The sequence below is a fragment of the Stomoxys calcitrans genome, chromosome 1 (assembly GCF_963082655.1).
Source record: "Stomoxys calcitrans chromosome 1, idStoCalc2.1, whole genome shotgun sequence".
Taxonomy (NCBI): domain Eukaryota; kingdom Metazoa; phylum Arthropoda; class Insecta; order Diptera; family Muscidae; genus Stomoxys; species Stomoxys calcitrans.
In genome coordinates, this window is record NC_081552.1 from 219,895,656 (window position 1) to 219,956,144 (window position 60,489).

The window sequence follows — 60,489 nt, forward strand, 5'->3', positions numbered from 1 at the left end:
AGAAATTTGTCCTGAATCGTTTTAAAATTGTCCGTCTGTTGGAATATCCGTCTGTCGTTTCTTTGTAAATAATGTGATGGTGACATTTGTTACCCAATAATTACAAAATTTTGCACATACCACTTATTTAGCCCATAGATTTTCACATATAAGGATGTTAGGTTAAGTTGAAAGAAGGTTCGGATGTTAATCCGCCCCATGCTAATATGGCCATACACTTAAGCCAGTAATCGGCATGTTGTGCGCTCTAAATATTAAAAAAAAGGAACCTTGAAAAAGAAAATTTAGGTTAGGAATTCCTTGCTGTAAGAATGTAGTTCCAACAATTTTTTGAGTATTCATCTAAAAGTCTTTGCTTAACTTCTTCAAAATTGGTTCAGATTTGGATATACATAGCTTCCACCAAATTTATCAACCTACTGTCACTAAAGCCCAATAACTTAAATTTGGGTCATGTCTTTATATGTGAGCTTTATGCAAATCTGAACCAATTTTGATACATTTTAGCAGAGTCTTTCAGATGGCTAATGAAATATTCCATACAAATTTCGTGTAAATCGCTTGAACATTAGCGAATATCAGGAGATATATATATATATACATTAGGGTGTACATTTATTTGTATTTCTGGAATATACGATTAATCGTTTTTTTTTTTTGAAAAATCACGTGTAATAATTAATCGAACAAGACCGAAAAAGGACATCGATTAATCGGTTAATCGATTTATATGGCTGTTCCTTAATGGAATGTTCATTAGAGCTGGCAAACTATCGATAATCGCAACATTCGATATTTTCAATAGTTTTAATAATAAATATCGATAGTATCGATACTATCGTTTATTTCCCATCACCTATATTTCAAACGGAAATGAGAAGAAAAAATCAGTAGATCAATTTAGCGATATCAATGCATAGACCAAATAAAACCAAGGTTAATAAAGTCATGAGTGAAATTCTTGTACAAAATTTTAATGAAAATTGCGCCCTCTATAGGCGTAATGTATCTTAAAGGAAACATTCAGTGTCGCATTGCTTATTTTGTTTAATTTTGCAAAAAATTTAACTTTTGCGATAGTATCCATTGGATAATTCCGATAATTAGCCAAAAAATTAAATATCGATAGCATCGATAGTGCCATCGATATTTTGCCACCTCTAATGTTATGGGCAAAATTTGTAATAAAACAATATGGGATATTTTTTGAGATTTTATCCTTCAAATATATCTCATATACAGTGACATAGAAAAGTCTACATACCCCACTCAGTAAACACCGTTTTTCAAAACGAAATTTTTGAACGAAAAACTTCTTTTGGTAAATATCAGTAATATTATAATTAGTTACAATTTTTAGGTAAAATTGTATCCTATCTCTGTTGTTGTAATTTTCTGTAACTGCTATTTTTTGAAAAGGTATGTAGACATATCGGTGTCACTGTATGTATGTCGATTTGATTTGTAAATAGAGCAAGTGGATCCAATTTGTTTGATTTTCCTCTCTGAACTAGAGCATAAAATTCTCATTTCAATTGATTGAAATTTTTCCCAAGTAGGGCCTAAAAGAGCGAAAAATGGAGACAAATGACACAATTCATATGTTTTAAATCTTTTTTTAACAGTAAAACGATAAATCGTTCTTAATGATTCGGTTATTTGTTTATTTGAAAATATTTTATTTTAAATTTGTAGATTATTTGATAAATTCACGAATAATCGATTAATCGAATAACAATGAATCGAGTGTTCACCCTAATATAAAAGGAAACTGTAACCCCGTTTACACTGCTCTTTAAGTCCGGATTTAGTGGCTCGATCATCTGTTTCCCTTTATAAAATCAGCTGACGAGAGCCTTAAATCCGGATTTAATGAGCAGTGTAAACGGGGTTTATATCTGATTCTGAACCGATCGATTGATCGACTAATCGAATAACAATTAAACGAATAACAAGGAAACTTTATCTAGTCCTGAACCGATTTTTACCAAAATTCATATCTTTGGGGTAAAAAAGTGATATGTGGCATCTGTTATGATGGGTAACAAATGCGATCTAAGCTTTGATTGCAAAAAAGGCAGACAGACAAACGGCACAGAAACAGACGGACACGGCTTAATCGAATCGGGAGGAATTTTTAAGTCGCATCGTGCTTTGGACCACATCCACTGTTGTGGCTCATGGTGGAGTTCATGTTATAACCATAAATGTCATGTCGGGAGGAATTTTTAAGTCGAATAGTGCTCTGTTCCACATCCACTGTTGTGGCCTAGGGTGGAGTTCATGTAATAACCATAAATGTCATACAAATGTGTACTTTGTTTACGAATTTAGCTAAACTGTATTTTACGGGGTAATTCGCAAAAAAAATCTAATTTTTTGCATACCCTCTAATTTTGACCCCAGGAACCCGAATATGATCCATTCGGATAAGAATTACGCCTTGTCGGGGTTCAAGAAGCAAAATCGGGAGAAAGGTTTATATGGGAGCTGTATCAAGCTATTGATCGATTCAGACCATATTAGACACGTATGTTGAAGGTCATGAGAGAAGCCGTTGTACAAAATTTCAGCGAAATCGGATGAAAATTGCGCGCTCTATAGACTCGAGAAATCAAGAGCCAAGATCGGTTTATATGACAGCTATACCAGATTATTAACCGATTTGAATCATCCTTAGCACAGTTGTTGGAAGTGATACCAAAACACCACGTGCAAAATTTCAGTCAAATCGGACGAGAATTGCGCCCTCTAGAGGCTCAAGAAGTCAAGATCCAAGATCAGTTTATATGGCAGCTATATCAAAACATGGACCAATTTGGCCCATTTACAATCCCAACCGACCTACACTAATAAAAAGTGTTTGTGCAAAATTTCAAGCGGCTTGCTTTACTTCTTCGAAAGTTAGCGTGCTTTCGACAGACAGACGGACGGACATGGATCGACCTAAAATGACATGACGATCAAGAATATATATATACTTTATGGGATCTTAGACGCATATTTCGAGGTGTTACAAATAGAATGACGAAATTAGTATACCCCCATCCTATGGTGGAGGGTATAATGAAAGGTAGTAATTAGTAGATTACGAATATGCAAACAAAGGTCCAAACTTTTGACCCGGGATGGACCTGCGGGGTCTCGAGAATTTGGAACCCTCTTAAACCTAGGCAATATGGGTATCAAATTAAAGGTTTGAACGAAAAGATTACGAATATGCAAAAAATTAAGCTCTAAATTAAAACACATACAAATTTACAAAAAAAAAATGAAAAATTACAAAAAAATCGCGCTTATTTTATTTAAAATACTTTTGCCACTGTTGGACTTCTGGAGGAGGAGAAAATCTCAAACCCGACAGAAGGCCGTCAAATTTGTCCAACTTTGGTAGGCAAATAGAGTTTTATTTTAAATACTTTTGTATATTTCCTACTGTTGGATATATGGATGAGGAGATAATCTCAAACCCGACCGAAGGCTGTCAAATTTGTCCAACTTTGATAGGCAAATAGAGTTTTATTTTAAATACTTTTGTCTATTTCCTACTGTTGGAAATGGATAAATTTTTCCAACTTTGGAACGCAAATATAGTTTTATTTAAAATAAGAACAATTAAAATAATAATTCTCAAGACCCCATAGGTCTTTCCCGGGTCATCATTTTTGACATTTTATTGCATATTCGTAATTTACTAATCAATATCTCATTCATCATTTAATCATTTGATGCCCATAATACCTAGGTTGGACATCTTACCCCCAAGGGGGGTTTTGGCCCCTAGGGGAGTCAACGGGCCCGAGCTCCAAAAACGGACTTCATATTCGGGTTCCTGGGGTTAAAAATAGGGGGTATAAAATACAGTTTTGCCACGAATTTCATGCTAGGACCTAAAATTCTCAACAGGATACTGTAAAAAGTACCACATCCAACTGTGGATGTCGTGTCGACATGGGTCATATTTAACCGATCGCCATAATATTTCGTATTTGGTTTATTGGGTCAAAGGGAAAAAAGGTTGTGGAAAATGAATGCGTGTCAAAAAAATAACTTTTGTTTTTTTTTTTTTTGGGACAGCCTAATGCCTTTGGTTTCGGTAACTATATGTGTAGGAAAGATGGTTTAATCGCTAGAATAACGAGGAAGGTTGTGAGCAGAAGATCTACGATCTAAACGCAATATTTCAATCATAGAAGAAATAGAATGTTTGGATCTTTCTTCTCTCAGGCAATAGAGGGCCTAAGAGTGGTGAATCCAGATCAACTCAAGGACTTCATGCTGGCATCTAAATGGTATGAGAAAGTGTTTTGACTTTTTAGAGCAGAAGAGAAGGGACTTGGTGGAAAACTAGCGGTTTAAGGATAGAGAAGATTGACGAATTAGAGTGTCCCAAAGAAAAAACAAAAGTTAAATACAAAATACAAATGCAAATATGTGTAGGAAAGATGGTTTAATCGCTGGAATAACGCTGAAGATGAAGAAGAGATGATGAAGAAGAGAGCAGAAGAGGTTTTGGGATTTACGATCTAAACGGAATATTTCAAATACAAGAAATAGGATGCTTGGATCTTTCTTCTCTCAGGCAATAAAGAAGCTAAGAGTGATGAATCCAGATCAACTCAAGGACTTCATGCCGGCATGTAAATGGTATAAGAAAGTGTTTTGACATTTTTTAAGCAGAGAAGATGGAACTTGGTGGAAAACTAGCGGCTAAAGTAGAGAGAAGACTGAAGAATCACAATGGTAATATGAGGGCCTCAGCGAGCGAGAGGATAAAAAGGCGATGAATTGGTATCATCTCCATCCAACCTAACCTAAAGGTACAAAGGCATGAGATCGGGCCTGACATTCAGCACCTCTCTCGTGTTTCAGCATAGCCCCAATTCGCTCTAGCTGCTCGATTGTCGTAGGGCACAGTTGTCAAGAGCCGTATGGTGAGAATCGTTATTAGCATTAGTGAGGGGATAACCATAGCCAATTTAACTATGCGAATTTTGCTTAAACTTTAACATCGGTATTCACAAAACTAAAGCAGATTAAAGGAAGGTTTATTTGACAGTTCTATAAAGAAAATCTGTGAAACAAACCTACTGCTGCATTAAGTTTTTTGAATATGGGCATAAATATCTAAAAATTTTTGCTTTTAGCAAAGTGACAAAATAAAAAAAACTGTATTTTCCATATTCGAAAAAAAAACAAGATAAAATATTATAAACATTTAAAAATAAAAGAAATTGTAATAAAAAAACTATACCTAGTCGCACATTACAGAAGATTTAAAGCAGACTTTGCGGCATTAAAATTGGATCCCATCCATTCGTAAAGCATTTAAAATTTAAATATAATTAAAACATTTTGAATAATGAATTCCAATCGTACTATTAACTCTATAACTCTTAACCGTATTCATAAAGTGTTGGGTGTATTTTGAAATTTGTACTTTAATTCAATTTGGTCAGTACAAGATTTCTTGTATTAAATATTATGAAAAATAACCTTAAGCCAAACGGAAAGGAGTTGAAATTTCCTAAGAAACAACAATCCAGAAACTTTTTCTTTTCCATTAAAACAAATGAGCAGGAGATGGTGCCTTACCAAAGGGTAAAGATTAATTAATTTAGAAAAATTACAGTGACTAACTAAAATTACTTTCGAAAAAGTAACAATTAAAATTAATAAAAAAAATAATAATAAAAAAATGTGTTTTTAAAAAAAGTGATTTTCAGTCACTTTCGTCGCCTGCCCTTGTCAGGTCTAAGCGGCGTCTTTTCAAATTTCTTTTGGCCGAGGGCGATGAGGCGGCAGCAGCAGCAGCATTACTTTTGCTACTTGCAACTTGTGTCATCTGTTGCTGCTGTTGTTGGTGTTTCGAGGGTGAGTTCTTAGTAAACCATTTGGTTAATTTTGTTACCTGTGTTGGATTACATTTGGGTTTGGGTGATTTCTTACTGGTCATTTGTTGCTGTTGCTGCGTTGGTTGCTGCTGCGGCTGCTGCTGTTGTTGTTGTTGTTTGCTCTGCTTACTCGGAGTACCTGCCTCTGAGTTATTGCCACTGTCCTCCTGGGAACCTGTAAGAGTTTGTGTTAAACCTCCCTGAAAATATTTTGTTATTTTATTATTTTGTGTAGATTTCTGTGCTTGATGCACTGGCGATATTTCGCCATTCGAGTGCAGACGCATAACACTGCCAAAGGTGCCATTATTGGTTATCTCAAAGATTTCATCCTCCAGCACGGACGAAGAGGCAATGGAACGACTACGCTGTCTCTCCTTTAAGGCTTTATGGGCTTCCGCTATGGCTTCTAGGGGATGATTGGGCACTATGGGACCCTGCACTTTGGTCTTTTGTTTGTTTCTTCTAGAGGGAGAGCTGGAGTTGTTCGTTTCCGCCATGGCAGAGGCAGCAGCAGTGCTAGGCTTGGCAGCAGCATCATTGCCCTCACTGCTTGTCGCTGTTCCTTTGGTTTTTTGCTTCTTATTTGGGGGCTCAAACATGTTCTCCAAAATATCCAAACAGCTGCGATCCCTGTAGGATTTCTTGCCACTGTTGTTGCTTTTATTGTGGTTGCTACTACTGCCTGCATTCTGTGTTTTTTGAGTGGTCAAAGCATAATGTTGCTGCAATTGTTTAACCTCCGAACCGAATATCTTGAAACCTTCAAATGGGGCATTTGTTTCCTCTGTATTGGCATTCTGTGAGCATGGCAGTTGTTGGGCCAAATCTGAGCAATTGCTGAAGAGATCTGGCGATTTAGCGCTGGTTCGGGTATTGTGTTGGGCCAAAAGTTGCGAAAATGTTGGTACCTTACTATTCGAGTCCTCGCTTTGATTTTGTGCCGCTGCTCGTCTAGGCTTTAAAGCTCTGGTGCGACGACTGGTGGCCGCGGTTAAATTCATGGATGAGCTATCGGTATCGGATCCTGAAACCACTATAACATCATCAGTCTTTTTGTCTTTTGTCGTCTTTTTTCCGGATGCTTTATCAACAGGTGGTGTGGGAGGAACAAATATCACCTCCGAGTCTCCAAAGAAACTGCTGCTAGACATTATTGAAGACGGAATTAGAGAGTTTCTTGTGGATATTGGTGTAGCTGGTATTAAAAAGTCCGCCCGTTTCTTTTGGGTATTGTTTTCGCGGGCGCTGACATCACTTAGACGCTGGGCACATTGTATGGGATCGTAATCCTGCGAACAAGTCATTGAAATTACCGGGGCTTGGGTATCATTAACATTGACATCTGCGTTGGAAGGTTTTGAACTTTTCGACTGCGGTGTAGTTTGACGTTTTCCCTCCTCACCTCCTTTGTTGGGTGTTGTGGTTTTCTTATGCTTGGGTTTATCATTGCTAAACAATGAGTTTTTGACTGCATTCATATTTCTACCGCTGCTACCAGCGGAACGTGTTGAACGCTTGGCACTACGCGTCTCACGGTTGTGCATTACCACATGTTCAACATTGAGCTCTCGTTTAATGCGCTGCAAGGTGTTGGTGAGATCCTTTGTGGGAAGCGAACGCCTGCTTTGTGGAGTATAATCCTCGAGAGGCTCCGTTTTTATAACCATATTCGGCGTTATCGGCGTTGTCGGCGTAGTTGTTGCCTTATTTTTATCGCCAGGACTGTCATTTCTATTAACATGGCTTTTCTTGGGCCTCGTTGACAAGGGTGTACTACTGGTATTGGTGTTTTCTTTCTCGGGAGCTTGATCACTTCTCCTGCTGGTTCTTGACTCGCGAGGTGTTGATGCAGTGTTTTCCTTTTCTTCACCCTTTTGAGGGTTTTGTACTGTCCTAAGTCTCTTTGCACTTGTTTCCTTTTGAGAGGATTTGTCTTTTTCGCCGCTCATATTAGTTTTTCCCAAAGTGGGAGTTTTGTTGGCAGTGTTATCCTTGTCATTGTTTTTATTCGACTTTAAAGGGATATCGTTTTTCCTTGCCACTACTTCCTTGGATGGCTGCTGTTTTCTCATGTCCTTGCTTTTTGGTGTAACCTTAATGTTTTCCACATTGCCTCGCTTCTTGCCACTCACCAAACGTGGATTCTCCTCAGCATTTCGGGTACGTCGTTTGGGTGTGGTTTCATTTTGAAACTTAAGATTTGTAGCAACATCCGCTTTCAGTCTATCGTGTTCAGTTAACTTTTTCTTTCTTTCCTTCTTTTTGACAGTATGTCTTTCCTTTTCCACATTTTCAGTTCCCGCCTCATCTTTTTCTTTTTCCGAAGTTTGACTTGCCCCCTCATTATCATCCTCTACATCATTATCTTCATTTTCTTCGTCATCACTTGACAAATCCACAATGTTGTCATCATCAGTGGGATCGTTACAAATTTCTGGCACATCATTTGTGTCCTCAGAGTCGGAGACCAACAATAAGGGAGACATAACAATGGCCTCATCGGAATTATCTCTGGTGCCGGTTTGTTTGTCTGGCGCTACAATCGGAGGAGTCTCATTTATAAAAGCCACTTCGTCATCCAAATTTAAGACATCTTGCATTTCACGTTCCTTTTGTTGTTTTTCCCGCTCCTCCATCATTTTTTGTAATTGCTGGTGCTCCTGCTCCCTTTGTTGCTTTTGCTGTTTCAGCTTTTCCAGTTCTTGTTGCTTTCTCCTCTGCCGACAGTATTCTTCGAACAACTCTTGTGTATCCCGCACCCTTTCATCTGGACGATTTTGTGTGGCAATCTCTACACTACTGCTCTCTGAGTTGGTGGCATTCTGTTTTTCTCGAAATATATCCAAGTTAATTTTGTACCGATCAGCTGGAACCAAAGGCAGATGTTGTTCGTACTGATGACAGTAGCGCCTAAGACGAAAGTTTCTGTAAATAAAGTCAAGTAGGATGTGAACAAATAGTGGACAAAATGAGTCATTTGGCGCATTAGGCGGCCTTGCCAACCTATTTGCTATGGTGGCACAGGTTGGCATTTAGTCGGAGGCGGAGGCGAAGTGCAAGCATTATTTGTGTCAATAAAGATAATGATTTGCACCCGTTCTTAATATTGCTGGAAACGTGTGGTCTGACAAAGCATGGACGCTGAAAATCTCCAGACACAAATCTGAAAAAATTACTGCAACACAAAATTTAAAGGGCTTCACAAACCAATCCTTGTGTGAGCAAAAATGGCTAAATGCTTTTGAAGCAATGAATAGCCCAGTAGCAATGAAAAAATATTAATGGAAAAGGTCTAAAAAACGCTAAAGTGGTTTGAAGTAGACAGGAATCGGAATATTATAATAAACAACTAGAGGCTCAATAAGTCAAGATTCCAAATCGGTTTAAACGGCAGCTATATCAGGTTATATACCGATCTGCGCCATACAAAGCATAGTTGTTGGAAGTCATAACAAAACACCTCACACAACAGTTCAGCCAAATCGGATGAGAATTGCGCCCTCCAGCGGCTCAAGAAATCAAGATCCAAGATCGGTTTATATGGCAGCTATACCAGGTTATAGACCGATTTAAACCATACTTCACACAGCTGTTGCAAGTCATAACAAAACATCTCATGCAAAATTTTCGCCAAATCGGATGAGAATTGCGCCCTCTAGCGGCTCAAGAAGTCAAGATCCAATATCGGTTTATATGACAGCTATACCAGGTTATAGACCGATTTGAACCATACTTAACACAGTTGTCTTAACAAAACATCTCATGTAAAATTTCAGTCAAATCGGACGAGAAATGCGCCCTTTAGAAGCTCAAGAAGTCAAGACCCAAGATCGGTTTATATGGCAGCTCTATCAGGTCATGAACCGATTTCAACCATACTTAGCACAGTTGTTGGAAGTGATACCAAAACACTACGTGCAAAATTTCAGTCAAATCGGACGAGAAATGCGCCCTCTAGAGGCTCAAGAAGTCAAGACCCAAGATCGGTTTATATGGCAGTTATATCAAAACAGGACCGATTGGCCCATTTACAATCTACCAATCGACCTACCCCAATAAAAAGTATTTGTGCAAAATTTCAAGCGGCTAGCTTTACTCATTGGAAAGTAAGCGTGCTTTCCACAGACAGACGGACGGACATGGTTAGATCGACTTAAATTGTCATGACGATCAAGAATATATATGCTTTATGGGGTATTAGACGCATATTTCGAGGTGTTACAAACAGAATAACGAAATTAGTATATCCCCATCCTATGGAGGGTATAATTAAGTGAGGGGCTTTGGTAGAGGTACATTCTGAAATGTTGAGATGTAAAGTTAAAATATGCTGTGGTAATAACGTTTTCACCGCCCTAGAACCCAGTATTAAGTGTAGACCGTTCAATTCCATGGCAGCCGGTTGGACGTACCGGATAGACCCGATGAATTCCTTCATCGACAAGGGCTGCCGCCTCAGTATGAACTTAAAGCTACCCGCAATATGGCTGAAGAATAACAAAGCGGTCCGGCACAGAATAACAATGCGCACCGTACACAGAAAAAATGAAAATCGGTTTCAATCACGAAGTTAATTGAAAAAGGTGATTTAAAAAATTTTCAAAAAAAAAAAAATTATTGAAAATTTTTCAATTAATTTTTTTTTTGATTAATTTGATTTCCAATTTCCAATCAATTTGATTGATTATCCAATTGATCCAATTAAAAAAATTATTGAAATTTTCAATTAATTTTTTTAATTTTCATTTTAGCTTTCCAATAAAAAAAATGATTGAAAATTTTTTAAGTATTCAATTAATTTTTTAATTTGTCCAATTAAAAAAAATTATTGAAATTTTCAATTAATTTTTTTTAATTGGTCCAATTAAAAAAAATGATTGAAATTTTCGAAATATGAAATTAATTTTTTAATTGGATCAATTAAATTACAATGAAAACAGCTGTTTTCCCATTATAAAATCAGCTGTTTTCAATGAATTTGCGAACGAATCGAGTGACAAAAAGAATACAAATTTAGTAACTTAGGCCGTTATTGTTTAATGAAAAAAGATAAGAATTTCAATCACATTTATAAAGGGTGATTTTTTAGCTATTATCTTTTTGGCAACACTGATTTAAACAGCTCACGTAAGTTTCCTATTTTGTTTCAATGTCAAACATCTTCAGTTTGGTCTATAATTTAACCATGATTCTTCTTACAAACGAACAAACGAACAACGCTTACATTGAATTTTATTATCAAAATACATGCTCTATTAAGAAAGTTCATCGCGCGCTTCTTCAGCGACGAAGCTTATTTTTGGCTCAATGGGTACGTAAATAAGCCGAACTGTCGATTTTGGAGTGAAGATCAGCCAGAAGCATTGCAAGAGCCACCAAAGCATCCCAAAAAAGTCACAGCTTGGAGCGGTTTATGGGCTGGTGGCATAATTGGACCGTACTTCTTCAAAGATGATGCGAATCGTAACGTAACTGTGAATGGTGAGCGCTATCGTGAAATGATATCCAACTTTTTTTTGTCCAGAATATAGCAAAATTGAACTAAGCGGATGGACCATTTGAGGCGCACTCACGCTCAAGATTTACATGAAATAATCTTCAAATTACAATATATGGACCGAACTATCGATTCAAATAAAGATTTAATGCATTTTTTCTGAATTTTATGTGAGATTCAGTAAGATTCAATTATAAAATTATTGAATGTATTAATTTTTTAATTGAAAATGGCAACAATTTCAATACCAATCGTAATTGAAAAAAGAGTTTAGATTCAATTAAAAAAATTATTGAATTAATTAATTTCAATCACGATGGTAATTGAAAAAAATCAGGTTCAATTAAAAAAATGATTGAATCAATTAATTTTTTAGTTGAAAACATTTTTATTTTTAATTAAATTTTTAATTGAAAATAAAATTCGAGATATTTTTTCTGTGTACGGGTAGGAACTTTGACCTCCGATTTGTGTGGTATTCATTCTCATTACAAGAAGCTAAATTTCAATCACGATCGCAATTGAAAAAAAGGAATTCAATTAAAAAAAATGATTGATTCAATTAATTTCTTAATTGAAAATATTTTAACTTTCAATTAAATTTTTAATTGAAAAATTTTTCGAGATATTTTTTCTGTGTACGGTTTGGATCTTTGAAATCCGATTTGTGTAGTGTTCATCCCCATCACGAGAACCTTAGCTGAGAGCTACCGTCCACAAGTTGCGGACACTGGAATGCTTCGTATACGGAATAGCTGCAATTACAGTTGCGGACAAGTTGAGAGGCCAGGAGCCTACGGCTATTACTTAAATACTGAGTGCCTGTGTTACTCGTGATGACAAGGCGAGTTATTGGCGCCTTTTAATAATCAATGGCCATAACTTTTCGCCGCGCACGGTTTGCTCATCTATGAACTTGACGTGGATCACAAACTCCACGTACAAATGTGGCTACTAAAACACAACATACGGAGACGGTTTGCCCAGTCAATCTATTCAGTATCGAAGAGGACATGCAAGACTCAACCGTGTTCCAAACATGACATCCCTCGAAACGATTGGTGCTGACAAAAACATGTCTACATCTGTTCAGATCAGTTGTTCTGGGCAATTTATGGCGGGATATATCCTTCTTGCGATACATATACTTGGCTCTATAGTTTCCAAATTTCCAAAAGCATTTAGTTCAAAAATCGTTACCCCTTTTCTAACTCATTGTTAAGAGATTTATTTATATATTTGAAACAAAAACCGAAAAAAGGGAAGGTTTTCTTTTGTACTTACTTGCAGTAATCCGCCAATCGTTCTCTTTTCAAAAAATACTCTTCCAAGTCGACCCTTTTGTATGTCAGCTCCTTGGCATCGGGTAATTTAAATTTCTCTTCGAATTGTTTAAAATTTGAATATCGAGGTTCCAAGCGTCCTCCCAGTTTTAAAATGTTATGAAGTAATTTTAAATCGCTCTGAAATAGAACAAATCAAAAATTTAGATATAAGTTCTTCGGCAAATAAAGTCCATATTGTGCAAGTTGTACTCACAGTTATATCAACACTTGAGATCAATATATTAACTTTGCGTTCATAGTATTTCAACAGCATTGACATGCAGAAGGTATTATTTAACATTTGCCCACGATTATCGACAATGACATAATCAAAATCGAATTTACTCAAATCGTCCAAAGCCCTTAGCGTACTCCATTTGGCAATGTAAACGTTGTGGGGAGAATCTATTGAATCTGGAAAAAATAAGAAAAAAATCAATAAATAAATGTATAAACAAGTAAGGACGGGCTAAAGTCGGTCAATGCCAACCTTTTGATATGCTACACTAAATTGTGTATAACAAAATATTGGCCTTTTTAGTAGCTACATCTAAAAATAAACCGATCTGAACCATATATGACACAAAGCCTAACATAGGTCACTGTGTCAAATTTCAGTGAAATAGGATCGTGATATCTGTCTATATGACAGCTATATCCAAATCTGGACTGATTTGGCCCACGATGCAGAAAAATGTCGAAGAGCCCAACACAACTCACTGTCCCAAATTTCGGCGAAATCGGACAATAAATGCACCTTTTATGGGCCCAAAACCTTAAATCGAGAGATCGGTTTATATGACAGCTATATCCAAATCTGGACCGATCTGAGGCAAACTGAAGATGGATCTCGAAGGGCCTAACATAAATCACTGTCCCAAATTTCGGCGACAGTGGACAATAAATGCGGCTTTTATGGGCCCAAAACCTTAAATCGAGAGAATGGTCTATATGGCAGCTATATCCAAATCTGGACAGATCTGGGCCAAATTGAAGAAGGACGTCGAAGGGCCTAACACAACTCACTGTCCCAAATTTTGACAAAATTGGACGATAAATGCGCCTTTTATGGGTTCAAGACCTTAAATCGAGAGATAGGTCTATATGGCATCTATATCCAAATCTAGACCGATCTGGGCCAAATTGAAGAAAGATGTCGAAGGGCCTAACACAACTCATTGTCCAAATTTGCAAACTCGGATAATAAATGTAGCTTTTATGGGCCTAAGACCCCAAATCGGCGGATCGGTCTATATGGGGGCTATATCAAGATATAGTCTGATAAAGTCCATCTACGAAATTAACCTGCTTATGGACAAAAAAAAGAATCTGTGCAAAGTTTCAGCTCAATATCTCCCTTTTTAAAAACTGTAGCGTAATTTCAACAGACAGGCGGACATGGCAAGATCGTCTTAGATTTTTACGCTGATCAAGAATATATATACTTTATAGGGTCGGACATTGATATTTCGATGTGTTGCAAACGAAGGCCACCGTAGCACAGAGGTTAGCATGTCCGCCTATGGCGCTGAACACCTAGGTTCGAATCCTGGCGAGACCATCAGAAAAAATTTTCAGCGCTGGCTTCCCATTTCGTACTTTTTAGTACCTAAACGTACGAATATCACAAAAACCCGTCTTATCGCGCGCCTATGACTCACATTCGTGCCAAATTTCATGACTCTAGCTTTAGCCGTTTGGGCTGGGAGTCGAACAGTCTGTAAGCCAATCAGTCAATCACGCGTTTTTATATATAGAGCTAAAATTTGATAAAAATCCGATAACTGAATTGAGGGTCAAGCTTAATGGGTTACAATTTTGTCTTTAAAAATATTTATTGAAATTTGTCTATAAAAAAATTGTTAGGAAAATATTGTTTGGGACGGATGAGCATAAGAAAAAGACTTTACAAATATTAATGCAAAATTTAAATTTTGGTTTAAAAAAATAATCTCGTGGTTGGGTTGTCTGTACAGAGTTTTTCGCTGAATGTTAATCCTTAAAACATTACATTAAAATGTAGTTTTTAGAAAAAATTTAATACATTTTTTTTTATAAACCTTTTGTGTTTAGAAAAAATTTTAAAGAAATTTTGTCTTTAGAAAAAATTTTAAAGAAATTTTGTCTTTAGAAAAAGTTTTAAAGAAATTTTGTCTTTAGAAAAAATTTTAAAGAAATTTTGTCTTAAAAAAAACTATTTTTAGGGGAGTCCGGCCCGTGCTGAAGTTTTATTATAAGAGAATATTACGCTGAAATTTTGTCTCTAGAAAAATATCATTAAAAAATATTTTTAGAAAAAAATTCATTAAAATTTTGGTTTTACTAAGAAATTTATTACAAATTTTCTCCTTAAGAAAAACAATTTTAAGACGGCCCTGGCCTCAGCAAAATGTTGTCTTTGTTGTATATTTTAAATATGAAATTTTTGCATTATAACAAATGTTAATGAAATTTTTTTCCGGGCACGAGGCACCCCCCTCCCTTGGCTACGTCCCTGGTTGGTTGTAAGATATAACGATAAGGCACATTATGTGTATTCGTGTACTCAAATATTTTTGCAAATTTGTCTAAATTGTTACTGAAAGTCTTTCGTGTACCTTATTTGCCAGCAGAAGAGAGCGGCAGAATGCGTGAAAGAAAGCTAAATTTTAAGAGTTTAGCAGTGGAGAGCTTGCAATTTTTTACTTGAGGTTTTTTCCCAGTAGAAATTTGCAGCATCGACCTGCTGCTTTATGAAAAACAACTGTTTAATTCAAAGACTTAAGGCTGTGCGTACTCCTGCACATTTTTACTGGAAAAGTACGCGAGCAGACCTATGATTCTGAACATGCCAAGCTAAATAGTTCTCATAACATAATTATCAGTTCAAATCCTTTTTGTCCATTTTAAATGTGAATGTGGCAAATCTCAACAATATTTTATCGCTAACTGTTAGGGTCTGTATACATAAATGTGGTTTAACTCAACACATGGCAAAATCTAAAAATAAAATACCAATCGTGTTAATATATAGCAAGCATTGTAAATATTGGGTTGCCCAAAAAGTAATTGCGGATTTTTTAAAAGAAAGTAAATGCATTTTTAAAAAAAACTTAGAATGAACTTTAATCAAATATACTTTTTTACACCCTTTTTCCTAAAGCAAGCTAAAAGTAACAGCTGATAACTGACAGAAGAAAGAATGCAATTACAGAGTCACAAGCTGCGAAAAAATTTGTCAACGCCGACTATATGAAAAATCCGCAATTACTTTTTGGGCAACCCAATATATAGCATGAATACTTTTACGCATGGTAATTACTTTCATTACTAAATGGGAACCACTCAATATTAGACCACTACCTGCCTATTATTGCTATCCAATGGCAATTTCTATCAATTCTTTACCTGTATTGCAAGGGATACAAATTACAAGAAAAGTTGACGGTACAAGAGTGTGTGCATGGAATTGTCGTTAACTAGCTATTAAATATTTATTAAATTACCTGAAAAACTCACAACACCTTTAAAGAACTAATACGTGCCTGGATGGTGTCAATTGCTAATTGATTAGAAAAGCTAACCATTGTCAATCTTGTTTCACTACTTAGACCCAATCTACACTTGCCAAACATTGATGTAAAGATTAGCCTCAAAAACACATCTTTACCCATTGTATTTGAAATTGGAGAAGATACGTAACATACAAGACCACAGTGCTGGAAGAAAATTTTCTGTGTTTGACTTAAGGAACAAATGTTCAGCAAAAAACTTGATTAGTTTACGTTATCTCTGTAAAAATCATAGTTTCATTAATGACAAAATGCATTTTATAAATGGCAGCCAGGCCTCTTTTCATCTTTAGCTTGTATGCATGGCCTTATGCTAAGGGCATTAATTCATGTTTATGGCAAAGACATAATGTTATCAGCACTCCTACTCACAGCACTTTGCTGAATTACTGTTGAATTACTGTTGGCGAGCACCGCCACTTCCACCTGCAAATGTGTCTACAACAACAACTGTTGAGAATTTAAGAGGTCTTAGGAGGTACTTCAATTATATGTGCGGTAAATATTCAATGTTGAGGCAGTTTGATTAATAACCAAACGAATGGAACTCTAGAAATCAACTGAGCAGGATGCAATGTGCCTTCTCGGCAGGAATTTTGAAAAACTAAATGCTGGATGTACGATCGATCTGTGGAATATAAATTCGGTCCATTACCTTGTTGCAGCAAAGATTCGCAACCGTTTGAACATGGCGAAGAAAATACGATCTGACACTGCACGGAAGTTGGACATTGAAAAGCTGCAAACACAACAGATGGCAGCGGCATACTCCACTCGACTGACCCAACTGCTTGATGAAAGCACTTCTTGTTACCATAATATAATGGCGAAATGGCAAACCATTGGCTACTCCATGGAAAATGCCACGAAATACGTACTTGGGTACCGGAAGCCTCCTCCAAGAAACCCATGGTACGGCCAAGAGTGTCGAGATGCTACTGAAGCCAAGAATGCGGCATATAGAGCAACCCTGCAATCAGTAGCAACGTGCCAGATGAAGGAGAGGTATCGGGAGAAAAGGAGAGAGGAGAAACGTCTATTCCACAGAAAGAAAAACGAAATGGAAAGACGTGCATCAGCTCATCTGCGCAATCTGGCTAGAAGAACGCATATCCGTTGATTGGAACCTCAGCATACGGAATGTGCCAACTACAGAGGAATTAGTCTCCTGCCCATCGCATACAAGGTACTCTCGAGCGTACTGTGTGAAAGATTAAAACCTAAAGTCAATGAGATAATTGGGCGCCCCATCAATGCGCCTTTTGGAGCTGGTAAATCCACCCTGGGCCCGATATTCACACTGAGCCAAATCCTGGAAAACCCGAGAAGGACAAATCAACACCTACCATCTCTTTGTTGACTACTCAACATGCCTTCGATACTCCTTTACGTTCAAAGGTATTTCAAGCAATGTCTGAGTTTGGTATCCCTGCAAAATTAATAAGACTCTGCAGGATGACAATTGCTGATACGCGTTCCTCAGTAAGAATAGGAAAGAATCTCTCCGAACCATTTAATACCAAATGAGGTTTCAGGCAAGGAGACATCCTATCTTGTGATATCTTTAATATCCTGCTGGAGAAGATTATACGAGATGCTGATGTGAATACATATAACACACTAATCACAAGGGAACACATGCTACTCGCCTTTGACGACGACATCGATATCATAGGTCGGTCACCGAAAGTAGTAACTGCAGCCTTTGAAAGAATCGAAAGAGAGTCAGTGAAAATGGGTCTGGGAGTAAATGAAGATAAGACTAAATGGATGGATTCAACTCGCAAAAAGCCTTGCACAACCGAGCAGATAAAGAAAATGGAGAAAGTTGGGAACCACAACTTTGAGACAGTCAGTAACTTTATCTACCTCGGCACCGAAACGAATGACATCAGCTTTGAGATAAAGCGAAGAATAAACCTGGCAAACAGATGCTACTTTGGACTAAGTAAGCAGTTTAGGAGCAAGGCCACCTCTCGACAAACGAAGATTACACTATACAAGACACTGATACTACCCGTGCTGTTATATGGTTCTGAAGCATGGGTACTTGTGAAAGCAGATGAGGCAGTGCTTGGAGTATTTGAGAGAAAGATTCTTCGTAAAATATATGGACCAGTTTGCGTTTTGGGAGAATATAGGCGACGTATGAACCACGAGCTGTATGACGACGATAGCATAGTTACACGCATCGAAATACAACGGCCGGTCGGTGTCAGTGAGGTGTAGCCGATACCTTTTAAAACGTGCTCTGGCTACAGTAGTATCAGAGATGGTCTGTCGGCAACTCAAATGTATCTTATTTTTAATCTTAATTGAGCCAAACCTAGTCTGGTTTGCCGCGGCAGGTAAATTTCTACAGGTGAATGGGAGGCGGTCGTTCTCCAAGGACCACATTCACCCGGTAGCTATTCACCGCATCTGCTACCGTGTCTGCGTGAATGTTGTTTAGACCAACCCGCTTGATATGCCGCTTTATCTATAGGTTCTCTCTTGTAGCGCTAAGCCACACGCTCCATATCATGCAGATCTACCTTAAGGCTTCTGGGCGTTGGATATCTATCCACAAGATGATGATTTGGATGGTCTCCGCGATAACAGCCCAGAAGGGATTGCTTAGACAGCATGTAGTTATGCCATCGCACTGGTAGGATCTTTGTATCCTGATGGAGGTGGTCCACATGAGAACTGTGGAGACGGCCCGTCGCAGTTCGAAGGGCAGTATTCTGACAGATCTGAATATTATTCCACTGCGTGTCACAAAGCTGACGAGAGATACACTGGCGCTGCATAACTTACCACAGACCGGCCAATGGCTTTGTACGTGGTCAACAAGACTTCTTTGTCAGCACCCCGGCAGCACGGCCAGTGACTTGAGGACCTTGTTTCTACCTTTGACTTTATCGCAAATTGCTGTTGCCATGTGGGAAGAATGTGCTAGATATGTCAAATTTGTATTTTGGGACACTTGATGGACGGAATCGTTTCTCCATCGACTATCACTTTCAGCTAATTATTCATCTCACGCGTATCTGAAGTGAAGAAGTTCGTTGAGTTAGACGTTCAACCTATCGCAGATATCATCAATGGGTGATGGGCCTGATGCAATGATCGTACAAATAATACGATCTCTATGCCGTTTGGAGGGGGTGGAATGGAGGATAGATAGAAGTTAAACTGTGCCCGAGATATCACCCCGCCATGGTCAACTCCCTGTTTCACTCTACGGTGCTTCGACTTCTTATTCCTAAATTCCCCAAATGATTGGCGACCACACAGATATTTCGCGACGCAGCGAACTCAGCTCTGGCTGGAGGGACGAATTGGCGATTTCCTCAAATAATTTGGCATATCTGACCATGTCGAATGCCTTCGATAGGTCCAGTGCCACGAGAACCGTCCTATCACAATTGTCTGGTCTGATTAAAGCCACGCCATATGTGTGCGGTGATGGCATGCAAGCAGTTGTTGTGCTATGCAGTCTTCGAAATTCGGCGAATGGAAATTCTCCAACGAGGCTCGGTAGGAGTAGTCCCTCAAGCGTCTTGGCTACTGGTGAGAAAAGGGAGATCGGTCTGTACGACTCCCCCTAACTCGGGTCCTATCCGGGCTTCAGTAGCGGGATCATTCTGACCATCTTCCAGACATCGAGTACTATAAGAGTATTCAAAGACAGGTTGGGGACGGTTGTAAGGTACTAAACTCCAGGTAGATCCAGATCCAGGTCCGTCGGGACCCAAAGCCTTGTATAATATCGGCCCCTGATGAAATTTGTAACTTCATTCGTGGTAAATTGCGATGACTTACCATCGGTTTGGAGATCACGGATGTGACGAATGACTCTCCTACTAGCCCTGTCACTCTCGGGATGCACAATAAAATCGAGGAGTTGTCAGTTAACTGAAGCGGCGTTTGGTGCACTCTCTGAAGACGGCCCAATCGGCCTTCTTATGATTGTTAAATGTCCGGCGCTCTGAGGTTATGAAGTCGGGTGGTCGGTCGATGGTGAGAATTACGGGGAGGTGGTCTGATCCCAAAGAAATGACGGCATGCGGCTGCAACTCCTCGTAATGCTAGTGGGGGCATCCTCATTCACCGTGCAAAAGGTAGAGCCTTCAATATTCTCTGCCAAAGCAATGCCCTGCTAGTCGTAGGAGAGAATGCCATGAACCGTGATTCGCATTAAAGTGTCCTGGACCAGACGATTACGACCAGACAGTAGCCCACTTATGTCAGGCTTGTAAACTTGGCCATTAACTGGGTCACAACTACCAACCGGCGGTATGTACCCGTTGTATAGCTCTAACTTGGCAGTACCGGACCTGACTGCTATCGCCAGGCACTCCATGTTGGGGCTCACTAGCACCTGGCGCAGGCGTGATGGGTCTAAACCGCACGGAATGGTGTACCACGAAGGCCAATCGCCCACCTCTATTCCTTAAGCGATCCTAACGCAGCACATTGTGTCCGTTATAACTGTGCAGGCTACAGGTGTTGGTTAGCTTTTTATCCTGGATCGCTGCTACTAACATGTTCTTCCGACTCATAAAATTCACGATCTCGTCGATCTTGCCCTGCAGACCAATTCTATTGCAAGAAAGATACACTTCCCGGCACTGGCCTGGCAATATTGGGACGTGTGTGTTGCCGTTGCGTATATTCGGAGGTCGGAGCGGTCACATAGTCCTACGACAAGGACGCAGAAGGCGAAGACACCGACGCTTCTGACCCACTGAGCCAGCTAGGCTAAAGTAGCATTTACGACGAATCTTTAGTGGAGGAGGTAAACTGCTACTAAGAGAATGCTTTTCTCGTAGACCATTCGCCGTCCATAGTGGCTAAAGAAGATATCCTATATCGGAACATCAGAGTAGTTCTTACTCAACTACATTCCGGCAGGTGCAGCAGACTCAATCCCCACTGAACCAGGTTAGCACTTTGAGCTCCGACTTCCGTGGTGTTCATCGTTATCATGGGAAACTCAGAGCTACAGGTTGCGTCCATAGGTAACCCATCGGTGGTATAGAGTGTAGAGGTGGGCGGCAATGGATTAAATACTGAGTTCCTGTGAAACTCAATATAACAAGCCAAGCTAATGGCTTCTTTAAATAATAAATGCCATGACATTCTCGCGTCGAACGGTTCTCGTGCTCGAAACGACCTATCCTGATGAGGGAGCACATCCCTATTGGTCTGGCATTGTTGCTGTAGCAGTGTGTTGTATACTGAGGCGACAACCCTTGCCAATTGGGACTTCATCGGACCAACCGGCTGCCATGGGAATTGCTAAATATTTAACCTGGAACAAACGACAAGCAACAATCTATTCAACTGTCCGGCCAATCCCACACTACTTTCTACTAGATTGCTTTGGACGCCTAGCAAATGTTATAACAATAACAGCAACCAATCAAAGCGAAACAAGAAACCACGGTTACATGTGGAACGGCTGTTTTAAATGCTATGCGAAAGAGGGATATTGATTACTTTGTGACAATCAGAGGTCCATCGCCCTTTGGCCCTATGAAAGATTTGCATGCATGTTCCCGGCACGGGATAGCTGTGTTACGAGAAGCTTAGCTGCAAGCTACCGGGCGCGTCCACAGGTTGCGGATAGTGTAATGCTCCATATGGAGTAGCTACAACGGCAGTCGCGGACACTCAGCGGTATCGAACGGAGAGTCTCAGTGAGAGGCCGGGCGGCACCGGCTCTTGTACAAATACTGGGTGCCTATGATGCTCGATATGACAAGGCGAGTTATTGGCGCCTTTAAATAACCAATGGCCACCCTGTTGCCACGGCGATCCGTACTTTGGACTTGCTTGCTTATCTACAGGAGCATGATGAGGATCGCCACCTTCACATACAAATTTGGTTACAACAACAACAGCTTGCGTGTTCAAAGTCATACCCGCAGATCCTAAAACCCTGAGGCTATAGACTCTACTTAAAATGTTTTTCTTTTTTGCTTTATAGTTCGGTTTTTAAAAAGGCGATCTGCTAACCTACAGATATTTACATACACCACTTAAGGCCTTAAGGTGAAGGGCTAGCAATGGCACCCAACAACAAAGAAGTATCAAAACAAAACCAAAAATGAAAGTTTTAAAATTTATGTATAAACAAAAAAATCAAATCTCGATCTTTTGAGCATATACAACCTAAAAGCAACTTTAAAATGCTGACCAAAGCATAAAGAATTTGCTAACCTTGAGTAAAAAAAAAAAAACAGTGACAGCACGGACTGGACAATTCTTGAAAAAATTAACAGATGTCATTTTTATCAAATCATTTAACAAGCTTACCTTTATTATCCTTAATGACTTTCACATTACAATTGGTCAAGACACTAAAGTGAAATTCCCAGCCAAGCACATAGTTTTCATCATTCTGCACTATGATCAGTGATTTCCTGTTGGCACAGGCAGCATCCAGCAATACGGCTACGGCTGCCTGTTTGCCCAAACCGCTTTCATCGTTGTAAACACACAGTTCGCCCTTTGCCAGAAAGTTATGCATAAATATGCAGGCATCAATCTGAAACTGCTTGAGATATTGACGTACATGGCCAGGGATTTGGGCGCGAAATGATAAGCGCACTGCCACCGGAGGATGATCGGCAACGAAGTGATACATTATTGGTGTGTTTGTAAGCCCAGCGGGGGTCGTTAGTCCCCAAATGTCGTCGGTGTCGTCGTGGTTGGAAAAGGCTTAAGTATTTCACTATAGCCGCTGCTACTACTGCTGCTGCTGCTGCTATTGAATGTAGTGTAATGATAAATATATGGCCACCAGTATGTAGAGTAGTTTTAAATAGAAAAATATAACAAACATGGAAAAGGAACCAATAAGCAGTGATGAGGGTGTATCTAAGTTCTCTTGATTGATGCGGTAGGTCATAAAAACCGACATGAAATTCTATTTGTCCTGCAGCTGTTGTTTCTACTTGTGGTGAGGAGGCGCCGGAGGTGGTGTTGTCAAAGTTAATGTTCTAAAAGTTTCTATTTTCAATGCGCTTCCGTGCTTCGGCCTTTTACAACTTGGCTCTTTTTTGAGTTTTTCTTTTGTTAATATATTTACTAAATATTCACTGTTTCACTGTTGAACGTATAGGTAGATATGTACATAAATATGGCCAAGCCTTCTCTCACTTCACACACTTTTTGGGGGGATTCTCAGTTGATTCTTCTTATTGGAGATCTAAAGTTGTAAGTCACCGCTATTTTTGAGTTCTTAATTCACAGAGCACAGAAGTTTATATTTAGGTCATTGAACAAAAGTATATATTTTAAAGCGGAGAGAAAATGAAAAATTAAACGTAGACGTTGTGGTTGATTGTTCTTCTTTGTTACGTGTTTGCCTTCTTGTTGTTTTTGTTAGGTAGCTCTGCTCATAGCCGCAGCAGCGCCGTCTTGACGATTACTTGCCGATGATGATGATTTTCTTGTTGATTTGTTGTTGTACCAGTTTTTTCTTTTGGGGGCTAGCTATGTTACAGCAATGTAGTTTTTGTTGTGGTTGGTGTTGGTGGTGGGAGCAACCATGCACACACTCACTCCTCTCTCTCTCACAATGAAATCAACTGGTAAGTAAATGGGTAGGAGGTGGGCACATTTCCCGCCATTTTTATTTTCTTTTTATCGGCGGGAGTACATTGAAAATTTTATTGGCATATAATTTTCACTGATTTTAGCAATAATCGAGAAGCAACTATTTGTTAATACTTTTTAACTTCACCCAAATTTGTTAATTATTTATAAAACTTTTCCGTTTGAATTATAATTTCTAAAAGAATCGTTTCTTTGCTTCTTTAATTTTGCCGTGGTTGATACGACTGGTCTCGGACAATGAAAGCAAAACAAAACAAAATGTGTGAAAAAGTCAAAGAGGACTTTTAGTGGACCAAATATCAAATAATCGATTATGAAATCGAGTCATCGATAGGTTTTGGATTTTTTGTGATTATTTGATTACCCGAAACTGCACCCTAGATGAAATGCGGACTTTGGAAGACATTTTTTCTAAAGCAAGCTAAAAATAACAGCTGATAACTGACAGAAGAAAGAATGCAATTACAGAGTCACAAGCTGTGAAAAAATTTGTCAACGCCGACTATATGAAAAATCCGCAATTACTTTTTGGGCAACCCCATATTTATTTTAATGTTACACTAACTGCTGGGATTCACTGAATAAGGTTAAGCCAAGCGATCAGCTGTACTTGTAGTTTTTGGCAGTACTTGACATTGAGGATGTTAACTTGTTCTCTTTCTATATTTATCCTTTGTTTACATTTTTTCCTATATCGGTAGATTTGACAACCTTAATGATGTTCATGGGGCCTATCCACTTTATGTTTTCGCAAGTGACATAACCTTGTATTAGTGAAACCTGACTAACTGCCTGGTTCAATAACTTTTTTTACTCAATTGAGTCAAGTCACTCACTCCAACATCTGTTTTCCTTTATGAAATCAACTGGTTTTTATACAAGGGCGAACGAAAATCTCTCACTTTCAATGATACAAAGTTAGTGAACCAGGCAGTAAGAGAAATGATTTGATTCGGAATAAGCTGTCGTTAGACGATAAAGCCTAGTGCTGACTTCAGTCACAACGAAAATGCCTTTTAAATTATTGCGAAATCCGACGGACTCTTTTCTTTGTCCGAACATGAAGAAAAGTCAAACAACAACACTGTTGTGTGTTGACAAGACAAAAGTATTGAAGCAGAATTGATTCGGCCAATTTCGTGAGTGTTTAATTACATTAGCAATTAAAATTGTGCGCAATTTATCCTAATGAATCAGTGTTTTGAGCAACTCGTGGCGAAACAACACAAATCATATAGTGCAATCCACCATTTTGTCATCAAGCAGATCGACGTTTTATTTAGAATATAACAAAGATAATGCAAACAAAAAACCGACATCTTAATACCGACAAACCTGGCCGCTGTTAACAGCTATTCGCGTGAGACCACATTTCTAAATCCGCCTTGCATTGAAACCAATAAAACAAACAGAAATGATGCCGGCAATATTTTCAAGTGTTGCCACTATAATAGTTTTTTGCCATTTTCTTCACTTAAAACAGTGTACCGCCGGTTTTCAGCCAATGTTTTTTTATATGGAGTTTGACAGCATTCCGCTCGAAATACTGGACATAATACTCAGCATTAACTATAATGCACACGCACAAATTTTACCGCTACTTATAACGAAAATGTATTAAACGCTACGCCACTGTGAATATTCACGTTGTGTAAACGATACCTAAGCACACATTCTCAGACTACTAACTATACATGGCAACTCTGTTATCAGCAGAGTTGTTCTTTTATCAAATGTCATTTTTAAAATAAAGCTGTTTGCATTCTCCAAGGCATCATCAAATTTTCCATTATTCCGTGATGAGAAAATGTTGTTAAAAATTTCTTATTGTTATAATTTTTGTGAACTTGTGTTGTTTTAAATATATATTTGTTAATACATGGCGGGTAATCGCCTTTATAACCCCATTTGCCTTGCTTGCCCATAAATAAGGGGCCAGTTTTTAATTGCTCAACGATATTTTCCCGCCCAGCTTAAAAAATATATTTGTATGCCAATTGTTACTTAAAAGCCAGCATATAAAAAACATTTTTGTGAGCATACATATTTATACATTCATTTAAAATGTATACGCCAAGAAAAAGGCAATGCAATAATGCCATCAATGAAATGGCATCTCCAAGAACACCGGAAACCCCTATGAGTTTTAGCCGAGAATTACGACAGGTGTTGCAAGAGCGTAATCTATTGACGGTAAAATCTAGAAATAAGGGTAAGTTATTGATCTACAGAGTTGATGAATATGATAATAATTTGTATGTGTGTGTGTGTGTGTGCCTGCAGTGTGTTCCATGTTGATAGGAGGCACAGGACGCTCACCAATATCTTCGCCCAATACGGAAACGGACAAACGAAGAACATTTCGTTTGCAGGCCATACATGAAATTGTTACATCGGAAAAAACATATCTTCAGCAATTGCAAACGTTGATCGATTACTTTGTGCAACCCTTGAAGGAGCAACAAATCATAGATGAAGCCAGTCATACCACACTCTTTGGCCAAATAGAAATGATAAACAATTTAAATGGGGAATTCCTAAGGGAACTTGAGTCGGATCTGGATAATGTTGCCCAGGCCTTTTTGAAGATGGCTCCTTTCTTTAAACTGTACTCAGTTTATGCCTTCGATTATCGCCAAGCTTTGTTGGTATTGCAGGAGCTTACATCCAAGAATGGTGCATTTCGTAAATTTTTGGAAATCAATGAATTTCGTCCTGAAGTACAAAGAAAGCTTAACTCTTTAATGATAGTGCCCATACAAAGAGTTCCGCGTTACAAATTGCTGCTGGAACAGGTGCTGCTCTACACCAGCCCAGCAGATGCTGACTTCAAATTGCTAAAGGAGTCTGTGAAACAAATCGAAAGCACCGTCTCACACATAAATAGCTGTGTGCAGGATCAGGAGGTCACACAAATGTTGATTAATATACAAAACTCTCTGGTACATCGTACACCGAATATTGTAAAGCCCTCACGCAAAGTCATAAAGGAAGGAGTATTGAATAAGGTTACCCGCAATGGCAACGAAGTCAAACGTTATTGTGTCCTCACCTCAGATATTTTCATGTATTGCAAAATACTAAAGGATCGAGCAGCTAATACGGTGGTTGAAAACTCCCTAGAATGTTGTTGCATATTTCCCCTGAAAAAGTGTAAAGTCTATGAGCTTTTACCCGGCCACTTTAAGGTCACCTGTCAGAGTGATGGCATAATCTTTAACTCCCCTGATTTGCAGTTGTCACGTATTTGGGTGGGCTTTATACGCGATGCCATTGATTTGCATATACAGTGCCGCAAAACATTGCGCAAGGAGAGCAGCAAGCGAACCCCATTAAGGAAAAAAGATGTAAAGAATTTCGGTGAGGACTATATGTTGAGTCCAAAGAATAAGAAATCGGTAAGAGTTTTTAGGAATTAATTCAAAAAAATATTAATTGTCTATTTACTTCTAAACAGGAATTTGAAAACATATTTCGCAATAAAAATGCTGAGTCCGAAGACGAAACTGGGGCTGATAACTCGTTTACGGCAACTAATTGTTTTGGTGGCAGCAAGCGCAAAATTGTATCGCATGCTGCTACGCCAGTTACAATGGCAAAGAGCCTAACTGCCGCTAGGCAAAGCACACCCACAACACCAAAACCCCCAAAACGTAAAGCTCCGGAAATTGTAGATGAAAATGAGAGCATCTTAAGAGACAAAAGTCAACATAGTAGTGGTATAGGCACCCCAGAAAATCGCCTCTCCAAATTATATAAATTTATATCCAATGATAAAATGCGGGCCACCACACGTGGCATTCTGAAGAAAACTCAATCGAGAACAAATGTGCAGCCGCAACCAAGCTTGCAACAACAACAACCACAAGTTAATCGTCTCTCTGACAATGATCCCACCTACGGCTTCGCTAGCCGCTATTCCGATTCCAAGTCATATTTTAAGGCACACAATGTGGACACCACCATACCGCATGCAATAGTAAAACGTGAAGATTTCTTAGTGGACAGTGGCGGCTTAAATTCTGATGCTGCAGGTAATTTTCGTGATGTTCTCTTCCCTTTGAGATCTAGCAATGGCAGTAATAAAAGTAACTGGAGTTTGAATGGAAAAAATGGCAGTACTTCACCAACAACGGCTCTCAAAGAGAATTTTGCCAACATCAGAATTTCATCACCACCACAGAAAAAACGTGTGAAATTCGATGATTCCTTAGATGAGTTGTATGAGCAGCCGACATTTGAATTTCAACGTCACGTTACCCAAACAGATGGCAAAAATGGAACTACACTACGTGAAAAAATCTACGACTTTTTTGCAAATTTATTCTGAGAAAAGGGTAAACTGGATTTTATTTTTAAATGTCTTAAGCAAAGTTTAAAGTGGACTAGATGCTAGTTCCAATAGTCTAAATGTTTATTTTTAAAACTCATTGCTGCACAACTTTATTTTTTTAAGATATAAACCAATACTCCTATGCATACGTATATCTCTTTGTCGTTGTATGAAATGGCAGAGGACGTAAAAAATTAAAATTTTATACATACTTGAAGAATGAAAAATCCTTCAATCCTTCTCAAGCCATAGAAATCTTCAGGCTAAGGGGAACTATTAAGGCGCATACCCCCTCCACTACTTGGTAATACACCGCAAAATACACCACAGATCGCCATCACTTCTCTAGATTGGATACATTATCCCTGATCTCCGCCCATCATGCGACATGGGGTCCAAATCATCTGTCAATTATTTAGATGCTTCAATCCCATGGCAGCCGGTTGTACGTACCAGATTGACCCGATGGATTCCTTCATCGACAAGGGCTGCCGCCTCAGTGCTGCTACAACAACAACAACATTTAGTTGTTCAGCAAGACGTATAGTTTGTTGTTGCTGTAATAGTCTGTGTTGTTATTGTAGCCGTTTGTTGTGTTCTATCTTTCGTCTGCTTGATTCTGTTACGTGTCAAGAAACTCTGCGACTAAGATGGGGTGCGTCCACAAGGATCTGGGTCTAAGTCGAGTGGGTCTGGCTGGCCCACTCGATCTCTCGTGTCTTCATCTTTAGTTGTAGCGGCAGTGTGTCTAGATCCGGTTCTAGGAACTCTGCGACTAAGGGCGGGTGCGTCCAGAGGGATCTGGGTCTGAGTCAAGTAGCTTTGGCTGGGCTGTTCAATAGATCACATGTGTCGTGTGGACCCAGGACACAATCGGCACACACTCCCAACACTCTGGCATCAATCCTAGCTCTGTATCAGTTAAGACGGCGGCATTTGCCGCAACGTAATTGAGTACTAGTACTGTGCAGAGGGTGACTTACTTCTTCAGGTGCGATGGGTTACGGTCGATCTCGGTCGAGGACTGCGTTCACTAGGTAGCTATACAACGCTTCTGCAAACGTCGGCGTGAATGGTAACTAGACCCGACTGAAAAGCCGCATGATCTAGAGGTTTTTTCTTTGATATAGGCGGTGGATGCCTATCCACAAGATTGTGATTAAGATGGTCTCTGCGATTGCAGGCCCAGTAAATGCTACTTTGACAGCAGTATTTGTGGCTTCGCATGGGTAGGATCTTTGTTGTGTTTTTATTCTAGTAGCCACATTTTCGTGTGGAGGTAGCGATCCTCGTCTGCTTACCTAAAGCAAACTCGTTCCGCGAAAAATTATGGCCATTGATTATTTGAAAGCACCAATAACTCTCCTTATCATATCAAGCACCATTGTCATTGAGTATTTCAGCAAGAGAGGACGTGGTCTACATGAGAACTGAGGAGACAAACAGCCCGTCGATAAACGTAGGGTAGGATTCTCGCTCGCATGGGTTGGATCTTTGTTGTGTTTTTATTCTATAGTAGCTACATTTCCGTAGCCACATAAGTAAGTTAGCTCGCAGGGATATTATGGCCATTGGTTATTTGAAGGCGCCAATAACTCGCCTTTGTCATATCGAGCATCATGGGCATTCAGTATTTTAGCCAGAGATAGAGAGAGATCTTTGTCTCCTGATGGAGATGGTCTACATGAGAACTGAGGAGACAGACAGTCCTTCGCTATACGTAGGGTAGCATTCTGACAGATCTGAAAGTTATTCCACTCAGCGGGCGAGTCCACACCGGCGCTACATAGTTGATCACCAAACGGTCAATTGCTTTGCAGTCAACAAGGATTATTTGCCAGCAAACCAAGTGCTCCCAGCAAGCGACTTGAGGACCTTGTCACAAATTTCAGTGACCTACGCGGAAGATTTGGTGTCAAATGCGACACCAAGTATTTTGGGATATTTGGTGATCGAAATTCTTAAGCCTTCGACTATCACATTCAAATATCCTTATGCATCTCCACTATGATAGAGTGAACAGTGTGACTGAAGATTTGGTCGAGGATATCTTCAAATTTCTGGCAGTGAAATTAAAGGCAAGATTGACAGTGTAGCGGTTCAACCCCACGCAGATGTCATCAAAGAGGATATCGGAAGCCATGTTGTTGTTGTTATTGTAGCCACATTTCATGTGGAGATGGGGACCTTCGTCAAGCTCCTGTAGGTGAGCAAGCCCGTTCCGGTCCAAAGGACCGATCGCCGCCGGAACAAGGTGGCCATTGGTTATTTAAAGGCGCCAATTACTCGTCTCGTCATATCGAGCATCATATGCACTCAGAATTAGTGGAAAAGCCGGTGACATCCGGCCTCTTACTGAGACTCTCTGCTTGATATCACTGATTGTCCGCGACTGCCGTTGCAGCTACTCCGTATGAAGCTTTCCACTATCCGCAACCTGTGGACGCGCCTGGTAACTCGGAGCTAACCTTCTCGTGACAGCAATGAACACCACACAAATTGAAGCTCAATGTTCCAGCCTGTGTGGCGCTTACAGCACCACCACCATGATCCACCGTGGCGCAGAGGTCAGCATGCCCGCTGAACGCAAGTGGCCTCCGCCGCTGAATGCGTGGGTTCCAATATTGGCGAGAACACCAAAAATTTTTTTTGAGCGGTGGTTATCCCCTCCAAATGCCGGCGACATTTGTGAGATACTATGCCATGGAAGAAAAAACTTCACCCCTGAGGGATGTCGCACTGCGCATGCCTTTAGGACTCGGCCAAAAAAGGAGGCCCTTATCGTTAAGCTTAAACTTGAATCGGACAGCAATCATTGATATGTGAGAAGTTTGCCCATGTTCCTTAGTGGAATGTTTATGGGCAAATTTGCATATATCTCCAATGCAAATTTGTCCATGAACCCTGCCTTGGGGAACTCTATACTTCACTCTACGGAGCTTCGACTTCTTATCTTTAAATTCCATCAAACGATTGGCGACCACACAGAAAGTTCATTATCCAACGTTTCATGCCCGACTGGACAAACGTGTTAGCGATTTTCTCAAAAAGCGTGGCATAACTGTCCGTATTGAAGGCTTTCGAGAGGATCAGAGCAGAGATATGCAGTGGTAATTCCACTAAACAACTGAACCCCAAACGGATAGTTCGTAATTCAACGTTTCATGCCCCACTGGACGGACGTGTCAGCGATCTATTTAAAAAGCGTGGCATGACTGTTAGTTTAGAAGACTTTCGAGAGGTCCAGAGCAGAGATCTGCAGCGGTGTATCGCATTTGCGTTGCACCGCAAAACTGAATCAGCGCAACTAACACAAACATTCAGTAGCGGACAATCAGCGGTATCGATCGGAGAGTCTCAGTGAGAGGCTGGGCGGCACCGGCTCTTATACAAATGGTCAGTGCCTATGATGCTCGATATGACAAGGCGGGTTATTGGCGCCTTTAAATAAACAATGGTCACACTGTTCCCCTCGGCGATCGGTCCTTTGGACCAGAACGAGCACTCTCACCTACAGCCTTCAACATGAAGCATTCCACTATTCCACAAATCGATGCTCAAAGTTCCAGCCTTCGTGGTGCTCAAAGTTATCCCGTGCCAGGCCGTGTTGTTATATGATTTCGAAGCATGGGTACTTGTGAAAACAGGCGAGATGGTACCTGCCGTGTTTGAAGGTTTGTAACAGAAGAACAAAGCTTTACTAAATTGGCTATGACTTACTTGCACTGCCTCGTCTGTGATCACAAGTACCAATGCCTCAGAACCATATACCAACACGGGTAGCAGTTGTTGCAGCAGTGTTTTGTACACTGACGCGGCAGCCCTTGCCGATGAAGGAATCCATCGGGTCAATCCGGTACGTACAAACGGCTGCCATGGGATTGGTAGTCGTGTATAGTGTAATTTTCGTCTGTCGAGAGGTGGCCTTATTTCTAAACTGCCTACTTAGTCCAAAGTAGCATCTGTTTTCCAGTATTATTCTTCGCTTTATTCCAAACTGGTGTCATTCGTCTCGGTTACGGCGGTGCCGAGGTAGATAAATTTGCTGACTATCTCAAAGATGTGGTTCCCATCTTTCTCCATTTTCTCTATCTGATCGGTTGTACAGGGCTTTTTGGGAGTTGATACCATCCATTTCGTTTTATATCCATTTTCTGTCAGACCCATTTTCATCGACTCTCTTTCGATTCTTTCAAAGGATGCAGGTACTGCTTCCGACACATACAGAAATTTTAGCAGCGCAGAAGATAGCAACTTTGAAATCTATTCTGTGTCGGCAAACGGAACAAATGTTCTGTCATAGCCAATTAAAGTAAAAAGAATGCCTCACATAACCATCGCTAAATGTTTTTCTGATGTACTCGTCAAGTTGACATGCTCCCATCTGCGTCACAGTGACCTGTCGCCAAGGAAAACGTCAATCCCATTTCAAACATTTCAATCCCATGGTACATACCGGATTGGCCGATGCAGTCCTTCATTGACAAGAACCGCCGCCTCAACTGCTACACAAACAACAACAAACGTTTCCAAGATAATTTGCACCCACCATTGCACTTGAAAAATTGACTTTTCGCGGCAAACCAGAGTAGTTCTGGTGGTTTAATTACGATCCGGCAGATACAGCCGCCTCAATTCCTACAGAGCAAGGATTGATTCCGAAGTGCAAGATGTATGTCCCGATTGTGACCAGGGACCACACGATAAAAGTCACCTGTTTAACTGCCCAGTCAGACCCACACGACTTAGACACAGGCCCCTCACCCCATCTTTATCGCAGACCCCTCTTCTCCCCATCTTTATCGCAGAGTGGATCTTGACACTAAACAGAATCAATCAAACGAAAGATAGAACACAACAAACTGCTACAACAACAAGGCAATTTTCACCTGTTCATATCGTGCTAGAAGATGTTTTGCTTATCCTTGCCTTTGGTTGTTGCAGGGAATTGTATGTAGTGAGCCCCTTATTCATCGGAGGAAAACTGAAGTCAAGCATTTTAAGCTTATGGCTCCGCAAAAAATTACATCTTGTTAAATGACGTTGTCGACTGGCTTTCCTTCCATCGAACTTTCACTAAGAAAGTTATATCGGGTTTATGATTTTCTAGTACTTTTCCGTTAAACGCATTTTTTCCAAATTTGTCACAATCTACTCAAATTGGGATTTATAGTAGCCCCAGCAATAATGTCTCATTTTCTAAAAAATAAGGGAGATAGGAAAATCGTAAAGCTTTCTTTTGTTAAAAATGGAAGAACGATGAGTAGCTGAAGTTCTCACTGGAAAATAGAATCGGTCAAGTATATTTTAGCTACACAGCCTTAACTTAACATTCTATTCCTTTTCCAAAAACCGAGTGTCCTTTAGCATTTCCAATAACGATATACATATATTTATACTATAATCTATGTATCAATCATATTAAGATCACACATTTACCATTTGATATTTATTTACAATAAAGTTTTGAAAAAAAGCAACATTAATTATTTTTTACCATTTTCTAATATGCCGAACTTTTGACATAAACTCTTCTATGGTTTTTTCACACAAATCATTGGACCACAGACCCTGCTTTTTAAAATGTGAGCCAATAATAGCGGCATTAATAAATTTGCTATAATTATCTATATTGTCCTTAGTAACGCCAGAACCGACGAGTAGAGGAACTTTAACTTTATTAATTAAATCTTTAAAATCTTGAGGCTTAGCTGCATCCCCAGTGGAGTTGCCTAAAAAACAAAAAAAAAATGAAGAAAAAACCAAATTAAAAAAAACCATCGACTAACCAGTGATAACAATGCCATCGGTTAGAAAGAATTCTGCAGCTTTAGCTGTCTCCAATAAACTAACATCTTGGGTTATTGCATGTGAACTATGTTTTTTCTTGAGGTCAGTAAATATTAAAATATCTGATGCATCTATTTGTTGACGATATCTTAAAATTTCCCCAGCACAAGCATCTGTGTAGCCCTCATCGGCAACGTGGCCAAATACAAAACCTTCGGCTCGTATATAATCCAGCTGGCAAGCTTTTGCAACCGCCAGAGCCTGTCTATTGCCACAAGCCAATATTTGCACACCAAGTGGAATTTTCGATCGGGAAGTTAGTGCTGAGCGTACCTCTTGTGATATGCGTGCCATACATGCAACCGTTTCGGGGCCAAGATGTTGATGCTGTACATATGGAATGTCATGCATGTTTTCTAGTAGAATGGAATCCTGGGGTAGAAAAATAAAATTAGAAAATCCAAGTAAAAGTGTGCTAAGTTCGGCCAGGCCCAATCTTATATACCCTCCACCATGGATCGCTTTTGTCGAGTTCTATCCCGGTATCTCTTTTTATACAAACAAAGGATAAGAGAAAAGAATTGCTATGCTAATTGAATTGAATGTTGGAGACCATAGTTAACAAATTTCAACCAAATCGAATAAGAATTGGGCTTTTCAGGGGCTCAAGAAGTAAAATAGGGAGATCGGTTTAAAGAGGAGCTGTATCAGGGTAAAGACCGATTCAATCCATATTTGGCGCATATGTTGGAGATCATGGGCGAAGCCGTTGCACAAAATTTCAGCAAAATCGGATAAGAATTGTGTCCTCTAGCGGCTTAAGATGTCATGATTCCAGATCGGTTTATATGGCAGCTATATCAAAACATGGACCCATATGGACCATTTACAATCGCAATCGACCTACACTAACAAGAAGTATTTGTGCAAAATTTCAAGCGGATAGCTTAACTCCTTCCAAAGTTAGCGTGCTTTCGACAGACAGCGGGACGCACGGACATGGCTAGATCGACTTAAAATGTCATGACGATCAAGAATATATATTCTTTATTCTGAGGAGTTACAAACAGAATGATGAAGTTAGTATACCCCCATCCTATGGTGGAGGGTATAAAAATTTAAACGAGAATTTGTTTATGTCCAACACATAGGACCATTCGCACAACGTATTCGACTGAAGGGAATCATGAAGCCGCAAAATAGTTAAGATGATTGAGACACCCGGCACGGGATAGTTGTGAGCACCACTCAGGCTGGAACATTGAGCTCCAATTTGTGTGGTGTTCAAAGCTGTCCAGAGAAGCTTAGCTGCGAGCTACCGGGCGCGTCCACAGGTTGCCGATAGTGGAATGCTCCATACGGAGTAGCTGCAAAGGCAGTCGCGGACGATCAGCGGTATCGAGTGGAAAGTCTCAGTGAGAGGCCGGTTGGCACCGGCTCTTGCACAAATACTGAGAACCTATGACGCTTGATATGACAAGGCGAGTTATTGGCGCCTTTGAATAACCAATGGCCACTCAGTTCCCGCCGCAATCGGTTCTTTGAGCCGGAACGAGCCTGCTCACCTACAGGAGCTTGACGAGGATCGCCACCTCCACATGAAAATTTGGCAATAACAACAACAACGACGATCGAGACTTGAGACATTACTCTTCCCGAGCTTTGTTGGCGAATTTCCAAGTGCTGCGCTCAGCACTGTTAGATGTATTTCCAGCTAGTAAGTAGGGAGTCACTGTTGTTGTTGTTGTAGCCTGAGGCGGCAGCCCTTGCCGATGAAGGAATCCATCGGGTCAATCTGGTACGTAAAACTGGCTGCTGTGGAATCCACTAATTATCGATGTTTACTTGGGTGTGTATGTTGGGGGTCAAAAGTCTACTTCATACACCAAATTTCAACTAATAATTGGGAGTCAGGAAGGTGCATCAGTTCATATGGAGGCTTTATCTGTTTAGGGAAGAATCCGTGTTTGTTGTGTGTGCTGGAGCTCATCCAGTATTAAAAAAAATCAACCGTTTATATTTAGTTTTACTATTACCCATTAGGGTCTTACGGAAATGAAGACGGTAATTCCAATAGTTTCTAAAGCATCTTTTTGTTGACGCTTGTATGTTTTTCCTATATGAACTCTTTTTTTCACTATTGATAATTACCAATTCATATTTTTGATATATACTGGCTTCATGTTTTGCCTTTTCAATGGTCTCCAACCAATTGCCCTTATATAGAGGTGTTCCTAAAATTAATATCAAACACCTGTTATTAGAATACAAAATTAGCGGAATTAAATAATAGAAATTATTAAAATACCTGGCAGAGCATCGACGTGTATCATGCCAATTATGTTGCATTGGGAATTTTTAAAAATTCGGGAAAATCTTTGCATTTTAAGAAAAATATAATAAAAAAAATGTAAATAAATAAGTGTGCCGGCCGGTGAACGGCGAGAAAACTGGAAAATATACATTCACGATAACTGCTAAAAGGGAAGTTTTTAATCACAATAATAGTAGGGTGTATGGGGTGTGCACACAGAAAAATTAGAAGGACGAGAAAAATTTCGATGAATTCAGTATCAAAGAAATCAAGCATGCAGGCCAAACAAACGTCTATGTTCGACGTCGACAAACAACCTATAAATAAGTGTACCGGCTGGTGAGCGGCGAGGAAAATGAAAAACATACATTCACAATAACTGATGAAAGGGAAATAGTAAATCACAATAATGATAGTGTGAAACTGGTGTACACACAGGAAAATTAGAAGAACGGGAAAAATATCAAAACATGCGGTTGATACTAAATTCATAACTATTCTATCCAGTTCAAGTCGAGGGGCCGAATAGCCGTATACGTGAACGAGTAAAATCGTTCGAAATCTTTCTATTGTGAATCATGTACCTCTTTATTGAACGGGAATTTTTGAAATTTAAGAACTTAATGTTTAAATCGATTATAATTTGTAAAATAAATTGTATCGAAATGTCTATAAAAGTGGTATATATTATTGGGATGCCCAAAAAGTAATTGCGGATTTTTTAAAAGAAAGTAAATGCATTTTTAATAAAACTTAGAATGAACTTTAATCAAATATACTTTTTTTACACTTTTTTTCTAAAGCAAGCTAAAAGTAACAGCTGATAACTGACAGAAGAAAGAATGCAATTACAGAGTCGCAAGCTGTGAAAAAAATTTGTCAACGCCGACTATATGAAAAATCCGCGATTACTTTTTGGACAACCAAATAAATACGAGATGAAGTTCCTTTCGATATGGCAGCACACTCGATCACGTATGCGGTAATTCGGCCCCATATGTATTGGACAGATTTCCAGAGAAAGATTGTACTGGCGATTTATCGGGTTATGAGATAACAACAAATAACACGTTAATTGCATTATATATATTGTACTTAAATACAACACGGCAACAGCTGACAATTTTGAAAATTACAATCTCGTAAAACATTTCTTCAGATGCCGTGTTTTTTGTTGTTGTTATTGCAGTGCATTGTACACTGAGGTGGCAGCCCTTTCCGATGAAAGACTCCATCGGGCCAATCCGGTACGTAGCACCGGCTGTCATGGGATTGAGGAATTTAAGTGACATACGCAAGCGTACATGCTTATAAATGAATGTGCATATCACACACATCCACACACAATTCTTGAAAACATTTGCATATTTACTTTTATCGATTATTTGGACATGAAATCGGGTTTATTTTGGATTTAAAAATAAATCCTGCATAAATGGGATTTATTTTTGTATCGTAAAACCTGGAAAAAACACAGGATTTAGCACTTAATCTCGAAACTTTGAATTCGTAGCACTTTACTGATAAAAACCAAATCGCCGCTCTGCCCGTTCAGACAGGATTTACTATTGTAATAGAAGCTTATGTCACTTACCAAAACATAAAGTGGACAGGCCCCATAAACATCATTAAGATTGTCAAAATCTGGTTATTGTGAATGTAGGAAATGCCAGTAAAATTTTTTTCTTCTTTTCCAAATACGCTTCAAATTTGTAATTCAATTTGAATTTGAATATGAACAAACGCACATCGCAAGAAAGTGAGAAAAACTCAAACAATTACAAGTTTGACAAGCTTAATGACGAATATTCAAAAAATTGCATGTAGGCCGATCGGCTTAACCTTGACGAGTGAATTTTGCTGTTCAGTGTAATTTGTAGAAAGTTTTTGTTGCAGTATTTGAAGCAACAAGTATATTCTCAATGTGCGTTGGTCCCATAACTAATCAATTCTAATTGGATGTGAATGTTAAGGTATTCGGTGCAGCTAAATTCGATACATATCAAACACTACAATTTCAACTTAAACATAAACAAAACATCTGAAGCCGGCGGAATTATTAATTTTCGCGTTGTATATCCGAGATTTTCATCTTTCAAGCATTCTTCTTCAAGCAATAGCCTGCCCTATTTGTTGTCCTTCGCAATTCATTCGATATATTGAATATGGCTTCGCTGAAGTGTCCTGGTAAGTACATACTGATATTAAGGTGGGTCGGTTTGAGAAATGGTGAAATATTTTACGCCGCATAATTGTAATTACATCCTTCGGAGCATAGTTTCACCAGAACTATACTGTTCGGATAGTCTTCAAAAATGAGTTTCACTTGGCAGCAGTTTCCCCGCCAGCATATTCCCGTTAATACTTAAACCTGCATGACCCATTTTTGCAGCGCTTAGCCCTTCTAACTATTTTATGCAATCCCATGTCAGCCGGATGTACGCAGGGGATTGACCCGATGGAATCCTCATCGGCAAGGGCTGCCGCCTCAGTGTACGAGTTCGTATTTTTCGACATGGGAGAGGCACATCCCGAAGTGCCTTCTCCGCACGCTTCTGGTCCGTGCTGCGATTGAAAAAAACCCCGGACCCTGGTTCTGTTCGGTTTGTCAGAACCGCCTTCATCATCGGTCGGTGTCGGTGAGGTGTAACCGGTGCATGGAGTGGGTACATTTCCGATATTGCTCTGGCCTCACTTTACTACGGGTGCTGTGCGAACATAGCCAGCAGTGGGTCACAAGCGTCGTCGTCGTCGCTTTCTGCGTCCACGTCGTCGGACTATGTGAACCCCCCGAACTCTCCCGTACGGCATTTTACGCAACGGCAGCATCCCAGTCCAAATATTGCCAGGCCAGTGCCGGGAAGTGTATCGCTCTTGCAGTTAAACTGCAACGGATTTCGTAGCAAGATCGATGAGATCGTGGACTTCGTGAGTTGGAAGAGCATATTGGTTGCAGCGATCCAGGAGACAAAGCTGACCAACACCTGCAGCTTGCACAGTTGTCATGGTTACAATGTGCTACGTAAGGATCGCTCATGGAATGGAGGTGGGCGATTGATCCACCTCGTGCAATATAGACCTATACCGCCTGCACATGGCGCTAGTGACCCCTACTTGGAATGCATGGTGAAAGCAGTCAGGTCTGGTACTGTCGAGATAGGGCTATACAACGTGTACATACCGCCGGTTGGTAGCTGTGTCCCGATTAATGGCCAGGCTTACAACCCCGACATAAGTGGGTTGCTATCTGGCCGTAATCGTCTGGTTCTAGGGGACTTTAATGCGCATCACACGTCATGACATTCTCCCATAGGTAACGACCAGCGTGGCATAGCTTTGGCAGATCAGATTGAAAGCTTCACGTTTTGCAAGGTGAATGAGGATGCCCCCACTAGGATTACAAGGAGGTGCAGCAGCTCGCCAGACATCTCCATTGCATCCCCTGATCTCCTGAGTGACGTACCCTGACAAGCCGTCATCTCTTTGGAGTCAGACCACCTCTCCATAATTCTCACCATCGACCGACCCAACTTCATTACCTCTAAGCGCCAGACGTTATCAATAATAAGAAGGCCGATTGGACTGGCTTCAGAGAGTATACCAATCCCCGCTTCCGGGAACTGCCACTCCCCTCTGATGGGCTTGAGGCTGAGAGTAATATCCGAGACATCATTAACGCAGCAGCCGCTCGAATACCTCAAGTGCGGCCCAATTTTCCGGCGCAGGCAGTGGTACTCGCAGATGAGCGTGATGGGATTCGTGCTATGGATCCCGCTAACCCCAGAATTAACTAGCTGAATCTGGAAATAAACAGGGTAGCCAACGAACATAAGCGGAATTTGTGGCTGAAACGCTTGGAGCAATGTAACTTAGGCACCGGTGTAGGCAAACTGTGGTCTACTGTTAAGTCACTCTCGAACCCCGGTAGACGTGATGACAGGACCTCAGTCACTTTTGGCGAAATAACCGTGACTGATCCGAAGAGATGCGCCAGGTTGTTCAACCGTCAATTTATTGTGCATCCCGAGAGAGACAGGGTAAGGAGGAGAGCCATTCGCCGTATTCGTGGTCTCCGAGCCGATGAACAGCCATCACAATTTACCGTGGGCGAAGTTACGAATGTCATCTGTGGCGCCAAATCATCCAAGGCGTTGGGCCCCGACGGAATCTTTACATTAATGTTGAAGAGTCTGGATTTACCTGGAGTTGAGTACCTTACTACTGTCATCAACCTGTCTTGGAACATTTTTATAGTTCCCGATGTCTGGAAAATGGGCAGAGTGATCCCGCTACTGAAGCCTGGAAAGAGCCCGAGTTTGGGGGAGTCTGTGTGGTCGCCAGTCTTTTGTGGAATTTAGGGATAAGAAGTCGAAGCACCGTAGAGTGAAACAGTGAGTTCCCCAAGGTGGGGTGATATGTCCGGCAATGTTTAACCTCTACCTATCCTCCATTCCACCCCCTCTAGACGGCATAGAGATCGTATCATATGCGGACGATTGTACGGTAATGGCATCAGACCTCCCACCTCCCATTGTTGACATCTGCGATAGGTTGAACGTCTACCTCAACGAACTTGCCTCATATTTCGCTGCAAGAAATATGAAGATATCTGCCACCAAATCTTCACTACAAATACGCGTGAGATGAATACGGAGCTGACTGTGATGGTCGATGGAGAAATTATTCCGACCAACAAGTGTCTCAAAATACTTGGCGTCACATATTACAGCTCTTACACATTCTCCCCACATGCCACAACAATTTGCGATAAAGTCAAAAGAAGGTCCTCAGGTCACTTGCTGGCAGCACTTGGGGTGCAGACAAAGAAACCTTGTTAGCCAAGTACAATGCAACTGGCCGATCTGTGGTAAGTTATGCAACGCCAGGGTGGTCTCGTCAGCTTTGTGAAACGCAGTGGAATTATATTCAGAACTGTTAGAATGCCGTCCTCCGAACTGCGACGGGCTGTCTCCTCAGTTCTCATGTGGACCACCTCCATCAGGAGACAGAGATCCTACCAGTGCGAAGACATAAATACATGCTGTTTACTTTTGGGCTGTTATCGCAGATACCATCCAAATCATCATCTTGTGGATGGATATACACCGCCCCGAAGCCTTAAGGGGTAGATCTACCCGATCGAGAGCGTGAGGTTCAGCGTTACAAGAGAGAACCTCTAGATCAAGCGGCATATCAAGCAGGTCTAGGCAACATTCATGCAGACACGGTAGCATATGCGGTAAATGGCTACCAGGTGAGTGTAGTCCTTGGAGAACGAACGCCTTCCATTGCACCTGAAGAAATTGACCTTCCCCGGCAAACCAGAGTAGTTCTGGCTCAATTACGTTCCGGCAGATGCAGCCGCCTCAACTCCTACAGAGCAAGGATTGATGCCGACGTGCAAGTTGTATGTCCAGATTGTAACCAGGGACCGCACGATACACGTCACCTGTTTAACTGTCCAGCCAGACCCACCCGACTCAGACCCAGATCCCTGTGGATGCACTCCATTTTAGTCGCAGAGTATCTGGGTCTTGACACTCAACAGAATCAAGCAGACGAAAGGTAGAACACAATAAACTGTTACAACAACAACAACGAATTTCAAAAATCGACTTAATCAGCGTATGTGCTATGGGGTCCATGCAGCAGCAGTTTCTTTCACCGGGTCTTTTCCAAATTAGACCGTAGGTATATGTGCCGTGTGTGGTGATGACGCAGAGGCCACCGTAGCGCAGAGGTTAGCATGTCCGCCGATGACGCTGAACGCCTGGGTTCGAATCCTGGCGAGACCATCAGAAAAATTTTCACCGGTGGTTTTCCCCTCCTAATGCTGGCGACATTTGTGAGGTACTTTGCAATGTAAAACTTCTCTCCAAAGAGGTGTCACATTGCAGCTCGCCGTTCGGACTCGGCAAAAAAAAAGGAGGCCCCTTATCATTGAGCTTAAAAACTTGAATCGGACTGCACTCATTGATATGTGAGAAGTTTGCCCCTGTTCCTTAGTGGAATGTTCATGGGCAAAATTTGCATTGTGTGGAGATGGCACAAGTACTGTTGTCGTCTACCATGCCAGGGATTGGTTCTGCGAAATCCTCGTTTAGATCTAAATTTTTTTTGTTTCATTTTAGTGTTCAGTATTTTATTTTTTTTATAAATTTCTAATTACAGATGAAGTGCTTCATTTTCCAAATCATATGAGCATAGAGATATCATATGGAAATGCCTTGTCATATTCCAAGTGTAAGATTTATGATCCGAAGATAATGAGCCAAGGATTTGTTTGGCATCAGATTGTAGTGCAGCATAATACTACCATGGGTCTGGGCATAGAGGGTAGAAATGAGATACTCAAATCCCTCTATGAGGCTATTGAAGGGGAGGAGTTCTATCCGGTGGCATATAGAGTAAGTCATTAACCATAAGAAAACTCTACCACATTAAAAAGTGAATTTTTAAAAATTTACAGCGTGGACGTTTGGAGGATCGATTTTTAGTGCGTCAATGTCAGCCGGCTTTGGATAAACTTTTTGCTCAAAATCTTCGTATTTTTACCTCGAACGGTGAACCTATACAAATACAAGTACAATTTAATGTGGCCGAATTTAAATATGGACAAATTTCTCCCATTAATCAAATCACCAAAGCTTTAAACAAACTCTACGATCGCATGGAAAGTATTGATGGAGAGGAGGGCATATTGAACTTAACCCGCTTCGATCAAAACAGCGAATTATTCGATGTCATTGTGAATTTGGGCAACCGTAGTGTACTGGGACGCATATTCGATTTGATATATCGAAACGATGAACGTTTTCGTTCCATAAATGGCATAGTATTGAGAGACAATGGTATAACTGCCATGTCTCCATTTAAATTGTTCAGCGGAGTTGAATTTTCAGTACTAGATCTGAGAGATAATAATGTAAGTTGAATGGTTTTAAATTCAAATTTTTATTGTCATATTTCCATGTTGATACCTATAGATCCAGTCATACATACAGTTAAATCGTGATTTGGAAAATATTAAAGCAGACGAATTGAAATTATTGGGAAATCCTGTAACAAAGTCCGCCAATTATCCCGAATGCTTAAGGCCTATTTTGAAAAATTTCAAGATGCTTGTAAGTCTACTTGATTTTATAAAATATTTTCCATACATGTGTAGTGTTTTTTTTTTCTTAGGATGGCATACCCACGGAAAATCTTTCCAAAGATTATAGACCACCTACAAGTGGCGCCATGGAGGGCAAATCAAGAGGATATAAAATTGAATGGTCGAATAAGGCTGATGTAAATAAATTTGAGAAAAGCAATCATTGGCATGCATTTATGGTGTGTGTTACATAAGTAAAAGTAACTGAATATTTTTTTAATTATTGTTTTGTTTGGTCATATTTTCAAGATACCCGATCCAGAGGAAACATATACCAAGGAAGAAATAATGGATTATTTCTTTTTAACTGTGACCACGACATGCAGTGATATCTATCCTTGCTATTACAAGGTATATTTTTAAGCCATTTAACCTGACTTTATTGGAAATTATATCCCCCCCCCCACCATGGGATGGGGATGTACTAATTTCGTCATACCATTTGTAACACCTCCAAATATTCGTTCGAAGACCCCATTAAGTATATTCTTGATCGTCAAGACATTCTAAGTCGTTCTAGCCATGTTCGTCCTTCCGTCTGTCTGTCAAAAGCACGCAAACTTTCGAAGGAATAAAGCTGGGCGCTGGAAATTTTGCACAAATACTTCTTATAAGTGTAGGTCGGTTGGGTTTGTAAATGGGCCAAATTGGTCCATGTTTTGATAAAGCTGCCATATGAGCCGATGTCCCATTTTGACTTCTTGAGCTTCTGGAGGGCAAAATTCTTATCTGATTTGGCTGTAATTTGTTTTGGTATGACTGACCATTAATTGTGACAAGTATGGTCTAGATAAGCTCATAACCTGATATAGCTTCCATATAAACCGATCTCCCGACTAAATTTCCTGCCATTCTAGAGTGCCCAATTCTTATCAAATTTGGCTGAAAATTTGCACATGACTTCAAACAACTGTGCCAAGTATGGTTCAAATCGGTTCATAACCTGTTATAGCTGCCATATAAACTAATCTTCCAATTTGACTTTCTGAGACTCTGGAGGGCGCAGGCATGATGGACCATATCGATTAATAACTTGATATACACTGTCGGACAAAAAAAGTGCGGTTTTAAATTTTTTGATTGAAACATATAAAGGGTGATTTTTTTGAGGTTAGGATTTTCATGCATTAGTATTTGACAGATCACGTGGGATTTCAGACATGGTGTCAAAGAGAAAGATGCTCAGTATGCTTTGACATTTCATCATGAATAGACTTACTAACGAGCAACGCTTGCAAATCATTGAATTTTATTACCAAAATCAGTGTTCGGTTCGAAATGTGTTCAAATTTTGACAAATTTTGTTCAGCGATGAGGCTCATTTCTGGTTGAATGGCTACGTAAATAAGCAAAATTGCCGCATTTGGAGTGAAGAGCAACCAGAAGCCGTTCAAGAACTGCCCATGCATCCCGAAAAATGCACTGTTTGGTGTGGTTTGTACGCTGGTGGAATCATTGGACCGTATTTTTTCAAAGATGCTGTTGGACGCAACGTTACGGTGAATGAACACATTTCGAACCGAACACTGATTTTGGTAATAAAATTCAATGATTTGCAAGCGTTGCTCGTTAGTAAGTCTATTCATGATGCAATGTCAAAGCATACTGAGCATCTTTCTCTTTGACACCATGTCTGAAATCCCACGTGATCTGTCAAATACTAATGCATGAAAATCCTAACCTCAAAAAAATCACCCTTTATTTGTTGTTTTCAAGTGTTTATAAATTATAGTTTTATTCTTAATTCGGTTAATGCAAATGCAAATTTTGCCCATGAACATTCCACTAAGAAACAGGGGCAAACTTCTCACATATCAATGAGTGCAGTCCGATTCAAGTTTTAAGCTCAATGATAAGGGGCCTCCTTTTTATAGCCGCGACCGAACGGCGTGCCGTAGTACGACACCTCTTTGGAGAGAAGATTAGCAAGGCATAGTACCTCACAAATGTTGCCAGCATTAGAATGGGAAATCCACCGCTGAAAAATTTTTCTAATCGGTCCCGCCCGGATTCGAACCCAGGCGTTTAGCGTCATAGGCGGACATGCTAACCTCTGCGCTACGGCGGTTAATATTTTATCTAATAATGAACTGAACATTGAATTCTTACTTTATAGTTTCTATTTATAATATTGGGTTGCCCAAAAAGTAATTGCGGATTTTTTAAAAGAAAGTAAATGCATTTTTAATAAAACTTAGAATGAACTTTAATCAAATATACTTTTTTTACAATTTTTTCTAAAGCAAGCTAAAAGTAACGGCTGATAACTGACAGAAGAAAGAATGCAATTACAGAGTCACAAGCTGTGAAAGAATTTGTCAACGCCGACTATATGAAAAATCCGCAATTACTTTTTGGGCAACCCAATACAAACTATTTGGCACATAAGGAATTTCAAGTTATTGTAGCGGTTTGTTGTGCTCAATCTTTCGTCCGCTTGATTCTGTTGAGTGTCAAGTTTCAGGAACTCTGCGACTAAGATGGGGTGCGTCCACAGGGATCTGGGTCTGAGTCGAGTGGGTTTGTCTGGGCAGTTAAACAGGCGATGTGTAACGTGCGGTTCCTGGTTACAATCGGGACATACATGTTGCACATCGGCATCACTCCTTGCTCTGTAGGAGTTGAGGCAGCTGCATCTGCCGGAACGTAATTGAGCCAGAATTACTCTGATTTGCCGTCGGAGTTAAATTTCTTCAGGTGCAGTGGCAGGCGGTCGTTCTCCCAAGAATACATTCACCCGGTAGCCATTTACCGCATCTGCTACCGTGTGTGCATGAATGTTGTCTAGACCTGCTTGATATGCCGCTTGATCTAGAGGTTCTCTCTTGTAGCGCTGAACCTGACGCTCTAGATCATGTAGATCTACCTTAAGGCTGCGGGGCGGTGTATATCTATCCACAAGATGATGATTTGGATGGTCTCTGCTGTAACAGCCCAAAAGGTATTGCTTAGACAGCATATAGTTATGTCTTCGCACTGGTAGGATCTTTGTCTCCTGATGGAGGTGGTCCACATGTGAACTGAGGAGACAGCCCAGTCGCAATTTCGGAGGGCGGCATTCTGACAAATCTGAACATTATTTCACTGCGTGTTCCAAAGCTGAGACCCCACTGGCGAGCCCACAGACCGGCCAATTGCTTTGTCTGCACCCCAAGTGCTGCCAGCAAGTGACTTGTGAACCTTGTTTCTGCTTTTGACTTACTCGCAAATTGCTGTGGCATGGGGGGAGAATGTGTAAGAGCTGTCAAATGTGACGGCAAGTTTTTTGGGACACTAGATGGTCGGAATCATTTCTCCATCGACCATCACAGCTCAGTATTCACCTCACGCGTATTTGTAGTGAACAATGTGGCTGAAGATTTGGTGGCAGATATCTTCAGATTTCTTGCAGCGCAATATAAGGCAAATTCGATGAGGTAGACGTTCAACCTATCGCAGATGTCAACAATGGGTGGGGGCCCTGATGCCATGATCGTACAATCGTCCGCATATGATACGATCTCTATGCCGTCTGAAGGGTGTGGAATGGACGATAGGTAGAGGTTAAACAGTGCCGGAGATATCACCCCACCTTGGGGAACTCCCTGTTTCATTATACGGTGCTTTGACTTCTTATCCCTAAATTCCACAAATGACTGGGGACCACACAGATAATTCGCGGTCCAGCGTTTCAGGCCTGGCTGGAGGGACGTGTTGGCGATGTCCTCAAATAGTTTGGCATGGCTGACCGTGTCGAATGCCTTCGATAGGTTCAATGCCACGAGCACCTTTCTATCACATGGCCTGAGCTGATTGAAGCCACGGCAAATGTGTGCGGCGATTGCATGCGAAGCTGTTGTTGTGCTATGCAGTTTTCGAAATCCATGTTGATGCTCGGCGAATGGAAATTCTCCTACGAGGCTCGGGAGTCACAAATTCTGCTTATGTTCGTTGACTACAATGTTTATTTCCAGATTCAGCTCGCTGATTCTGTGGTTAGTGGGGTCCAATTCAAATCAATCCCATCACGCTCGTCTGCGAGTGCCACTGCCTGCGCCGGGAAATTGGGCCGCACTTGGGGTATTCGACCGAATTTCAAGTTACAAAATAAGGTAAAACTTCTCTAATAAATATTATAAAAATTAAATAACTTTAAAATTTAGTACAAAGTTGCTCCTCCTTTGTTATTTATGACTTCTCTAAGTCTTTTCGGCATACTTAAAGCCAGGTTCTTTAAAGTATTTGTTGGAATTGCCCTCCATTCATTTTGCATTTTTTCCCAAAATGTTTGAAGATTTGATCTGGATTTCATAGAAATTTTGTCATCTAGGATAGCCCAAAGATGCTCTATGGGGTTTAGATCAGGGCTTTGAGCAGGCCATTCTAATTTTTCAACGTCATTTTCTTCAAAATATTTTTTAGCGGCCTTACTCATGTGCTTGGGTCGTTGCCTTGTTGAAAGATGAACTCCCCTAAGCCCATCTTGTACCGACACATCTTTTTGAGTTTCGGTTAAGGGCTTCATTTCGAAAAGTAATGGTCCATGCTTATTATACCCGCCATCGAAGGATAGGGGTATATTCATTTTGTCATTCCGTTTGTAAAACATCGAAATATCCGTTTTCGTCCCTATAAAGTTATCTATTCTTGATCAGCGTAAAAATCTAAGACGATCTAGCCATGTCCGTCCGTCTGTCTGTTAAAATCCCGCTACAGTCTTTACAATTTTGTGATATTGAGCTGAAACTTTGCACAGATTCGTTTTTTGTCCATAAGCAGATTAAGTTCGAAAATAGTGGAAAAGTGAAGTTCGGTTGGGCCACTCGACACCCATATTTAATTTGGCTTAGATCGGTTCAGATTTGGATATAGCTGCCATATAATATATATATTTTGAGCCTATAAAAGGCGCATTTATTAGGCGTTTTTGTCAAAATTTGGGACAGTGAGTTGTGTTAGGCCCTTCGATATCTTTCTTGTATTTGGCCTAGATCGGTTCAGATTTGGATATAGCTGCCATATAGACCGATCTCCCGATGTAAGGTTTTGGGGCAATAAAAGTCTCATTTGTTGTCCGATGTCGTCGCAATTTGGGACAGTGACTTAAGTGAGGCACCTAGACATCTTTCTGCATTATGGCACAGATCGGTCCAGATTTGGACATATCGGTTGCCATATAGACCGATATCTCGATTTAAGATTTTGGGCCTATAAAAGGCGCATTTATTGTCCGATTTCGCCGAAATATGGGACAGTGAGTTGTGTTAGGCGCTTCAAAATTATTCTTTAATTTGACTTAGGTCGGTCCAGATTTGGATATAGCTGCCATATAGACCGATCTCTCGATATAAGGTTTTGGGTTCATAAAAGGCGCATTCATTGACCGATTACGCCTACATTTGGGACAGTGAGTTGTGCTAGGCTCTTCGACCACTTTCTGCATTTTGGCCCAGATCGGTTCAGATTTGGATATAGCTGCCATATTGACCGATATCTCGATTTAAGATTTTGGGGCTACAAAAGGCGCATTTATTGTCCGATTTCGCCGAAATTTGGAACAGTGAGTTGTGTTTGCGCCTTCGACATTCTTCTTCAATTTCGCCTAGATCGGTTCAGATTTGGATATAACAGCCATATAGACCGATCTCTCGATTTAAAGTCTTGGCCCCATTAAAGGCACATTTATAATCCGATTTCGGTGAAATTTGACACAGTGACTTATGTTAGGCTTTTCGACATCCGTGTCGTATATGGTTCAGATCGGTCTATATTTGGATATTTTATTCTGCAAAATTGAACAATGACTTGTACTTATTAGACCACCCACTATACACGTCGAAGTTGGTCCAAATCGGACCATATTTCGATAAAGCTGCTATGGGGGCATAAATGATGCATTTTTCGCCGGATTCTTACGAAAGGTGGTTTATATATATATACCCGAGGTGGTGGGTATCCAAAGTTCGGCCCAGCTGAACTTAATGCCTTTTTACTTGTTTTCTATATATTTAAATAATATTCAACGAAAAACTTAGGTACTTTGCTACAAATTATTCTTTTTTTTAATCTTACCACACTTTTGTGTAAAAAAAACAGAAATATATTATAAATTTCAATATATATAAAAAACGCACTTTATAATGTCGCGAAGACTTTTTTACACTACCATTCTTTTACATCAGAAACCTGAACGAACTAGTTTAAAAATTTCAAATGTTTATGGAATCAATTGAGGCACTCCAAAATAGGGGACTATAAAAAACGGCAAATAATACATGTACTAGATAAAAAATATTGAGGATTAATAAAGAAGGAATAATAAAGAATTAGTCATATGACTAATGCGATTTATGGTGGAGGGTATATAAGTTTCGGCCCGGCCGAACTTAGCACGTTTTTACTTGTTTTTCTCTGTTTTTTAGTATGCCAATGGAGAGCATCAATTTATGGTGCGTCAATGCTTTGATCAAATAAAATACTTGGTGGAGAATTGCAATCTCGAAATTAAGGTTCCCCGTTTTGTCGCTCCTCCACCTCCCACTCAGTCGACAACAGATTTTTCTCCTCAACTAGTTATGGATACAACGTTGATCTATTACTTGCTCATGGATATAAGTCCCTTCAAGAAGGGCCAGGTTGAGCCTATGGAGTGCATTGAAAAGGCTCTTAATCGACGTTTCAGTGCCATGGATCGTATGCTAAATTTAAATAACTTTCAAGCAACCGAGGGTATGTTTAAAGTATTTATTTTTTCATTGGAGATTGTTTTTTTTTTTACATTTCTTTTAGGCTTGGAGAATATCATAATCAATCTAAGCTCTCCAAAAATTTTATCACGTGTTTTAATGCAAGCTTCTCGTAAATTTCTTTCAACTTGCATTGAAATACGCCTTACCCATAATAAGATTTTGAGCGCCAATTTTCCCAAAATCTTGGCATTAATGGGTAATCTAAAGGCCCTCGATTTGGGTAACAATTGGATACATTCCTTGGATGATGTAAAAGAGCTGGCCGTTTTGGGAATTACTTCGTTAAGGTTAGATGGCAACCCTTTGTGCAACGATTTTGCTTTTTCTGGGGAATACATAAAGGCGGTGAAGAACATTTTTACAGATTTAACAAAGTTGGTAAGATATTAACTAAAAAACACATTTAAACGCATTAATGCAACAGACTTACAACTTCGTTCGTATATTCCTAGGATGGTATTGCTATAACAGCTAAGGATAATTTATCTTCCCCTAAGAATTTCCTATGTGATGTGGCTGGTTATGATTTTGTGGAAGAATTTATAACGCGTTATTGTAAAGCTTTTGAAAACGATCGATATGGTTTAAAAGGTTTGTTTTATTTAATTTGCTTTATTTTTTGCTTTATATATATATTTTTTTTTTTTACAGAATTGTACAGTGACAAATCGATTTTATCCATAAATTGCAGTTTTAATTTGGATAAGATGACACCGCAAATTATGAAACGAATTTCTAAATATTCCCAACGTTCGCGCAATCTCAAAACCATGAAAGAGCCTTCTGAAACTCGTTTTTTTACCTATGTGGGTTCAAAGGAAATTATGCGAGTCATCATGGATCTTCCCCCCATAACATATGATATGTTAAGTTTATGCACCGATTGCACAATGTTTCAGGTAAATATGTCTTATGGGTTCTTTTACGAATCTTTGGAGTAAAAAGAAATAAAAAGAAAAAATATGAGCATACTCTGAGGTGTAAAACAACAATGCATTTTGAATTGCGCAGAAGATGTACAAGGTAGATCTACTATTGAATACGAATAAAAGAAAACGGAACTAACAGATATGCAAAAATTTTGAGTGATTCCGATGGAGACTACCGGTATAACCCAATCTAGCTTGCATAAATTGTTCACCTAATGTGGTTACCGCCTGCTTAACTGAGGCCCACCGTTCCTATCTATTAGCAGGCACTATGTACATAATAACATAATAATTGTGTCACAAGTTATGGGGAAATGTCCTACTCAATGAAATCAGCTAGTTTCTTTTGCTTCAAAATCTGTTATCTGAAGAGTGAAATCACGAAAAAATTCGCGAAAATCGAACATAGTACCAGCTTTATGGAAATAAAAGTCTGGTTTGAATCCTGGTGTGAACATCAGTAATAATGTTAAGTGATTGTTTTCATTTCCACTTACACTTTTCATGTGTAAGTGGCGATCCTCGTCAAGCTCCTGCAGGCGAGCAAGTTCGTTCCGGCCCAAAAGACCGAATGTCGCGGGAACAGGGTGGCCTTTGGTTATTTAAAGATGTCAATAACCCGACTTGTCATATCTCACTGAAACTCTCCGCCCGATGCCGCTGATTGTCCGCGACTACCTTTGCAGCCACTCCGTATGAAGCATTCCACTATACGCAACCTGTGGACACGCCCGGTAGCTCGCAGCTAAACTTCTCGTGACCGCGATGAACACCACATCGACCGAACCTTTAAAATCGAGTCTGTGTTGTGCTCACAGCTATTTCAACAATTATTTCAGAATTGTATAACTTGTCTGCAAATAATGTGATTCTGGGGCACACAGTTCAGATACGGTTATAAATAGTAGGCCCCTATCAATGGGATGTAATTTGATTTCCCATTCAGTGTGGAAAATTGCTTTCAAATTATAATCTTTAGTAATCCTTTAACATTTTAACAATATATTTATATATTTTTTTTTGTTATTTTAAGGATAACATGGTAGTGATTACAGTCAATGGCGTTTATTTAGATCAGGCGCTTAGCATTGTGGAGACGGATATTTTAATGGCATTTACAAGGACATTTATACTGAAACCAATTAAACGAAAAATGGTAGTTGAAATTTGGTTTAAATAACCATACACTTTGATGTCAACTCTTTCATTTTTGACACTTTAGGGTTCCTTGAAATGTGCCACTCTTTATCGAATAGTTAATGACCAGTACTGCATCTACAATCCAACGTCAACTCAAACAAAAATTGCCTTTAAATATTTCAAAAACATGGAAGGAGCAAAGAAAGATGATTTAACTATTGCCGACAAGGAGGCCCTGTTGGTTATGTTTCAGGAAACAACTTTACTTAAGTCAATATGGTGCACCAGGTAATTATATTGGGTTGCCCAAAAAGTAATTGCGGATTTTTTAAAAGAAAGTAAATGCATTTTTAATAAAACTTAGAATGAACTTTAATCAAATATACTTTTTTTACACTTTTTTTCTAAAGCAGCTAAAAGTAACAGCTGATAACTGACAGAAGAAAGAATGCAATTACAGAGTCACAAGCTGTGAAAAAATTTGTCAACGCCGACTATATGAAAAATCCGCAATTACTTTTTGGGCAACCCAATAATTCAATGAACGGAAACTGTATTAATTTTCAAATATTTATTTGCTTAGATGCCTAGAGGAAGCCAATTGGGATTTTGCCAAAGCTTTGGAAATATTTATACAACTGTGTGAAAAGAAGGAGATCCCCGATGCGGCATTAAGGTGATAATATATGGTCTGAGAATTCAGTTTTTCCATTTGAGTTGGTGGTTTATTTCATGGAATAAAAGTTTGGAAAATTTTGTATTAAAATTGTCTGATTTGTGGGTATTGCGTATTTAATCGAAAAAATTAGTCGAGGCTTTTTTTATAGTCGATATGGGGCTACCGTAGCTCAGCGGTTAGCATATCTTCCTTTGACGTTGAACACCCGGGAGAACATCAGATAACATTTCTGTGGTGGTTCCCCTTCTAGTGCCGGCGATACTTGTCAGGTATTTACCTTAGGTAATCAACGGTGCAAACTAATTTACTATGTGGTGTCACTCTGCGGCAAGTCATTCAGATTCCGCAATAAAAATAAAGGCCCTTATGATTGAGATTAAACCTGTATCGGAAAGTACTCATTGAAATATTATAGATAAATAGATCATAGATAGAAATAGATACCGCGGGCAATTAGACTTAGGAAAAAGACTAAGTTTTAGCTCATTTCTCGAAGAGGAAAATAATTGTTACTCGATTGTGGGTATCAGATAAGTTATGTTTACGAGTGTATCTGCAGCACAAATAGTTGATCTGTGTCAAGGATAGCAATAAGCGCCATACAGCTTCGAACTTTTAGCTCCGATCTGCGTGGTATTCATCGTTATGATGAGAAGCTCAGCTGAAACCTATCGGGCGCGCCTACAAGCTGCGGTAGTAGAATGCTCCAACAGAAAAGCTGCAAATGCAGTCGCGGTTATTTCATTTGTATCAAGGAAAGAGACTCAATGAGGATCCGGGCGGCACTGGCTCTTTCTTAAATACTAAGTGCCTATGATGTTACCTCAGCGATCGGTCGTATGGACCGGATCAAGCTTTTTCACCTATACGATCGCCAGCTTTATGAGGATATGTGGCTACTACAATAACATCTGTGACAGATCAGATGTTTGCTTGTTGTACCCATCACCAGGATGGGTGGGTGTATACTAATCTAGTCATTCCGTTTGTTACACGTCGAAATATTCGTCTAAGACCCCATAAAAAAAATTTATATTCTTGATCGTCTCGACGTTCTCAGTCCATCTAGTCATGTCCGTCCGTCCATCTGTCGAAATCATGATAGCGGCCGAACGCGTAAAGCTAACCGCTTAAAATTTCGCGCGGATACTTAATATTGATTTAGGTCGATGGGGATTGGAAACGGGCCATATTGGTTCAGATTTGGATATAGCTCCCATATAAACCGTTCTCCCGATTTGACTTCTTAAGCCACTGGAAACCGAAATTTTTATCCGATTTGGCTGAAATTTAGCATGTAGTGTTCTGTTATGACTTTCAACAACTGTGCCTAGTACGGCCCAAATCGGTGTATAACCTGATATAGCTCTCATATAAACCGATCTCCCGATTTTACTTCTTGAGCCCCTGGAAGTCGCAATTTTCATCCGATTTGGCTGAAATTTAGCATGTAGTGTTCTGTTATGACTTTCAACAACTGTGCCAAGTACGGCAAAAATCAGTCCAAAAACCTGATAAAGAACAATTGCCAAGTTCGGTCCAAATCGGTCTGTAACCTGATATAGCTCCCATATAAACCGATCTCCCGATTTGAATTCTTGAGCCCTTACAAGCCGCATTTTTTGTCCGATTTGGCTGAAATTTTGCATGACGTGTTTCGCAATGACTTTCAACAACTATGCCAAGAACGGTCCTAATCGGTATTTATCCTGATATAGCTGTCATGTCGATCATCCTTGTTCGGTTCTTATAAGCTTTAATTTTTCTTGGTTTGACGGAAGTTTGGTATGTAGAATAAATTTTTAGCAAAATTCATGGTGGTGGGTTCCCAAGATTCGGCCCGGCCGAACTTAGCACCCTTTTACTTGTTTAGTCTATGTGGAACGTACAAACAATGTTTAACTCTTTGACTTTTGTATATAAGAAAAACCAAATACTTTGGGGGCCACCGTAGCGCAGAGGTTAGCATGTCCGCCTATGACGCTGAACGCCTGGGTTCGAATCCTGGCGAGACCATCAGAAACAATTTTCAGCGTTGGTGTTTTCCTCCTAATGCTGGCAACATTTGTGAGATACTATGCCATGTAAAACTTTTCTCTCACTGCGGCACGCAGTTCGGACTCGGCTATAAAAAGGAGGCCCCTTATTATTGAGTTTAAAAATAAAATCGGACTGCACTCATTGATATGTGAGAAGTTTGCCCCTGTTCCTTAATGGAATGTTCATGGGCAAAATTTGCAATTTGCACATGCTCTTACCCCACCTACTTGAATTAAAGATCTTGGGCTTTGCTTTATATATTAGCCTAAGCCTAACTTCCCACTTCTTGCCAAAAAAATTTTTCTGTGGGTATTTTTTTTTTTTTGGGGCCGGTAACGAGTTTGTAGCGTGCTTGGATAACAAGTGCAGGGGTCGTGGGTTCGATCGTCGCCACTGTAGTATTACAATGAACTCAAAATTGTCTAAGTGAGTCTGTAAAAGACTGTCACTCTTACCTAACCTAACCGTAACCTAAAGGAGAACAAAGGCCTATGGCTTAATTTTGTATTCCTGGGACGAACACTGGTATTCAGCACAACGTCTTACACATATTCGACAAGATCCATTAGGGCTTCGTATATCACGAGGTTCCAGAACATGCCAGCTTGAAGAGCACTCTTTTACTGCCGAGTCCGAAAGACTTGCCGCAGTGCGACCTGCCTCATTAGGGAGAAGTTTTACATGGCATAGTAGCTTACAAATATTACCAGTATTAAGAGTTGATAAACACGGGGGAAAATTTTGTGTGATGTTCTAGCCAAGACTCGAACCCTAGCGTTCAGCGTTATAGGTGTACATGCTTAACCTCTGATCTACGGCGGTGCCATAAGCAAACGCTACAAAAATGTAATGCTATTCAAATTTCATCATTAATAAAGTGGAAGTTTTCCACTGAATGAAAACGATGATTTTTTCTTCGAAATATTTTTTCTAAAAACGTATTCATGAAAAAATTTCGATTTTTTCTGTGAAACACCAATAAAGCACCTTTATCAAAGCATAAAAATAGATAATTTAAAAAAAAATTTAAGCTTATCACTTTTCGTAAATTTAGATTTTCTTTGCACGAGGAAATGATTTTCGGCATTGTTCCTTAAAGCATTATCATAGGAAATATGTACGCATCCTAAAATAATCTAAGAACTTTGCTTAACCAATACATGATAGAGGATATAGAAAATCCGACAAGCCGATTGGCTTAACCAATCCATGATAGAGGATATAGAAAATCCGACACAGCCGATCTGCTCTTCTTTATACTTTTTCTAATTTATATTTATACCCATCACCGTAGGATAGGGGGTATATTCATTTAGTCATTTCGTTTGCAACACATCAAAATATCAATTTCCGACCCTACAAAGTATATATATATCGGATCTTTGTAAAATTCTAAGACGATTTAACGATGTCCGTGTGTCTGTCCGTCCGTCTGTTGTAATCACTCTACAGCCTTCAAAAATTTAGATATTGAGCTGACATTTGGCACAGGTAAGTCTTTTTGATGCACGCTGGTTAAGTCCTTGATCGGGCCAATATCCGACTTCAAAATCGTTCAGATCGGAATATATTAAGATATAACTGTCATATAGGCCGATCTGCCGATAAAGGATGTGATGCCCATAAAAGTTTTATTTATTACCTGATTTCGCTCAAATTTGAAACAGAGATTTATTTTAAGCCTCCCGACACCTGACCAAAATATGGTTTAGATCGATCTATATTTAGATACAGCTGCCATATAAACCAATCTGCCGGTAAAGGGCCTGAAGCCCATAAAAGCTTTATTTTTTATCCGATTTCGCTGAAATTTTAAATATTGAGTTGTTTTTAGCCTCCCAACATCCGCCCCAAATATGGGTCGGATCACACTATATAGATATAGCTGTCATATAGACTGATCTTCCAATTTATGGTCTTAATGCCATAAAAGTTCTCGGGACCTGAATAAAATATGATCGAGACCAGTCCCTATTAAGATATAACTACGTATAAAGTAGTGCAGTTATAATAAAATAGGATGATTATTATATTCCTGTTTAATTTGGTTCACATCGGTACAGATTTGGATTAGAAAGAACTCTCGATTTAAAGTCTTGGCCGTATAAAAAGCGCATTTATTATCCGATTTCTTTGAAATTTGACGCAGTGACTTATGTTAGGCTTTTCGACATCCGTGTTCTTTATGGTTCAGATCGTCTTATATTTGGATATATCTACCAAAAAACCAATCTTTTGTTCTACCAAATTGAACAGTCATTTATATTAGACCACTCAATGACCGTGCCAAATTTGGTTGCATAAGTTATCCAATATTAAACGGATTATGACGAAAGTGGGTTTCTATATATACCCGAGGTGGAGGGTATCCAAAGTTCGGCCCGGCCGAATCTAATGCCTTTTTACTTGTTGCGGTATCAGCAACATTGGTTTCACAAATCTAAAAGTACATAAAAAACAGACGAAATATTGACAGTGCAATTTTCTGACTTTAGTCTTTATATGTCAAAATTTCAAGATATTCATGTATTGTTTTATTGTGATAATAAGGTTTGACATGTCTGATAAAAACTTTTTTGTTATATTTCTAAAATAAATAATGGATTTGTTTTTTTTGTCATACATGCTAAAAATATCTTAGAAGTAGTCTTCAAACCAAAACTTGAGATAATGCCAAGACGCCTTGTGATTTATGATTTTGAAGTTATGACGCAAACCAAAACCAGAGACTCTTGAAACATAGGAGTATTTCGATCAACTTTGGTATCATTTAATCTTTAAATTATAATTTTCCTTGACAACATTTTGTAATAGTAAAATTTTCACACACGTTGTCTAGTATGGGGTGCAAAATCGCTCATAGCGAAATTTTCAAAATTGCCAGATTTTGGAAACTGGTGCAACAATTTAAACGTTTTTTTTTAGCTCTTGCACAAAGGGTTACACAGAAATAAATTAATCCCATGTCAGCAGGTTCTTAACAAAGGATTGATCTGATGGACAGCTTCATTGGTCAGGGTATTTAAATGAAGTGTTTTTTTACCAAACCCCGAAATGTCTGTGGTTTGTCGGAATGGAAAAAACCTTCCGAGACCCTGGTTCTGTGCCGTTTTTCAGAACCAAGTTCATCTTTCGGTCGGTTTCTGAAAGGCAAAACCGATGCACAGTGGGATAGAATCGAAGAAAACTAGAAAAAATACGGCATTTGAGAACGGATAGAGATAATTCTTTTAAATTTGAAAGTTGACCACCATGGTATTCCGAAGAATTGTTCGGGCCGCCAAATCAAATTCATTTATGGTCCGATTTCCAAAATTCTTGTTTTGCTCGATAGTGCTTCCTACAAAAAAAAGTCCGCTCTAAGTATAAAATATCTTTATTGGTTTCGCATTTATTTGACTTCTAATTTTTTTTAAACTTTGGCCCGCAAAACGCCCATTCGGAACAGCCGGTACATTGAAGGACTTGAATGCAAGAGCTTTGGGAGTAATATACGAATCTGATATTCGAATTTGGAGATAAATAACTGAGGCAGCTACAAATTAATGGTGAATGTGTCGCACTGAAATCGAAATTTTATGTTCGTTTGTAACCCAGCAGCCAGCATTCAAGTTTTGACTGACTGATCATCGCCCAGCCCAAACGACTAAAGCAGGAATCATGGAATTTTGCACGAATGTTGGTCTTGGGTCTTAGGCACGGGATAAGGCAGAATTTGTATGAGCCTGGTACATATTTGCCCGGCGCGAACGGAAGAGGTAAGAATTATGTTCTTGGGCTCAAATTGAACAGCGTCTGGTATATACAAATTTTGGAAAATCGTATCGAAAGTACGAGATATAGTATGTTGAGTACCGCAAATGGTACTTTCTTTTTAAATTGAACTAGAGCTGTGAATTTTGGAACCTAGGCACTAGAAGAGTTTTTGAAAATTTGTACATTTAGGTACTAAAAAAAGTACTAAAAAGGTACGAAATGGTTGAACTTTGTACAGAGCGGATGGATAGAGGTGGAATTTTTAAATTTGACTTGAGAGACATCTATTGCAAAGGGATGAGGGTGAAAAGAAAAAATGAAACAATTAAAAACGTGCTAAATTCGGCCGGGCTGAAACTTATATACCCAACACCATTTGTCGAGATCTTTTCCCGTATCTCTTTTTGGACAAACAAATGATCAAAGTAAAGAATTGCTATGCTATATCAAGTTATGGTCCAATTCGGACCATAATTGAATTAAATGTTGGAGTAGAAGCCGTTGTACAAAATTTCAGTCAAATCGAATAACAATTGCGTCCTCTAGAGGCGCAAGAAGTCAATACCCCAGATCGAGTCATATGACAGCTAAATCAGGTTATGGAACGATTTCAACCATACTAAGTTGTTGGAAATCATAACAAAACATCTTGTGCAAAATTTCAGCCAAATCAGATAATAATTGCGCCCTCTAGAGGCTCAAGAATTCAAGATCCCAGATCGGTTTAAATGGCAGCTATATCAGGTTTTGGACCGATTTGAACCATACTTAGCACAGTTGTTGGAAACATGTCACGCAAAATTTCAGCCCACTACATGTATATATATATATATATATATGATATATATATATATATATATATATATATATATATATATATATATATATATATATATATATATATATATATATATATATATATATATATATATATATATATATATATATATATATATATATATATATATCACATATATATATATATATATATCGGGTTATGAGTCGATTTAAGCCATACATAGCACAGTTGTTGGAAGTCATAACGGAACACGTCATGCTAAATTTTAAACAAATCGGATAATAATTGCGCCCTCTAGAGGCTCAAGAAGTCAAGACCCCAGATCGAGTTATGTGACAATTATATCAGGTTAGAGACCGATTTTAACCATAATTGATAATAATTGCGCCCTCTTGGGACTCAAAAAAACAAGACCCCAGATCGATTTATATTACAGCTATATCAGATTATAGACCGATTTTAAACATACTATGCACAATTGTTGAAAATCATAACAAAATACATCGTGTAAAACATGGACCGATATGGCCCATTTACAATCCAAACCGGCCTACACTAATAAGAAGTATTTGTGCAAAATTTAAAGTGCCTAGCTTTACTCCTTCCAAAGTTAGCATGCTTTCGACAGACAGATGGACTGACATGGCTTGATCGATTTAAAATTTCTTGACGAACAAGGATATATATATTTTATGGGGTCTTAGACGAATATTTCGAGGAGGTACAAACGAATGATGAAATTAGTAGACCCCCATCCTATGGTGAAGGGTATAAAAATTGTACTGGTGACGGGAGAAAACGTACGTTTAGTACCGCAATTGGTACCATTTGGTACTTTCTTTACAGATGGAGCTAGAGGTCTGAAATTTGGCACGCAGGTACAACTAAGAAATATGTGATGGATGACTAAATTATCTATTCAAAAGTCGTACATTTTGGTACCA

General features: G+C 39.6%; 4 protein-coding genes across 6 annotated transcripts; 2 read left to right on the forward strand and 2 right to left on the reverse strand.

Annotated features, from left to right (window-relative positions):
* Nucleotides 1–1,667: 1,667 nt before the first annotated feature.
* LOC106087348 (protein suppressor of underreplication) lies at nt 1,668–23,783 on the reverse strand. 2 transcript variants are annotated; one of them, XM_013252364.2, is made up of 5 exons: nt 23,104–23,783; nt 22,577–23,027; nt 12,934–13,133; nt 12,679–12,857; nt 1,668–8,822 (listed from the first exon to the last, which is right to left on the reverse strand). In XM_013252364.2, exons 2-5 carry the CDS (start codon nt 22,905–22,907, stop codon nt 5,723–5,725), a joined length of 3,810 nt encoding a protein of 1,269 aa, XP_013107818.2. In that variant the 5' UTR covers nt 22,908–23,027; nt 23,104–23,783; the 3' UTR covers nt 1,668–5,722. The 2 variants fall into 2 exon arrangements, with proteins under 2 accessions (XP_013107818.2, XP_059216208.1); XM_059360225.1 differs by lacking the exon at nt 23,104–23,783 and having other exon boundaries at nt 22,577–23,031.
* Nucleotides 23,784–25,647: 1,864 nt separating this feature from the next.
* On the forward strand, nt 25,648–28,366 carry LOC106087350 (uncharacterized). Its single transcript, XM_013252367.2, has 3 exons — nt 25,648–26,093; nt 26,165–27,279; nt 27,339–28,366. Exons 1-3 carry the CDS (start codon nt 25,946–25,948, stop codon nt 28,209–28,211), a joined length of 2,136 nt encoding a protein of 711 aa, XP_013107821.2. The 5' UTR covers nt 25,648–25,945; the 3' UTR covers nt 28,212–28,366.
* A 5,269-nt stretch (nt 28,367–33,635) lies between these two features.
* On the reverse strand, nt 33,636–36,468 carry LOC106087343 (uncharacterized protein F13E9.13, mitochondrial). Of its 2 annotated transcripts, none has more exons than XM_013252357.2 (4): nt 36,313–36,468; nt 36,156–36,238; nt 34,004–34,436; nt 33,636–33,946 (listed from the first exon to the last, which is right to left on the reverse strand). In XM_013252357.2, exons 1-4 carry the CDS (start codon nt 36,386–36,388, stop codon nt 33,708–33,710), a joined length of 831 nt encoding a protein of 276 aa, XP_013107811.1. In that variant the 5' UTR covers nt 36,389–36,468; the 3' UTR covers nt 33,636–33,707. The 2 variants fall into 2 exon arrangements, with proteins under 2 accessions (XP_013107811.1, XP_013107812.1); XM_013252358.2 differs by having other exon boundaries at nt 36,156–36,258; nt 36,313–36,437.
* A 1,853-nt stretch (nt 36,469–38,321) lies between these two features.
* On the forward strand, nt 38,322–53,037 carry LOC106087342 (nuclear RNA export factor 2). The gene is made up of 13 exons (XM_013252355.2): nt 38,322–38,505; nt 42,490–42,725; nt 42,788–43,243; nt 43,305–43,442; nt 43,504–43,653; nt 43,724–43,825; nt 49,876–50,182; nt 50,243–50,580; nt 50,655–50,793; nt 50,854–51,101; nt 52,165–52,287; nt 52,354–52,559; nt 52,855–53,037. Exons 1-13 carry the CDS (start codon nt 38,484–38,486, stop codon nt 52,949–52,951), a joined length of 2,562 nt encoding a protein of 853 aa, XP_013107809.2. The 5' UTR covers nt 38,322–38,483; the 3' UTR covers nt 52,952–53,037.
* The last annotated feature ends 7,452 nt before the right edge of the window (nt 53,038–60,489 follow it).

Excerpts from the sequence above, each read along its gene's own strand:
- LOC106087348 (XM_013252364.2), bottom strand. The coding sequence starts at position 22,907 with ATGTATCACTTCGTTGCCGATCATCCTCCGGTGGCAGTGCGCTTATCA. Across the intron at positions 13,134-22,576 it reads AGTCATTAAGGATAATAAAG|ATTCAATAGATTCTCCCCAC; the intron begins GTAAGCTTGTTA and ends TATTTTTTCCAG. Across the intron at positions 12,858-12,933 it reads TCTCAAGTGTTGATATAACT|AGCGATTTAAAATTACTTCA; the intron begins GTGAGTACAACT and ends GTTCTATTTCAG.
- LOC106087350 (XM_013252367.2), top strand. The coding sequence starts at position 25,946 with ATGTATACGCCAAGAAAAAGGCAATGCAATAATGCCATCAATGAAATG. Across the intron at positions 26,094-26,164 it reads GGTAAAATCTAGAAATAAGG|TGTGTTCCATGTTGATAGGA; the intron begins GTAAGTTATTGA and ends GTGTGCCTGCAG. Across the intron at positions 27,280-27,338 it reads GTCCAAAGAATAAGAAATCG|GAATTTGAAAACATATTTCG; the intron begins GTAAGAGTTTTT and ends ACTTCTAAACAG.
- LOC106087343 (XM_013252357.2), bottom strand. The coding sequence starts at position 36,388 with ATGCAAAGATTTTCCCGAATTTTTAAAAATTCCCAATGCAACATAATT. Across the intron at positions 36,239-36,312 it reads ACACGTCGATGCTCTGCCAG|GAACACCTCTATATAAGGGC; the intron begins GTATTTTAATAA and ends TATTAATTTTAG. Across the intron at positions 34,437-36,155 it reads TATATCAAAAATATGAATTG|GATTCCATTCTACTAGAAAA; the intron begins GTAATTATCAAT and ends TTTCTACCCCAG.
- LOC106087342 (XM_013252355.2), top strand. The coding sequence starts at position 38,484 with ATGGCTTCGCTGAAGTGTCCTG. Across the intron at positions 43,654-43,723 it reads ATCATTGGCATGCATTTATG|ATACCCGATCCAGAGGAAAC; the intron begins GTGTGTGTTACA and ends CATATTTTCAAG. Across the intron at positions 52,560-52,854 it reads AAGTCAATATGGTGCACCAG|ATGCCTAGAGGAAGCCAATT; the intron begins GTAATTATATTG and ends TTATTTGCTTAG.